At 38.6% G+C, this 72,089-nt stretch overlaps 3 protein-coding genes across 3 annotated transcripts; 1 reads left to right on the forward strand and 2 right to left on the reverse strand.

Moving 5' to 3' along the window:
- Positions 1-223: 223 nt before the first annotated feature.
- On the reverse strand, positions 224-817 carry LOC132624244 (uncharacterized). Its single transcript, XM_060339049.1, has one exon. The coding sequence runs from the start codon at positions 815-817 to the stop codon at positions 224-226; it is 594 nt and encodes a 197-aa protein (XP_060195032.1).
- A 16,933-nt stretch (positions 818-17,750) lies between these two features.
- LOC132621179 (endoglucanase 25-like) lies at positions 17,751-21,439 on the reverse strand. The gene is made up of 6 exons (XM_060335349.1): positions 20,862-21,439; positions 20,320-20,630; positions 19,579-20,034; positions 19,306-19,441; positions 19,048-19,220; positions 17,751-18,508 (listed from the first exon to the last, which is right to left on the reverse strand). The coding sequence occupies exons 1-6, from the start codon at positions 21,232-21,234 to the stop codon at positions 18,107-18,109; spliced, it is 1,851 nt and encodes a 616-aa protein (XP_060191332.1). The 5' UTR covers positions 21,235-21,439; the 3' UTR covers positions 17,751-18,106.
- A 4,128-nt stretch (positions 21,440-25,567) lies between these two features.
- LOC132624246 (uncharacterized) lies at positions 25,568-57,626 on the forward strand. The gene is made up of 3 exons (XM_060339051.1): positions 25,568-25,687; positions 57,246-57,341; positions 57,405-57,626. Exons 1-3 carry the CDS (start codon positions 25,568-25,570, stop codon positions 57,624-57,626), a joined length of 438 nt encoding a protein of 145 aa, XP_060195034.1.
- The last annotated feature ends 14,463 nt before the right edge of the window (positions 57,627-72,089 follow it).

The following is a 72,089-nucleotide window of genomic DNA, read 5'->3' on the forward strand; positions in this document are numbered from 1 at the left end:
CAATTAATTTGCGCTTGAGCTCCAGGGCCAACCCCGTGCCCAGGTATACCTTTCTATCGGGTAGGTGAACGAACAAGATAATTTGTTCCGATTCTTCCACAGTCGATTTGGTTGCATCCGATTCATCTGGTAGCACGAACGATCTCGGAACGCCGAAGTCATCTTCCTCAAAGTCCATCTTCTCCTCGTCTTCAGTTCCGACTAGGTCCCAGTCCTTTGATTGCTATTTGGTACTTTTCCCTTTGTTCAAATCTTTAGCATCCTTGGGTGCGGGTGATTTCGGTGCTGGAGTTGCTTCTTCGACCGCAAACATTTCTTTTGCTACCGGTTGTTCTTCACAGACTGATTTTATTCTCTCCAGGGTCAGAAATTTTAGCATCTGATTTAAAGTTGAGGGCACTGCCCTCATGTTGTGTACCCATGGTCTGCCAAATAAAGCTTTGTACCTCATTTCACCATCAATGACGTAGAAGTTTGTATGTTGAACAATCCCAGCGGTGTTCACCAGCAGGGTAATTTCTCCCTTCGTAGTTTCACATGCCATGTTGAACCCGTTGAGGACCCGGGCTGGCGGTAGAATTTGCTCCAACAAACCCAGCTGGTCCACTACTTTCCAACGGATAAAGTTGGCTGAACTACCTGGGTCAATCAAAATACGTTTAACATGAGATTTATTTATAAGAACAGAGATTACCAAAGCATCATTGTAAGGTTGAATGATGCCCTCCGCGTCTTCATCACTGAAGGAAATGAATCCCTCCGGTATATAATCTCTGGTTCTCTTTTCCCGAGTGATCGTGACCTTTGTTTTCTTCATCATTGGACCTCAGAGAATTTCTACTCCTCCGATAATCATGTTGATCACGTGCAGGGGTTCCGCCGGTTCAGCTTTCTTATTTGCTTCCCTGTTTTTGTAATAACACTTTTCTCGGTTACTCAAGAATTCACGTATGTGTCTGTTCTTTAATAACCGAGGGACCTCATCCCTTAGTTGTCGGCAGTCCTTGGTTCGGTGGCTATGAGTCCCATGATAGTCGCATACTATGTTCGGATTTCGTTGGGCAAAGTCGGTCCGAAGTGGAATTGGTCACCTCGCATCCTTAATATGGCCAATAGCAGAGACAATACCAGCAGCGTCGACTCTTCTTGTCGGTGTCGGATGCCCCAACGGGGTTACTCTTGAATAGCAAACCCTGCTTCCAGAACCGTGATCATTTCGCCTGTCATTTCTTACCAAATTATGGTTGTGACCAATTCTTCCTCTATCTGTCCTAAAGCTGGACCTATCAGGCTGGTCGTATGGCTGATACCTATCCTTCGAGGGTTTCACCTCTGTTTCCATCACCCTTTTTAGCCTCTCCATATTTTTGTTTCGACCTGCCGAAACTGGGGGAAGCTCGAGCTGATAATCTTCCACTCGAATTTTGGACACGTACCTTTTATGGGCATCAGCCCTTCATACTCCAACAAATCCTCCTTTAGTTTGAATGAGGTGGCAGAGCTATGAGGATTGAGTCCCTTAGTGAAAGCTTGGGCTGCCCACTCATCAGAAACCGGGACCAACAACATTCTTTCCTTCTGAAACCTTATTACGAAGAGTAATTAGTTATCCTTCTGGGCTATTCTGAATATGTCAGCCTTCCTCGCTTGGACCTTTCGAGCCCTATCATGAGCTTTCACAAAAGCATCTACAAGCATCTCAAATGAGTTAGTAGAGTGTTCGGGTAACATACAATACCATGTCATTGCCCCTTAGATAACGTCTCGCCGAACTTCTTCAACAACACCGACTCAACTTCGTATTCTTTGAGATCATTGTCGTTTATGGCGCAGGTATAAGAAGTCACGTGTTCTTGCGGATCCGTTGTTCCATCATACTTAGGGATATCCAGTATCTTAAACCTCTTCGGGATTAACTTCGAGGCTGCACTTGGCGGGAAAGGCCTCCGGATATAACGTTTGGAATCCGGCCCGGATAAAATTGGTGGGGCTCCGGGGATCTGGTCCACTCAAGAGTTGTAGTTCTCTACCTTCTTCTCATTGGTGTCGATCCGTTTGGCTAGTGCCTCGAGCATTTTCAAGACCTCGGATGGCCCGTTAGAACCTGACCCATTGTAATTGTTAATTACTCTGTCTCCCCCACAGACCAGTTCATTGATTTGGTTCGGCTCGGCTGTTCAAGTGCCGTTGTTCTTCCTTTGGAGTTAGGCTATAGCCATTTGTTGTTCCTGCCACACATTAAAAATCAAATGTAAATTAATTTCTTCCCCCGCATCATCGGGTGTCTTTCGGACAGACGCCCTATCAATGTGTTGGGTGCCATTAGCAATAGCATCATCAGAATTGACGGCATTTGGATCGACGGGAAGGCCGCCATTTGGGTAAATATGGGGTAGGTCATTTGCTGGTACCCCGTTGTTGAGGTTCTTGTCGTGGTGACTTGAATCATCGTTGTTCAAATGGATTGATTGGCTAAGGTTTGACATGTTGAAGCAAGCCTGAAATCACAAAGATCAATAGAATAAGTGAAAGTAGGGTTGTAAACAAACCACCACTATTATCCTTGGCCCCACGGTGGGTGCCAAACTAGTTACCCCTTAAAAAGGTAACAATCGAATTTATACGCGGTTAAAGGATACATGGTGTAATATGTTGATAAAGTAATGAAATAAGCAACAGCAAGCAAAGATTCGTAAAGAGCAAGAGAAGAGATAGCCTTGATTGATAATTGTGGAACATAGCTAATTGGTCCAGCTTGGAGCCTTTTGTCTCGAACCCGAGAGCCTTTTGTCTCGAACCCGAGCCAATCTTAAGAGAATTTGAATAGCTTTAATGATTACAGATCTGAGAGTGTGAAGTATGTGTGTAAAAACGAGAATATGCCCCCTAATGAGAAGATCCACCTCTGTATTTATATTACAAGAGTTATACATGGTAACTAAATCTGTCAAGGAGATAATGGTTCCGACGATCTCGGGGGGCCTCAACGGTCGGTAGCATGATGGCCAGCGGAACGGGCGGCGAGAAATGCGTTTCAGGTCGGATTTCTCGCGTTTGTGTCAACTAACGCCCCTCTGGTTTGTGATCCCTCGGACTTTATTCTATCAGAATGGTCGAACCCGAACTGACGTTACATCTCAAAACCAACTCCTATATCTTGCTCCGATCTCCCATCGACGGACCCAAATGTTTTACCTCGGTTTATACCGTATACACATCAATTCAACAATTAGTAGGAAATTAATTATACTACCGAGTCTAGTTGGTATATTTTAATATTATATATACGGGACAACCAAGGGGCTTTTGTAGTCCTCACAAACATTTCCAATAAAATGTCAAACTTTTCAATTAATTACTTTTAGGTCTCGATCTTATTTTCTAAAGTCAAATTTATTTTTTGTTCTTATGGTATACTTTTCAAAAGCTGTCGAACATTCTATCTTATTTTTCCCTTTTTTTTTATTTTCTATTCGGTGCCCGGTATCCGTATTGGAGATGATTAATCTGAATTCGAGTCGCGTAGGGCGTATTCAGTGGAAGCACTCCCTACCAAAGGATTTTCCATTCCCAAGCTAGAACCCGAGAACCCTGAGTAATGGAGGAGCAGTCCCATCCGCTGCACTTTATTTTCCCTGTTATTTTTTTCTATTGCTCTTATCTATTAACCTAAAAAATAGTCATTCCTTCTCTAGATTTCTGCTTCTTGTTGCTTTCTCGTTTTCTCCTTGTTCATTTGTTGCATGTAAAAAATAGTTTTTTACATGTAGGCATTTATTTTACTTTATAATTGTATCATGAAATTTTAGAATTTCTGAAAATTATTTTACTCACACGTAGGCATTTCTTGTACTTTATATTTATACTTTAATGAGCTCATATGTGTTTAAAAAGATTTTTACTTAAATCATTTTGAGGCAGTTTTGAGAATTATTAAATGAGGCCATATAGTGTTGAAAATAACGATGGTGTTATCAGTCAAGATCAGTTATCTTTAAAATCTCTTGTTTGGTTAACTAAAATAATTTTTTTAAACACAGAATAAGTTTGAAGCAGGGCGGAGTTAGAGTGTCGGCTACGGGTTTGATCGGATTCGGTAGCACTTCGGTTCAAATTCTATATTTGTCTTAAAAGTTCACTAAATATGTATAGATTACTAATTTAGAACTAAATAACCTTAAACATTAGTATTCAAAACTTATAAACTTCAAATTCTGGTCACATCTGATTTGAAGTAAATAATTTCATCAAACTAAAAGTTAAAATACTAAAAGAGATAAATGAATTTTTTTCTTTATATACTGAAAATATACTTATTTTGAAATTTAATTACTACTAACATAAATTATATTTATTTAATTAAAATATCTAATTTTATATGCCCGGGCCTCACGGAACTATATTAACTTGGGTGACCTTATTGGAACAAAACAAAGATAAATAACTCCACTAGATAATTTCGTTAAATTGATTGACCATTCGAGGAATTAACTCAACTAACAATGTGAATACAAATATTCCAATTCATCACCTTCAAAATCATTCTTCAAAAGATATTCACTCTTGTAGGGAGAGTTAAATCTTCTATGAAGAATTGTTCTTCCTTGGTCTCTTCTCCGTGGTTAGCTAAGTAGTCTGCAACTGTGTTAGCTTCGCGAAATCAGTGTTGAAGTTAATGTTGCCCTGGTGTTTTTTCATGTTGATTTGTTGAATAAGATCTTTGACTTGCCAAGCAATGCGAATGTCACCATTGATCATACCAATAATCAGGTTAGAGTCTGATTCGATTTGACCACAAAACGACAAAACAATAAAATATGAGGGGAATCTCTTGAATAAATACTATTTGTAGGGTACTTACCGAAAATACATCTAAATTTACAAGCCTACATTTTGAGTACTGTACCTTTTTCCATCGTTTGACTTCAAGAATCAGACTTTAGATCAGCAATCAACAAATTTTCTTTCCTTTTTTGCCCCTTCAAAATTAACCATAAATGGCGATGACCATTGAAGGTACAATCTTTTTGCTACTCCAGTTTCAATTTTGAATTTGCAATTTTTGCTTAACTTTAAATTTATTTAAAAGGTACAAACTTTTAAATATATTTGCTTAATTTATGTTGGGTTTTTGTCATCCTCACAAGTTTGCTTCCCCTATTGAAAGAGTGACATGTGTTCTTCAACTTTTGGATTTGTTGTCCCAATTTTATTTTGCCCTTGATTTAATTTCATATTGCTTCATTTGCCACCATGCAATTTGGTAAATAAGGCCAACGTTTGGGATGTTTTGTGAGGCCCATATACTGTCTACAACTCCTCTTGTGCTACTTATTTCTTTTGAGCTTTTCTCAACAATAATGTGATAAGTTTATGTGAGCTTTTCTCAACAATAATTTGATAACTTTATTTCATCGTCTCAATTTATGTGATTTTTTTTATTTCTCAAGAGTCAATTTGATTAAATTTTTTAAGTTAAATTGAGTTGAATTAACTTAATATTTTAAAAATTAAATATTTAAAAACCATATAAAAATACAATAAGTTGCAAAGGGATGAAAATGCCCCTGGACTATCTGAAAAGGTTTAAATAGGGCTGGGCATGATACGGTATGATATGGTATTTAGAACTTCAGTACGGTAATTTTGTGTTTCGATTTTTAAAAAAATTATACCACTACCATACCTAATTAATTCGGTATGGTACGATATTATTAAGTTCGGTTTTGATATTTTACAGTACGGCAAATCGGTAATTATAGTTTGTTCGACTTCAACTTACGTATACTCATATAATAGATAATGATGTCTTCAGCTGTTCAAGAAACGTCTCAATTATATCGTATTTACACCTTACAAATGTAAAAGTGTTCAAAAGAAAGTACAAGCAATCCCCTTCGTAAATCAATTACACAAAAAAGGGCATTTCAATCAAGATAGATTAGTCAAAATTTCAACGTCTAAACAATTAATTTATCCTTTTATGATAAATTAGTTTTTTATAATCAAGAAATTATATTAAATTGGTACTATTTAATTAAGGGTTATTTAGTGAAAATGTTTCTTAGTCTTTAGGGTAAGTAATCTTTTAAGGAGTGTGCCTGAACTAAAAATACCATATAATATGAACCGGAGGGAGTATTAGATTACCCTTTACGTATTTGTTATTATAGATTTTGATAAAATTTAGACAATTGTGTAGCCACGTTTTCGTTTCTAACTAGATTTATTAGGTCTAACTAATTACTCTCCCTTCATTTCAATTGATGTGGCAATTTTCATTTTTTAAGAGTTAATTAAAAAGTATAATTTGTATCATTTTTTATTGCATAATTAATTAATTAATTCAATGACATGTTAAATATATATTGTTGATAAGTCTTCAAAATTATTAAAATTTCTTAATCAGCTACTTAGATACTTTTTATCTAAAAAAATTATTTATGAAGGAAAATTGGCCGGAGAATTATCAAATAGCAAAGAGATACAAGCGACTCATTATTCTGTAAAGTAATGAGCTAAATTATGTAGAATAATTACAATTAAGTGAAAATCATTAACCATGTTGACATTTTTATGAATTTGTGAGTGTATAAATTTTTTATTTTTAGATAAAAATAGATTTTTTGGTATTTATTAAGTTTTAATTTCACTCATGATATTTTGTGCTGCAAGAGTTTATGTTAGTTAAATTTTTTGATTTAAGCTTGGCTTTTGACGAAATTAAGGAAAAAATTAAATTCATTAAATGAACCTTAAGAATCAATTTAGTTCTTCATATATAGTCTATACTTAAAAATAGATTACACTGGGTATGTTGTTGTTGTTGTTTGTATAAGTTTTAAATATCTAAATATTAAGTTAATAATTTAGCTTCAAAATTTAGTCAAATTAACTCTTGGAAAATGAAAAGTGTCACATAAATTGAAATGAAGGGAGAGTAATTAGTAAGATCTAATAAATGCTCCAGTGAGAAACAAAAATGTGGCTCCACAATTGCCTAATACCAAAATGTATGATGACAAATAATGTAATGGATAATCTAATACTCCATCCGGTTCATATTATATGGTGTTCAAGGGATATTTATAGTCCTCACAAAAGTTTCCAATTTAATGTAAAACTTTTCAAAATTTTTTTTATCAAAACTACAAACAGATTGCCTGATAGTGCTTTATTAAAAAATTAAACTTCTGTACAAAATGCTAAAAATGCAGAAAATAAAGGAAATAAAATACATGAAGCCACACTAAAAGAAATCTAAAATCTTGTCTATTGCAAATCTTTTGGCCTTGACTTGATACCATGTTGACACCTCAAGCTCTCACCAGGTGCTATGGATCCACAGTCCATTGAATTAAAATTCAGGCTTCAAGGATGGAATAGAATTCTTTCAGAAAATTCCTCATGTTCAGTTGTTTTTGTGTATGATCCAGACCTATGTAATGTTGACCTTTTCCTTAAAAAATGATTGTATTAAAATATCCTTTGGATATGTGACAACAGAATTATCATGTAATCATACTAATACCACTGTTGTAACCTGTCCAAAAGTCCTTCTATTCAATCTGCTAGTTCTGTTCTAGGCCTAACCTGCAGTTTTGAAATCCTGCAGAATCCTTATTTCATGTGTTAATTTCCTAGAATCTGATGATCTTTGGCAGACCTGATTCTGATGTATGGCATATGTGTTTTTTCAGTATTCAAAATCTGTCTTGCTTTCCTTGGAAGTGATTGGTAACTATTGAATTGATGATCACCTACAAAATCAAAAACAAAGTTAGTCAAAAAATCTGTCAATCTATTTCCTTCCCTCAGTACATGTTCCACTCTCCCTTCCTTATCCCTCCCCAGCCTTGTAATATCTTTTATGATCAAAGAGATACTCCATGGTACTTCCCATTTTCCTGTCAAGATCATTTTAAGTGTCATTGAATCAGTCTTCAAGAATACTGGCAATAGATTATTTGTCACACAGTATCTAATCCCCTCCTGCAAAGCTATTGCTTCAGCAACTAAGTTTGATCCATCTAATATTCTTGTAGCTGCAGCATGCACCAAATCTCCCACAGAGTTCCTAATACAAAATGCCACTGAGCTTGGCCCTGGATTACCTCTAGAAGCACCATCTGAGTTACTCTTAAACCACCCTGGCATAGACAGATTCCATCTCACTATCTTGCTCACTATGTGTGGTCTGTATGTTTCAATCATCTTCATAATTTGAGGAAGAGACTTTGTCACTTGTATTCTTGGATTTCTAACTCTGTACATTTGATGTATAGTCAAATTTATTTCATATATCACCCTATTGATAGACATCTTCCCTCCATGCACCACAGTGTTCCTCCACTTCCATATTTGCCACATTGTGATCACTGGTATGGCTCTAATAATATATTTGAACTTAGATGAAAAATCAGCATTCCACCAGACCTGTATCACTTGTTTCACCTAAAGCAAAGTTGTTGTGATTCCTATAGCAGCTTTAACATATCTCCAAACCTGTGAAGCAATCTTTCCTGTGACAAATAGATGATCTACAGTTTCACATTGTTTAGGATCATAATAATAGCATTTTCCTTCTGTATCAATCCTAATCCTTCTCACTATATCCCCTACTGGTAGTTTGCATTTCCACAATCTCCAGAAAAAGAATGAAATTTTGAAAGGCAAACCTGGTATCCACATGCTTTTGTATATATCCGACTTCATTGATTTCCTTCTTAAAAGCTCCCATGCACTACCAACTGTAAATTTATCAGATGTTGTCATCATCAACCTTGGTTTATCCCATTCTTCTGTAGATTCATGAAAGTCTAATTCTTCCAGTATATCATCAATAATATCAGTGGGAAAAAGTTGTTGTAGTTTACTCATGTTCCACCCTTCCTGATTTCTCAATTCCTTCACATCTTGTACTGTTTCATCCATAACAAACTCAGCAGGAACTAAGTAGTATAGAGCTCCAAGTTTTGTCCAATTATCAAACCAGATGTTAGCAGTTCCACTTCTTGGCTCCCACCACATTTCATGCTCCATGTTGTCTCTAGCTTCTAACATCATCTTCCAGACCTGAGAGCCTCTTTTCCAAGGCACATACTGAGGGTAGTGCCTTTTACAATACTTGTTCGACATATAATTTGACCATAGAGTATATGTAGTTCTGAATTTCCACTAGAGTTTAGCACATAATGCTTTAGCGACATCAAATAAGGATCTGAAGCCAACTCCTCCTTCCTCCTTTGGCAACCATAGATTCAACCATGAAGACCAATGTCTTTTTCTTTCTTCTTCAATATTATTCCAGAAATATCTTGCAAACACCCTATGCAGGTCATATAAAATACCCTTTGGAGGTCTGATGGCTGAGAGTAGGTGAATTGGCATGCTCAATAAAGCACTGTTGATCAAAACAACTATTTTTCCAATAGATAGAAGTTTTCCTTTCCAAGCTGCCAGTTTTTCCTTCACTTTCTTGATCAAGTCATTATAATCAGCCTTTCTCTTTCTTGCATGTGTGATTGGGAAACCTAAGTATGTAAAAGGGAAAGATCCCCTAGTAAAACCAGTAATAGCCTCCACCTGTTGTACTATCACATTTGAAACTTTGCTATGCATATAGAAGGAACTTTTCCTTTGTTGATAAGCTACCCTGACATCTGTTCATACTCCTGTAATATTTCCATAATCAGTGGCAAGGATGTATCATCTGCAGATGAGAAGATAATAGTATCATCTGCATAAGCAAGATGATTCAAATTAGCACTCTATTTAGGCATTCCATAACTTCTAAAGCTATTGTCTTCAAATAAATAGTTCAATGCTCTAGACAGCACTTCTGTAGACAATATAAATAAAGCAGGAGAAAGTGGGTCTCCTTGCTTAACACCTCTTGATGAGTGGAAAAAACTAGAAGCCTGTCCATTAAATAGAACTGAGTACCAATTGTTTTCTATCAATCTCCATATCATATCTATAAATACTTCTGCAAATCCCATCTTTCTTAGAACTCTTACCAAAAAATCCTAGGACACTCTATCATAGACCTTAGCCATATCCAGTTTAAGCACCACATTAGCTGGTTTTCCCCTAAGTCTTATATCTGATACCACCTCTTGAGTGTAACACTCTGTAAATCTGAGTTAAGTGTGAAAGCGTTTTGGAGGAGCGGGACTCCACTATTTTTGTTAACATAAAATATGGCCAAAGAATACAGCCTGTATTTTGAAATACGACCCGTATTCCTTGGGCGTTTTTCACCCGCCTCTTTTGGGGTCCACTGTTTTGTTAATGTAAAATACGGCCACAGAATACGGCCCGTATTTTTAAATAGAGTATGTATTCCTGGGCGTATTTCACCCGCCTCCAGCAGTGTATATAAAAAGCGGGTTTAGTTAATTTTATCATTTATTCACATTTTCATAAACCCTAAGGACGAAAATCTTCCCTCCAAGTCTTCTAAGATTTAGGTAAGGAAATCTTTAACATTATTAATCAATCCTAGCATTAAACCCATGATTTTAACTTGATTCTGGAATGAAAAACCTAGGGTTGCAAGGTAATCCTTCTCAAAGTGACTCAAGTTAGGGTTTTGGGTGTTCTTCGTTGTAAAAGTGAATTGTTGAGTTACGTAAGGCTTAATTAAGGTATGTCCCTTTTGAAAACCCTATTTTGGATGTATGTCTCCTTTTCAAAAGTTCTTTAGTGAATAAAAAGGTGAATTTTTCATACTTCGAAACCCTATTTCATGCTTTGATTGTGGTTGGTGTGCGTGAGGGGACAAGCCCACATTAAACCTTGATTGTATTATACTCTATGCTTGTATATGTAATTCCAATCCTTTTCCTCTATAATAGATGATCATTAATATTGGCTAAGGGTTGGTAATGGTGTTTTTATGATGAACTATGACAATTGAACCTTGTTTAAGGAAGTGGAAACATTTTCAAGATTATCAATGAAACGATGTATCTTTGTAATGCCATGATGAACTTAAACGCTAATTGATGATGTGACTACCTTAAGATGAATTGTGATTCAGCTTCTACACTATGAACTTTGTTGTTGTGTTTGGGCTAGCTACTCGGGAGGAAGGATAGTCACTACGGATCCAAGTGTGGTAATGCCTAGCCATTCGGGACGAAGAGTGGCCACTGAGGGTTCGCTTCCCGGGTGCGGTTTATGCCTAGCTATTCGGGAGGAAGGATAACCACTGAGAGTTTAATATTCCAGCGTGGTGCGTAATTATGTTTAGGGAACCTCAAGGGTCATCCCTTCGATGTGATTCATTCTTGGGCCTGCATTGGCATGCGTGACATCTTTATCTCGTTGTGAAAGTATTACTGATGACAATCTGAAAAATTGAAAGGACATAACCGAAAGTTGTAAACTTGATAAAAAGGGGTTTTATTTCGTTTTAACAAGCTTATTGCACCAAGTTGAGTAATTGCTTAATAATGATTTCATATGGTTTCCAGAACTGATTTCTTTACTTATTATTGTATCTAATTTCTATATGTCATATTGTCCCCGAGGCACTCACTCAGTACGAAGTACTCAAGCATACCATTGTTGTTTTTTATGGTATGTTAGGTAACGAAGAAGAGCAGGTTCGTGGAGACTAAAAGCGCTAGGAGAACTTGCTGTCGCTGTTGACTTGGTGAGCCCACATGCTCATTCGTGGGTCATCCTCTATTTATTCATTCCATTTATTTATATTAGTTTTCCGGATTGTGTCCCGATGATTAGACGGTCATTCTTTATTCTTAGAAGCTCCATAGATTACATTCATCTTGTGGGTAGTTGAAGAGTTGTTGCGTAACTCTTTAGGCACATGTTATGTTTTGATTAAGTTTTATTATATTAAAGACTTCCGCTGATTTAAATCTTATATCATGATTTGATTGTAATTATTTTATAAACTGTTAGAGGTGAATATTGAACCTGGCGGTTTAAGTGTTGTTATTGCATCTTGTAGGTTCTTCCGATGTTGTTCATGACGTCGGATGCCGGTCACGTCTAGGGTGGGTTTTGGGGCGTGACATTGAGTTAACAGTACATTCTCAATGATATATTTTCCCTTTACAAAACCAGACTGATTAGTAGATATCAAAGAAGGAAAAACATTTCCAAGCTTATTCTGCACCACTCTAGAGATCACTTTGTTAATAAAATTACTTAGACTTATAGGCCTTATATCTGCAAAGGTCTCAACATTATTCTTCTTTGGGATCAGAACCAAATTTGTATGAGTTATGGACTTTAGTAAAGTCTGTCCTTCAAAGAAGACTTTCACTACATTATACACATCAACCCCTACAATATCCCAACATACTTGATAAAATGCTCATATCATACCATATGGACCAGCTGAACTATCTCCTGACAAATCAAAAACTGCCTTCTTAACATCTTCTAAAGTTGGCATTCTAGTAAGTATCTGATTATTCTCCTGAGTAACCATATTAGGAACATGTTGCAGCAATGAAAAATCTGAAGAGATATCTTCTTGTGTAAACTGATGATGATAAAATTGAGTTGCTTCCTCAGCTAGAGCATCTTCCCCCTCAATCCAACTTCCATCTTGCTTTGTTATCTTTTTGACCTGCAATCTGTTCCTCCTACCATTTACCATGTTGTGGAAAAATCTTGTATTCCAATCCCCCTCAGAAAAACAAGTAAAATGAGATTTCTGTCTCCAGAATTCCTCCTCATAATGCATATACTTCTTCAATTCTTCTTGTGCTAGTTGGAGTACCATTCTGTTTGCAGGAGAAGGATCATCTTCAAAAAGCTGTTCTTTAACTCTCACAATATCTTCCCTTACTACCAGCTGCTTCAAAAAATATCCCCAAAAGTAGCTTTACTCCATTCAGATAGAACATACTTAACCTTTTTAAGCTTCAGTTTAAAAGTAATGAGCTCATCTGCTTCAAAATCAGCAGTCCACCCTTGATTCATCACCTCTAAAAAGGACTCATGTTCTATCCAAAACTTCAGAAATCTGAAAGGTTTCCTTACATATTGAGATGAATCTCCACAACTAAGTAGAAGAGGAGCATGATCAGAACTAGTTCTAGATAAATGTTCAACTTTCATATGACCAAACCAATCCTGTAGTTTAGAATTAGTGAGCATTCTATCCAACCTTTTAAAAATACAATCCCTACCAGCTCTACCATTCCACAATGTGAATAAACTCCCTTTAAAAGAAACTTCAAAGAGTTCACATGAATTCATACAGAATGCAAAATCTTCATACTCATCTGGATAAACTGGCAAACCCCCTATTTTCTCATCTTCATTCATAATGACATTGAAATCCCCTCCCACAAGCCAGGGCACTTCCATTTGATCAGCCAGATTATACAAGTTATCCCAAAGATTAATTATTTCCAATGCTTCACACTTTGCATAGATAATAGTAGTCATAAGAATCTTATTATCCTCCTGAAAACTTAACGTAACTGTGATCTATTGATCTATATCCTGAATCACCTTTACATCTATGTTATCATTTATAAAGAACCAAATTTTACCATTAGTTGTGATATGCATATCTCATGCCCAATCTCTTTCTAAATCTTTGAATGTGTCTAAAATGCTGAAATGGTTCCACCAATGCAATGATGGAGAATTTATGATGCCTATGTAACATTTTCACTCTATGAAAGGCTTGCTATGAATTCACAGACCTGATATTCCAAAATAAAGTTTCCATAAACATTTATTCACATTCTTCACAGCTCTATTTGGTAATATTCTTATAGGATGAATATCTACTACACTTTGTTGTTGGCCCTTCTTACCCCCTTTCTGCATGGACTTTGGAGAAATATTAGCTTCCTTAGCTACATGATTAAACTCCTACTCTATGGATTCCTTATCTACCACATCTTTAGCACTGTTGCCTACTTCAATTTGCTCAGGTACTGCCATATCTTCTAGATTATGGGACACTACATCATGAAGTTCCTTCAAAGGATAAGGTTTCTTCAGATATAGAATTTGTTGATCTTGACCTTTTTCCACCAGAGACACATGCAAATCATCAGGTTCCTCCCTTTCAGGTGGAAAGGATCCCACTCCATCATGATTTATAGAAACAATCAACTGGTCCTCCTGTCTGATCATAATTGGAAGAGGAAATTCTTTCTGCATATGCTCCTGATTAAAGATTGTGATACTTTGCTCATGATCCTGAACATCCTGAGCTAAATTATCCACACCATCATTTAATTGTTGCTTCTCTCCATCTTCCACATGTTCTTGACTATTTGCTACTTTGTCTCCTCCATCAGTAACTTTCTCTTGAGGATCATCTACATTGTCAATCTTTTCTTCAGAACCCTTATAAATAACTATCTCAGTAACTGCACTTGCCTTCCCATTCTTATCCTGCATTCCAATATGACCTTCTTCCCTAGTCACATTCAAACTTTCATCTGCAAGTTCAAATTTGTTAGCATCATCTGCCTTCTTGGTTAAAACATCTGGTTCTTTGGATGTTCCTACTAAATCAGTAGGAACCAAATCCTTTGTGTTGTCATTATCCACCCCTTCTTTTACATTGTCATTCAATACTTCAAAGTTATTTTAAAGTGTAACTCCTTCTGGTTGCTTGTCTTTCCATGCATGACTATCCTCCTTCCTCTTCTTTCCCATGTTAGTAGCATTTGGATAAGTAACAACTTTCCCACTAGACAACACCTTTGGCAAATATTGCTGCACTGTATATCTCCATCTATTATTCCTTCTATACCTTCCTGGATATTGAAATCCCTTAGATGTGTTGCTACTGCTTGTTTCTCAGTTATCACTTCCTTACTCTTCTTCACTGTTGCCTCTCCTTCATTGACATCCTCCTTCTTATCTATTGACATCCTCTTTCTTATCTTCCTTTAACTCAGGATGTAACACTTTACACTCCTCCTTTGCATGGCCTTGCAACTTACATTCAGTATAATACTTAGGCAAATAACCATACTGAATCTTCACTTTCATAACATTCACTTTCTTGGTTTGATAATCTTCAATCTCCATCATAACAAACTTAGGAAGATTTGATAATAAATCTAGTTGTACCTTTACTCTAGCACAATTAGGCCTGGTTTTATTAATAGTAGCCATGTCTAATAACAAAGGTTTCCCAGCTGCCGATGCTAAGGTAAACAAAGATTCCTTAACAAAGTAAGTAGGTAGTAAATAAGGAAAAGATATCTATGCCATTGCAATTGAAGTCTCTTTTTCAACCCTAAAATGGGAATCATATATGAGAGGTCTCATCTGATAAGACTTACCATCCTTAGACTTCAACAAAAGACACTCTTTGAAGAGATGTTTATGAAATCTTCCATTAAAGAACATCTAATCAAAACATGTCGATCTCTTAGGAATCCAACTTGACACTTTCTCTTAGCACCACATTGACTTGTAATAATATCTCTCAACTCATCCATTTCTGGCCAACCATATGAGAACTTACCTACAATAGCATGCTTTACATTCTCCATTTGCTCCATTCTTGAGACTTCTAATGTAGTCCAACGCACCACTGGGATGCCATCAACATATTGAACCTCCTTGATAGGTATAGGATCAACAATGGGGTCGGCAGTACGGGTACAATCATGCACAAGAGTCTACATGTAGTTTGTAGGGTTTGTTTCTTTGACTGAAAGAAGCGGGACAATTGGCTGAGAAGCGGGTATTTTTGTGTTGGTAAGGGAAGGGTAGTGATCTAGGTTGGAAGTTGATGGAGGCTGGCCAGCCGCCGTTGACTGCTGACCAGTGGCCATAGTTTGAAAGTAGGTTTAGTTTAGGGTTTTCATGGGAATAGGAGGAGAGAGAAGAGAGCTTTTTTTTCTTTTTAACTTTTCAATTAATTACTTCTAGGTTTCAAATTTATTTTTAAGGTCAAATTTACTTTTTATTTTTATTGTCTATGTTTCATTACTTTACTACTATATATAAGGGAGAATACCTATTTTTTTTTAGTCTTCACGTGTTTTTTTTTTTTTTTTTTTACTCTTTTTACCCCTAATTGAAAAATTAATGGCCTTGTAAATCTTCACACATTTTGGAAAATTTTGAGAACTTTAAGGACTTTTTTATGCCACTAAAAATGATGATGTTATGGAAAAGGTTATAGAGGCCCCACAAAGCATACTCATACATATTTGAATCTTTTATGTAGAAATATTATTAAACTTGTTTCAAATTATGTTTTTCCTTAAGATTTTATTATAGACATATAATTATCATGTCATTCAATTCTATCTTAATATAGGCTTAATGATTAAATTACAATATTATTCTGATAATACTATTTATTATTTGTTGATGTTATTTACCATTTATCACTTGCTATTTTAATTTTTAATTCATCCATTTAGTAATTTCTTTTTAATTTGCCCCTACAATCTTATGTCGTACATGCTGGCAAACATAAGTAGTTTATGAACATTTCACTCAAGTTTAGATTAAGTTTTAAATTGAGAAAATAAATATAAATAACTTATATCATTTTTAAATACTTCAAAATGTTTCAAAAAATGTAAATTACAATCCCTCCGTCTCAATCGAAAAATTAATTTCGAAGTACGGTAGTTAATTAATAATTTTATGTGCGCACACTATTAACATAAAATTTATTTACTATATTAAAAGAGCAATAATAAAATCTTATTTTTATATATTCTGAAAATGTTTGAAAAAATAATGTAGTTAAAGAAAATACAATTTGATTTTCAAACAGTAATAATACTAGACAATTGTAAAACTTATATTCTTTGACCTTTTTAAATATTAAAATATTTTGCAAAATATCGGATAATCAATATTTTATATAGTTTAGGATAAAATAGTTACGTTTAACATGAAAAAGTGATTACAATGTAGATTTCATAAACTGGTTTATTAAATTAAGAAAAAGTAAAAAATGTTATTTTTTAACATGCATCTTTTGGAATGCAAAAGAAAGCTTAAAGTCAGAACAATTAATTCTATTGACTTTTCAGTAATTTTTTGTGATTTAATTTGAAAGAATATCTACAAAAAATTCTTGTAATATCAAGGCTTTTAATTATTTATAATTATTTGTAAGTCTTTATTGATTTCATCATGCCACAATATTTGCGCATAGAATAATTTTGACATAAATTGAATACTGTAATATTTTTGGTAAAAAAATAAGTTAGGCAATATGGATTCAATTCAAAGAAGCAAATGAAATTAATTTAACATATGAAAACTAAATTTGGATCATCAGAGACTTTAATCTCAAAAAATTTAAGTAAAATGGAAATTATGAGAGCTTTCAAATGTTTGATTTTTTTTTAAATCTAATAAATAAACTAAGAAAAATACTTTCCTTTAATTTTCAAGTACGTTTTTGTACTTTAATAGTTTAAAAGTCTTTCGAAGTATTAGATTGATGTTACAAAAACAAAGAAGCAAGAGCGGAAAAAATTTAAAAGATATCTACAAATTAAAATTGCCAAACGACACTAGTATAGGTAAAACTAAGGATTGAGTCGGATTGTCATCTAACACAGCATTTGGATCAAACGCTGTACCCAGTTATTGAATTTGTGCATCAGCCTGTACCCAGTACATGTCAAGTAGTTAGAGAAAATGAAAGAATTAAGAAGCAGAGAACAGAAGCAGCAGCACAAATGTAACTAGATCAACATCTGCCAATAGTCCAATACCATTACTCCATGCACACTGCACTACCAAATGCAAAATTCACATAACTGTGGGGCATTAATTGAAAGCTTACCCAACAAAAATTGAGGCCGTTTCATGTTCCAGTTTTCAATGAGTATATCATTGGTTTGTTACATACATACAAACTGTGTATATTGATACATTGCAAATAACAGACACGCCGTTAGGCACTTCTTCAAAAAAGAGTTCTACATCCAGATTTTAGACCAAGCTGAGCCCAAGCTTTATACGTTCGATGTGCTCATCCTGTTTCTTGACCTTCATATTGCTTCAAACTTCTTGGTACCAGAATCCATATCAACCACATTATAAAATAAAAAAAATGAATCTATGGTCATACAAGACGGGGTTGATAAAAGTAATAATCAAGAAATTATGGTCTCCAAGCAGCAGGCGGGGGCGGTGGAGTAGGGAACATGGGTGGTACTGCAGAGAATATTGTGTTCTTGTCAATTCCAACACTTTTATCTCCCGATAGAGCCACGAGGGCTGCAACTAAACCGGCATTTCCAGCAAGTGTTGGTTCGGTATAATTGTAATTAGTACGAACATCATGGAAACCATCATTCTTGTCTGGTCCAGCAACCATAGCTCCGACAAGAGTATTCGGATTAGGCTTAGATGAATCCCTCCACTTCCATCCTCCTTTACAATTATACTTGACCTTGTTTTTAGGAACTGATGCACCTCGGTGGTGGACACGTTTTGGATAGTGATTGCCGAAGCCCACAACATAACTCATTTTCCTGGGGTTCTTTCCAAGGATGTAGTCAATCTGAAAGTCAAAGAAGGACAACTGAGTTAGTGCCAGAAAGTTGGCTAATAAAAACATGCTTACACTTTCTATCGTAGACGCAACTTATCCCCTGTATACTCCCCCAACACCTTTTTGGATTTGTTAACTCCCTATCCCTAACATAGGCCTCATTGTATAGAGTAACAAAATCTCTTTTGTATTTACTATCTTTTGTAATCATCCTATTCATCTTCTTGATACCGTTAATGAAAATGCTTACTTCATCGAAAAAGAACATGCTTACACCCATCTATCTCTCACATACTCTTGATTTCTTTGCATTTATCACTTACCATATTAATTTCTTTGCATTTATCACTTACCATATTAATCTGCATGTGTAAACTATAATCTACCCCATCTCATCCAGCACATGGGCCAAAGGGACTCTAAAATTAGTTTTGGAACAATGTATCGCAGAGAGATTTTTTTACAGGTAATATTTCACACAATAATTATCACAACTGACATAATAGAAATAATTAAAAAAAGAAAAAAGAAAGTAGAGGATCATTTACCTGAGTCTGTGCAAATTCACGTATGACATTGGTGGAGTAGAAATTGGGTCCACAATACCATCCAGGGGTGTCCGCAGCTGCAAGATAGTCACTATACAAGGTAGCCAGGAAGGCAGCATTGACTACATACTGAAGAGGCTGAGGCCTTCCATGGTTTAACTGAATCAGCCCTCCTGCAAAGGCTCAACGATTTATATTTGACTTTCCACAAACTCTGCAAAACTTATTATACATGCTAACGAGATTAAAGATGCTTACCTTTCGTGCGGTTAAAAGAAGAGAAGAATGGCAAGAAAGAGCACATGATTATGCTTGTCTGGTTATGAAACGTACTCAAAATTTCTTCATAAGGATATCCAGGGCTCAAAAATAATCTCAAACGGCTTAGAAGCAGCTAAACACAAATGAAAAGCATTGCTTCAGTATAATATAGATCTCTCAGAGAAATACATACAACTTCCTAAATATACAGGCCAAGAGCAAATGTTGCCTGCAAACAAAACTCAAAGATGATGCAAGGAAAAGTCTTACTTGTGAACCAGCGAGCTTATTGTCCCAGCTGAGCACGCCATAATCAGGACCTCCCCAGAAAGCACCAGCGTGTTTGGCGATACCAGGAGTTGTAGCAAGCTGAAGATACGAAGAATTTCCTGTAGCATAATAGAGCCAGGACGCACCCCACACAAACTCATCCCAATAACTAGTAGAATTGTAGAATATTTCAGCTTCATTACCGCTACTGTATCTGCCACGCTGCTCCCTGGAAAACTTAAAGAGAGTTCTAGCACCATGGACAAGCTTTTGTGAGTAGACCTTGTTATCCTTAAAAACAATGGAAGCAGAAGCCAGAGCAGCAGCCATCTCCGCAGCAAGATCCGAGCAGCTGTGACATTCAGTTACAGGCCGTGGATAATCAATGTCTTCTGGACGCACCCAACAATAGTGATCATTCGGATCTGGTCCTCCTGAAGTATCCCCTTTCCCCACCTATATATAAAACACAACAGAGATCCTTCTAAGCAGTCCAAATATGTATGGTCATTTTCTCAAAGATTGAAAGAAATAAAACAATGCAATCATTGATGTCGTTTTTGTCAATAGGATATACTTAGAGACGGTCAAAACGCCAATCACGAGATCAGCATCATGCATAAATTTGTCAATAGTAAACTGACAAAAGATTCCCAAGGTGATGATAATTAAAAAGGCATAATCAATGATTGGTGAAAACAGAACAATTATAAAATCTTAATTGAAAATGCAGACATGTACCTGTGCAACAATTCGATCAATGGTATCAGCAGAGGAATTGAAGGTTTTGAGGAGGTAATCAGTCCCCCACTTAATAATATCTTTGACATGACTGAGCTCCCCAGCAGCTTCATATTTTGCACTATACTCAATCGCACTCCAACTCAACATAGTGAGAGCAAATGATTGAGGGAAGTTAAACTTTATTGCATCTCCTGCATCATAATATCCCCCAACCAAATTCTTAAACATAGTTGAATCATCCGACTTGCCGTCCTGCAGACCTGAACTCCCCCTCCAAGATACATTGTTGTGCTTAGGGAGTTTCCCAGCTACACGTAATTAAGTGTTTAACTGTTAGATATATTTGTTGACGGAAAAATTATAAATTTACATCTTAAACACTGATATCCTGTGATCTTAATTCTCATGTGAAGGCATTTGTTTACAAGTAGGGAAAAAACTGAAAATATTATATTCTTCAGAGAACAAAATTGATCTTCCAATTATTTTATTTCACTTATAATAAAGAAAGAGATACATGGTAAGAATATTTCACTTACAGCGCTGTGCATTGAAGAACATAAGGGCCTTACGAAGAGCGAGAGTGTAATTATCTGGTGGGGGATTATGGTGTCGGTGCCTAGGAACAGTCTTGACAATAAGAGTAACAAATCCAGCAATGAGAGCAGCTGCAATAATACAACCGACAGTCCACTTGAAGACTTTTCTACTCACAATAAGACAACCCAGATCCACATATTTCTTCTTCTTCTGTTCTGTTGGTCCTAACAACCAACTCTGTTGTGTTTCATCAAGATTTCTTGACAAAGCTGCCTTATCGAAATCCTGCAAGTTCCTGCTCCTGTCATCATCTGTTGCTGAATCTGTTGCGTTCATCTCTAGTGCCCCTCCCCATGGATCCCTCCCGTACATACTGTCAACTAAAACAACAACACTTTCCAAGAATATTCAGAATTGTGAAATTAATGGACAAGTGTTGATTTGCTCAGCTCAAGATCTCATCTTTGAGGGGTATTGTAGGGAGATGAAGAAGAGGAAGAGGAAAGTGGGGTGAGAAAGAGAGATTGAGGAGTGAGGTAGTGGCAATAATGTACTAATATATGAAGATAGATGCAATGCGTACAATTTTGTGCTGGAATCTTGGTGGAGAAATATACACGAGACACCGACACTTCAGCTAATAGACAAAGACATTTTGCCTAAATCCAACCCCCCTATGATGCTTCTTTACTTCCTACTTTAATTTGCATGTAAAATTAGAGATGAATTTAGGATTCCAACACAAGTGGATATAAAATTACAGTTACATCATTTACTCCCTCCCTTCCACCAACAATGTACTAACTGTTTATTTCCATATTCATCCATTTCCGACGATACCTTTTTAAATAAAATACTCCATAATTTTTATTTGATTTTATAAATATTAGTATATATTTAAGATAAAAGATTTTGTATTTTTTAAAAAAACTTCGTATCTAATTAAGCTATACTATATAAAATAGAAAAGAATTCAATTAAAGGAATAATAGTTAGTAGTAAATAATACACAGGTAACATAAATATATACCTTTCGGAATCGTTCAATCATAGCCATATAATATGTGAAACGCAATAGACACGAGTGGGATCAAAAAATTAGTGTGTATCATCATGACTTCATCACTATCTTTTTTTAACTGGTTTTAAATTATAAAAACTTATGTTTAATTAAGTAGTTCATACATGAGATTCACCGACACTTTTTATTACTGTTTGATTAACTTATCAATGCTTTCTAAGTACCAGCAATCTTCTTTTTAGGCCATATTTTGTCAAATCTCATTTTGAATAGCATTTTTAAAGATTCAACTTTCTACTTATCTGTGTAGGGTGAAAACCGACATGACACATTGTCGATCTAGATAATGACACCTGGCAAATCAGAATAGTTGCGGATTCAACTAGGATAAGATCTAGAGAGGACCGACCAGCATCACTCCGGAGACGCAAGACCAGACAAAGAACTACAGAAGTGGAAGGAGTGATTCGACACGTCGACTGTTACTTATCCATTCCGGATATGGTGCCAGGCGTTATTCCTTTATGATTAAATGTCATTTATTACGCATCCAATGTAAATTATGAAGGAGCAATTCTCGGTCACTAACCCTTAATCCACTCCTATAAAAGGAGCCCAACCTTCATGTTGGTAGGGCATCCAATCTTCTGCTTAACAATTGACACTTTACACACTTAGCAAAATAACAACATTCTTCCTCGTTTTTCTTTGTTAAGTTTCATATTGTTCTTTAAGCCCGAAGTCGTTCCGGAGGCATTCTCACCTAGAGATTCCTCCGAACTCAGGCTATTTTAATTCAATTATCAAATCCATTTTACTTGATTTCAATTGTTATTATCATCTTGTCTATTCCATTATTCCTGCTAATTAAGACAAATCAATCCACATGCCTTTAAATCACTATACAAATTCAACTATACCTTTTAAGGTAAACAGTTTGGCCCCCACCGTGGGGCTAAGACAAATGCGGTGTTGTTTTGTTTTTATCCATTCATTGCTAAACACCGTATGTTTGTGAAATCAGGAAATCAATTGTGAAAATGGCTGGTACTCGAGATGAGGCCAACACCAATAACAATGAGCTTCTGAAAAACATTCCCGGTCACGAAATTGATCCAATTATAGGGGAGATTCGAGTGAGAAACGAGCGGGGGACTTTGCCTCAGGGTTCTAGGCATACTAAGAGATATTGTACCCCCAATAACGATGATGATGATGCCCAAGACGAAGTAAGAGTTTCCGAGTCAGATCTAGCAACAATATTTGAGTTGTTGGAGAAGCAACAAAAGGCAATAGTAGAGTTGTAGAAAAAAGATAAAGTAGTGTCTAACACGGAGACGCTGTAAGAAGGTCTAACGAATGGTAATGTAGTGGCAAGAACGGAAGATTATGGGGAAGGTAGCTAAAATGGTTCCTGGAGTAATAATTCATCGGAAATCATGAGGTGCCTTTAAGATTTGACTGATCGGTTAGATCAGAATGAAAATGAGTTCAACACTCGGATAGACCAAATTCCAGGGGCACCATCGATCTTAAAGGGTCCAGATTCAAGAAGATACATCCAGTTTCCATTTCCACCAAGTGCTGCGCCGAAATTGATACCTAAAAGTTTTAAGATGCCGAACATCCCAAAGTATGATGGGATAACAGATCCTCAAGAGCATGTGATGTCATACACATGCGAGTGAAGGCCAATGACATGGAGCCGGATGAGATCGAATCAGTTTTGTTGAAAAAATTCGGCAAAACATTGTCCATAGGGGAGATGACAAGGTATTCTTTATTACCCGGACATTCTATTAACTCTTTTGAAATGCTTGCAGATGTCTTGTTAAGGCACACATTGGAGCAAATAATGTCCAGGCTAGGAAAGCAAACACCTTTAAGATAGCTCAGGGTGACACAGAGTTGCTGTTGGAATTCGTGATTTAGTTTTAGAAGGAATAAATGCTGCTACCGGCAGTATTAGATGAATGGGTGGTTGAGGCTTTCGCTAAAGATTTAAATCCCAAAAGCTCGAGTGCATCCTTGAAATTAAAGAAAAATCTATTGGAATTCCTAGCAACAACATGGGTGGATGTTCACAACAGATACGAATAAAAAATTCGAGTTGAGGATGATCAATTGGGACCCTCTGTGTCTTAAGGATCGATTGGTCGCAGTTGGTTGCTGGATAGGTAAAAAAGGAACATTCACTCCGAGTTAAGATCTTTGGGTGATAGGTATCAACCTTATGCTCCATTAGAAAGGTCGCATGCCCGTCCAGAACGAGGACACAATAACCAATACTTTCCAGTATAGAAAAAACCAGGATTTGACAAGTGAAGTGATCATGGTCAAAATGGCAGAAGTTTGCTGAGTAAGGGACTTCAAATAATATTGAAGCCCCGAGGTTATCTAAATATAACTTCAATATTGACATAGTGTGATTGGTAGCAGCATATTGGGCATATAAAGGAAACAAGGTGGCCAAAGCCTATCCGGTCGGATCCAAGCCAAAGGGATCCAAACTTGATGTGTGATTTCCATGGAACACATAAACACAGGACTGGGGACTACCGTCATCTTTGAGAGGAAGTATCCTGATTATTAAAAAATAGGCACTTAAGGGAATTTTTAAGTGATCGAGCAAAGGACAATACGGCAAGAATAGAGAAGCAGATGGGTAGGTTAAGCCAGTCACGCCGCGTCATGTAATAAACATGATAACTGGAGGCGCAAAATTTGCTGGAGCAACCTTTACAACGGAAAAAGACTAAAGTATCCATAACTAGAGAAAACAGGTCTAGGGAGCTCTTAAGCGAGGAGTCAATCATCTTCAGTGATGAAGACGCGGATGGCATCACTCTCCCTCATAACGATGCATCTATAATCACTGTTAATATTGATTATTTTCAAATTAAAAGCATTTTGAATGTTGATCCAGGAGCTCAGCCAACATTGTTCGATAGGAAGTCATAGAGCAAATGAAAATGCTGAGCAAAATAATACCGACCACAAGAGTCCTCTCCGGATTTAATATAGCAAGCGAGACAACTAAAGGGGAGATTTTATTACCAATCAATACTGGGGGAATGGTTACGGAGATGAAGTTTTATGTCATAGACGGTGACATGAGGTATAACGCAATCTTTGGGAGACTTTAGATACATGATGTGAAGGTAGTTCCTTCACCATTACTTTTGTTGGTGAAATTCCTAACTCTGGAGGGCATCTAGAAAATCCGTGGGAACAGCCAACGGCAAGAGAAATGTTCGCTATTGATGAAATAGTTGTTGATAAAAAATAATAGAGTGACAAGTGGTAATTACATCAGAGTTATCCCCAAATCCTATCGCTGAGGTAACAAGCCTGGATAAGAAGAGAGACGAGGGAGAAGTTCCGGGCCTGGCACATCAACCAAGTTCATAGGCAAAACAGTAGAAGGAGGAAGAAAGTGAAGAGAAATTAGGCTCGCATCGAGTTCTGAGATCATTTGTGGTACTGGAAGACTCCCATTTCTGAGATCATTTTTGGTCCGACACCACTAAATCAATAGTAGAAGAACTTAAACAATTGGTCTTGTTCGTTCATTGGCCGGAAAGAAAGGTACACCTGGGCACCAAATTAACTTTGGAGCTCAAGGTCAAATTATCTAATTTTCTTAATGCTAACACGGGTTGCTTAGCATGGTCCCACTTAGACATGATAGGTATTCTACCGGAGATTAAGACTCACAAGCTAAGCTTGGATACCAAGTTTACGCCGGTGAAGCGAAAGAGAAGACCAGTGGCAGAATACAAGAACAGGTTTGTAAAGAAAGAGGTAACTAAACTACTTAATATAGGATGAATTCGGGAAGTTGAATACCCCGAATGGTTATCAAATGTTGTAGTAGTACCGAAAAAAGGAAATAAATTAAGGATGTGCATAGATTTTAAAGATTTAAATAAGGCATGTCTAAAAGACTCATTCCCGCTGCCGCACCTTGATCAAATGATCGATGCCACAACCGGACATGAGATGTTAAGTTTTCTTGACGCTTATTCCCGATACAACCAAGTAAGGATGAATCTAGAATATCAAGAGAAAACTTCATTTATAACCAAGTATGGAACTTATTGTTATAATGTAATGCCATTTGGTTTAAAAAATACTGGAGCCACTTATCAACGGTTAGTCAATCATATGTTTAAAAAAACAAACAATTTAAAAAACAAGTAGGAAAGACAATGGAAGTATATATTGATGACATGTTGGTCAAGTATCTGGATTCGGAGGACCATTTGGTGCATTTGCAGGAAACTTTCGATATACTGAGGAACTACAACTTGAAGCTGACTCGAAGAAGTATGCCGTCATAGTTGGCTTTGGTAAGTTCCTTGGCTTCCTCGTATCAAACAAGGGAATCGAAGTCAATCTGGAAAAAATCAAAGCCATAGAAGATATTTCGAAAGTTCTCGAGGAATTGTTGGGTGTACAATCAAAGTCCTATATTGGTAGCTAAAAAGATTGGGACCTAACCTGTAAGGTGTAGGAATGTCTTAGTGGTGTGAGACCTTTTGGGGAAAACTATGCGGGCTTGGCCCAAAGCAGACAATATCACACCATGTTAAGAGCATTTGTTGGCTGATTGAGCCCAACAACTGGTATCAAAGACCAGGTTCAGTGGATGAGTATGACGATGATAAAGAGATGGCGCGGGTCTAATTTGGAGGCACGCACACAAGAAGAAACTAGTTTAGGGCTTCAATTGTCATATTACGCTAATGATGTGGGTGACACATAGTGAATCTCGAAAATTTCCTTGTGGTAATGAGCCATATAGAACTTAGTTAGTGAGAGAGACATGTTGATCGTGGTGTTAGGCCACGAGGAACTTAGTTCAGGGGGGATATTATTGGATATGCGACCAAAGTCCCACATCGGTAGCTGAAAAGATTAAGAGCCAGCAGATAAGGCGTACAAATCTCTTATGGGTGTGAGGCCTTTTGAGGAAAACCATGCAGGCTTGGCATAAAACGGATAATATCACACCATATTAAGAGTATCTGCGGTCTGATTGAGCCCTAAAGTCGAGCAAGAAAAGTGCTTTGTAACGATCCATTTGGTCGTTATAGTCTTTACGATACTTTTGCCCCTTTCCGAGCTTGGTTAGCTCATTTTTTACCCGAGGGGACCGTTGACATGCTTCCCGAGGTGTCTATATTTGATTCGGGTGACTTTTTGTGAAATTTAGGCTTTAAGTGAAAAAGAGTTGACTCAAAGTTGACTTTTGGGTGAACGGACCTATTTCGGAAATCCGTCGATTTCGAGAGGTCCGGATGGTCTTTTATAACTTGTGTGTATATCTAGTTCGGTTCCTAATGTACTCGGATGCATTTTGAGACTTGGGTTGGAAAGTTGGTAATGAGGTATTGGGGGTTGACTCGGTCAACGAGACCTCTATTGGAAATTCTGAGGCCACGGGTGTGTTCATAGCGTGTCTTTTTTTTTTTGTGGGCCTGTGTGTGTGGTTTATGAGCAGATGGCTTCGGCAGTGGTTCGGATTTCGGTTGAGACTTAGAAAAATTTTAGGATTCTGGTGCCTGGTGTCCGCCAGAGAGGCACCAGGGCCGTCCCAGCGGCACCACTGTTGTGGTGGGATGGCCGGTGGGGCGGCTAAGTGTGATTTGCCCAGACCTCCTGTTACGCCTCGGAATTTCAAGTTGTTTGCATTATGAGTAGACTAACATAAGCCTAAAGTGGACATGAAGTCCTTGTAAGGTTAAGGAGAGTAATTGACAACTTTAAGCGCATACCATAACATTTTGAAGTCATATGAGTCAGTGAAATTAAGTTCGTCGAAGGAAGTAGAATGTGAGTCATGTTTGGGAAGACTTCGCAATGATTGAGTTATACTTTGTTTAGTAATGACTTGAAGAGGAGTTATAGGGCCCCTTAGATGGTTAATGAAGTGTTACACAAGTGCCAAGAAGGTTTCATAAGGATTGGAAGTCAAACGAATCGAAACGAACAACTTATCGGATGGGGACATTTTGACGGCCCATCAAATGGTGGAGCACCACCGTGAAATAGTCACAGTGAGCCATGTGTGGCTGGGCAGTTTGACAGTGCATTTTGACGGACCGTAGGAATTTTGACGATCCGTCAAAGTGAGCGTGGAATTGCCTGACGGGATTTTAAGTTATGCTTTATATATTTCATTTCACCTCATTTGAGATCATTATTTCTCCAAATCAGGTCCTAGGGCTCTCCAAAACCCTCTCTCCAAGTCCATAAACTAATCTAAGCCAAGTCTAAGAGAATCAAGAGATTCAAGTGCTAAGAAGCTTGCTAGGGTTTGTGGAACTCAAGATTTCCTATGGTGTTGATGTTGGAGACTTCACTTTAGTGGAGTAAGTTGATCCAAGACTTGTTCTTGAGTGATTAAGGTAAGATTTCACATCTTTTACATATGGTTAAGGTTGTTTGATTGTTATACCATGTGGGTAAAGGAAGAAAAGTGAAAATAGAGTTCAAGTGTGAACTTGAGGATATTAAGAGCTATAGGTTAACTTGAATTGTAATTCTTGGCATGTTATGAGTATAATCTTGTTGTGGGTGATACTAATGATGTTGATGAAGTATTGTACATAAGTATTTATGGTGTTGTGTTGTAGCTATTGTAATGAATGATTATGAAAAGGAGGTTTTGGGATTGGATGATGCTTAACTTGAATGAAACCTCGTGATTATGGTATTGTTAATAATGTCATTGTTGTTTTAGAATTTGGTAGAAGTAGATGAAATAAGGGAAATGTTGCCCAATTCTCGCTAGCTTACGAATTATACTAGCTTGGACTTGTGTTACACCTCGGAAAATTTCATGCCGCAGGGTAAGAGTATATGATGTTTCTACAAGTAAGAAGTAGTACTCAACGGTTCTAATTAAGATTCCAAAGACATTGAGACGAGAAGAAAGTTCGTTGAAGAATGTAAAGTATAAGTCGCGTGTTGAAAAGGGTTTGCAAAGTATCGAGCAAATGTTGATCTAATAACGTCTTGATGAAAAGTTATAACGCTCCTTAGATTGTTAATGAAGTTTTAAACAAGTGCTAAGAAGGTTCCATAAGGATTGAAGATCAAACGAAACGACAGAAATAATTTCAGAAAAGTGGAGTTATACGACCACTTATATGGTCCGTATAACTTTTTCTACGGTCCGTATAAGGGTCCATATAACCCCCATCAGGAAGGGAAAATCCCTGATGGTGAAATACGTCCACTTATATGGACCGTATAATATTATACGGATCGTATAAGGGTCTGTATAACACCCGACGGGCTGAGTATTTTCCAAGTATATAAATGTGTTCCTACTTCCAAATTTTCATTCTTCCAACTTCTCCACTTCTCTCTAAGTCTCTAGAACATTCCACACCCTTCACTTACATAAATTCAAGACAAATCAAAGATCAACTTCATTAATCCAAGGAAAGCAAGTGCAAGGAAACTCTTTAGGGTTGCTAGAAGTCAAGAAATCTCCTGGAATTGAAGCTAGGGTTTTTCTCCAAGTGAAGCATTTCCATCCAAAACCCATTCCTACATAATCAAAGGTGAGTTTTATGAGCATTTCATGTTATTAAGAGTATTGAATGGTTGAATAACTTGGATTGAGGAAGAAAGTAGAACATGGAGTTCAAATATGGAAATTGTGATATTCTTGAATGGTAACTTGGCTTGAATCATAGTTCTTGACATGTTATGGGTATAATCTTGTTCTGAATAATATTAAGAATGTTGGAGAAGCATTATATGCGGGTGAATACGACGTTGGGTGATAACTATGGTTATGGATGACTTTGAGAGGGAATTGTAAGAATTGAATAATGGCCAACTTAGCAAAGCTATTGATTATGATATTGTAGGTGTGTTGGTGATGGTTGGGAGTTGTTATATTATATGGGAAAAGTTGTAGAAACAAAGGAGATGCTGCCCAATTTTTTTTAGCTTTTAGTCACTTTAGCTTGAGCTCAAGTATGTTATCGATTATCTAATCTTAGCACGAATTCCCTTGAATGTAGAATTACGGACTTGGAAGGAAGCGTTTAGTCGGCAAGTTAGAAAGGCGAAAAGGTATGTGAGGCTAGTCCCTTTTTTTTTTCTAAGGCATGATTTTCTTTAACTTTCCATGATGTTTCATATTCCGGAAACTATGAGTCTATGACTACTAAGAACTACTCATGAGATAAAAAGATAAGAGATATGTTATGAAAATGATCACGATGATGATGAGTCTAAGCCTAGAGATACCAAAGCTTATGATACGATATTCTTATGAAGCTAATGATTCCTTGATGTTATTCATTGTTGCTAGACTCACCTTATGATTCTAGTTCCTTCAAGGTGAGGCATGATAATCATGACTACTCCATAATGGAATCGGGGGTTCTCGACCTTACGTCACCTCGATAGAGTTATAGCGTGTCTTTGAGTTCTTATGCGCACTTTATGATAAGTATATGATGATGAGATTACACCGCGCCTAGATGGCCGGGCATGACACCGCTAAGACGGGCGTCTTATGGCTACACCGTGCCTAGATGGCTGGGCATGACACCGCTAAGGTGGGCAGCTTGAGATAACACCGTGCCTAGATGGCTGGACATGACACCACTAGTGGGCGGCGTGTGATAGTTACCCGGTGGGTTAACGATGATGGTATAATTGATATGCATAACATGTGTTTTCCATTAAAAGCTAAGCAGGTTATATCTCCGTCTCATGTTTCATCATTTCTTTATTATGTTAGCATTATTCATGCCTTACATACTCAGTACATTTTCTGTACTGACGTCCTTTTCTTTTTTGACGCTGTGTTCATGCCTATAGGTAGACAGGGAGATGGTGCAGACTCGCTGTGTTCATGCCTACAGGTAGACACGCTATTTATGAAATTCACCATGTCTTCCATGACGCCTCCATTTTTAGAAGTGTTAAAGCTCCTAAGTCTTGATACACTCATGATATTGTTGATCTCATCCTATGATAGTTATCCCTCTAAGGCAAGATATAGTGATGATGATGTTGATGATACTTATGTAATCCTATGTATATATATGTATGGCTATTGGGTAATACCGATCTTATGTTGCCGGGTATGATATCTACTGCGCGCACATCACTAAAGTTGAGTACGTATAATGCCGAGCCTTGTTATGGCCGGGTATGTATGACACCAAACCTACATGGTCGAGTATAGTACTACTATATGTATATGTGTATGTATGGAAGGTTTTCATTAGAAAAAGGGTAAGTAAGTGTGATGAACGTCTCAAGAGGTATAAGTGGTTCTTCTACCCCATGTTATCCTTTATGCTTTCATAATGTTATTACTTATGCCTTACATACTCAGTACATTGTTTGTACTGACGTCCTTTTGTTTGTGGACGCTGCGTCATGCCCGCAGGTGGACAGGGAGACAGACTTGACCCTTAGGCTGCTTATTCAGAGACTACTTAGAGGAGGTCCATTTGATTCGGAGCTGCAGTTGTTGGTACTATTCTTTTGTGTACATATATGGGCATGGCGGGGTCCTGTCCCGTCTTTATGATGTTACGTACTCTTTCTAGAGGCTCGTAGACAGTTGTGTATAGCTAGATGTCTCTTAGCCTTGTCGGCTCATATTTTGTATATCATTTTGATAGCCTTGTCGGCTTGCGTATATATATATATATATATATATATATATATATATATATATATATATAGGCATAGTTGTTGATGTTGTTATAAAAGTGACATAGCCCGATGGAAAGTGTATTATTGATGCATAGAGATCATGAGTAGGCCATGTGGCTCACCTAGTTATGATTGTGAAAGTATGATGAGAGGTTCCCGGGTAGGTTAGCTCCGGGTGCCCGTCATGACTCTCCGGCTGGGTCGTGACACCGCCCCGACAGTCTGGGAAGGCGCCCTGGCGGCCCCGATGCCATCGTGACGGGATCGGGCCTGTTATTTCATTAAGTGTGTATTAAAAAACCCTTAGTCTATCATTTATCAACATTACGAAAATTGAGCTCTTGGGGACTGTTTTAGAAGATTCTTGGAGAAAACTCTTGATGGTATGTCTTGCTAACATCTTTACTAATTCCTTGTTCCTAATCATCTTAGAATTCCTCTTTCCTTGTTCGTACCTTAGTAATGGAAGATTTAAAGTGGGTTTTAATGGATATTCTACTTAGGCTTTTAAATGGTAAATTGATTGCGCTTATGATAGATTATGATGTATCTAAGGTTATTAATCATATATCTTCCATTATTACTGTTGAATCCTTGAATCCAAGAGTTAGGGTTTATACCCAAAATTGGGGGTTTTACTTGAATTTCGAAATTGGGGGAATCTTTGAGTTAATTTAGCAATTAGTTTATCGGTTTTAATCACCTAGTATTTAATTTGATATTTTACCCCCGAGTTTCCCGTTTTGCCCTTGTGGGGTCCGTTTCCCCAAATTCTAGGGTTGGTTTGACCTAAATTGAATGATAGCAATATTAGTATCGATCTTCATGATTTCTAATCTAGATTTCGAATATGCCTAGACTTTTTTGATCTTGAGGCTCAGCGGAAGGGTAAGGAAAAAGAGTGATTGTTGGTGTTTGCTGTTCGACCATCCAGGTAGGTTATGGCTTACCCTTGGTGAGACTTCGTATAGTGAAGCATATATTTACATTATATTATCAGAGAAAACATGTAAACCATAAGGTATGAAGTTGGGTTGGATAGTGCCTTAGGTTGGGCCCTGTTGTGTGATTGGGGCTAGCCACCTCGTTGTGTTGTGACTTGCTTGTTCTATTTTGTTGGCTTGATGCCACATGTTGTTAGTTGTTACATCTTGGAAAATTTCGTATCGTTTGCCTTATGAGTGAACTAATGCAAGCCTAAAGTGCATATGAAGCCCTTATCAGGTTAAGAATGTTATCTAATAATTCCAATATGTGCCTTAAGCTTTCAGAGTCATATGTAACGACGAAAGTAAGTTCGTTGAAGGAATTGGAAATTTGAATCATGTTTTGGGAAGGTTTCATATCATTTGAGTGATATATTGCTTAGTATTTCCTTGAGGGGGAGATATAGGGTCCCTTAGATGCTTAATGAGGTTTTATAAAGTGCCAAGAAGGTTCCATAGAGATTGGAGGTCAAACGAATAAAAAAGAACGCATTTCGCGAAACCGGGGAAATTGGGGCCATATGCGGCTACATACTCAGTATGATGGACCGCATCTGGGCAGCCAACTCCCCAAATTTTCCACCCTCACAGCCCAGCCTCCTCCCTAAGGAGAGGAGGACGCATATCCCACATGCGATGCCGCAACTCGACCGCAAGTGGGTGCGGGGCGCGGTCTTGCCACCTTTTTAAAGCCCCAAAGACCTCATTTTCATTACAACCTCCCACATTTATTTCCCCACACTTCTAGAGAGTTATTGAGAGATCTTGAAGGTTCCATAACACTCCAAACATTTCCATATCATCAAGAAAGAAGAGCAACATCAAAACCAAAACAGAATCCATAGAAGGTGATTGTTCTTGTTTCTCTTCAAAGTTGTGATAAACCTGGTCTTGAAAGGAGCTGGGAAAAGTGAAGTTCTTCTATAATGAGGTATGATATTCAAATTATTTACATGATTGAGTTGATATAAAGGTTTAGTGACCCTTGGAAAGGAAAAGAATTAAAGTGGAGAAGTCATAAATGTTGAAGTGAAGATGACCATGGGATGAACTTGAAAAGGGAACTTTGGATAAATTTGAGATTGAATTGAATGTAACTTCTTGAATATGGTATTATGAATGTTATTATTTGTCACAACCCAACCCCGTGGGCCATGACTAGTGCCCGACCTGGACACTCGTATACGTACCTGTTAGATATAGTCAACTGAAGCTAAAATCAATATGGAAACTTGCAAAAGAACTCCAAGGGTTCATAACATCATCATATATACATATATCCAAATAACCGGTCTCCTGGGGAGTCACAACTGATCAGAACATAATATGATACGCAAGCCGACAAGGCTGCCACAACATATCAACATGATACGCAAGCCGACAAGGCTTCCACTACAGAAGAGCATATCCATAGCACATCGTATAGACACAGCTGAACAAACTTATACACAACCCACACATATGTCTACAGACCTCTAAGAATATCGATAGCGAAATATGACGGGACAGGACCCGCCGTACCCCTGGGTAAACATATATATATATATATATATATATATATATACACCATAAGATCTGTACCAAAAGTCTAGGCTCCGGAACAATGGAGCTCTCCAAGACAGCTGAGTAGAAGTCCTATGCTGAAGGGTCACCAAACCGATTATCTGTACCTGCGGGCATGAAACGCAGCCCCCCCGAAGGAAGGGGGTCAGTACGACATATGTACTGAGTATGTAAAGCATGAAATACAGTAAAGAGGATCATAACTGAAATAGGGAGTACAGGAGACAAGTATAACATCCAGAATACCAAAACTCTTGCAACCATATACAAGTTAAATCATATCTGAGACTCGATAAAATAATCAAAACGAGCTATCATTTGAAAATCAAGACAATAGTCATATCAAGTACCTTTCAAATGTCACTGTGGATTATATCACAATAGAACTTCTGGAATCATATACACGTACCAAGACATAATGAAATAGCTTCTGGAAATCAAGAACATTAGCCATCCTAGTGGCTCTAAGAATAGGAACTTCTTTGGAATCATATATACGTCGTCTGTTTGTTTCATAAAGATCATGCCAAAAAGAAAGAAAGGATAACTTTACATACCTGTTAAAGGTTAATCATAATCACGTTCGCTTCGTCGCCCCTTTAGCCTATTTAATATGAAAGTAACGCTATCGTTAGTAGACTATACTTCCTAGTTTATAAATCTGTAACCAATCGCCTATAGGACTCATTTTTTAATTTATACTTTCCTGATTAGGATTTTGATTAGTTAAGAACTTAACGGAAATCAGGCAGCATTTCCCCTATATAACTCGCCTAACCTGAACTTCCAATAACCTCCTGTTATCACAGCAATACCAACAATGACAGTAATAGAGATATGCGTATAAAACTCTTACAATTCAGCCCCTAAACAACTCAAACAATCCAACAACCCTTCTTAATCCTTTTCCAATCTAAATCATTAACGTTATAAGATTTTACACCAAACAAATCAACATACGCTTTATATACGATACGTTATACACTTCTTTCTTCCGAATTTAGAATCCACATCAACGACAACACGACCACAACACGAACAACAACATATGAACATAAATCATACTTTTAATCCTTTCAACTCAACAATTCCATATAACAACTACAACTCCTAATATCAACGATTTCATGGAATTTCTTACTTCCAATTTCATCCAACCCATTTTTAATCTTTCCATTACAACACCATTAATACAATTATACCACAAAATAAGAAAATCTTACCTTAATTTACTTGGAGGAATTTCTACACTTATTTGCTCCAATTTCACTATTTCTTCTTCCTCAATTCAATATCCAATGTTGCTATCACCTCCTTGGACTTGCAAATCACTTGGAACTTAATCAAAATAAGCAACAAACATATTTTTTTCCTTCAACCATGGCTGGCCGAGAGCAGCTGTCACGACCCAACCCCGTAAGCCGTGACTGGTGCCCGACATGGACACCCATATACATACTCTTTAGCTATATGTTTATTTCACATCAAACTCAATATGGATCTTATAACGACCAAACCATGGTCTCAGAACTGTCACATAAATATTCATATAAATGCAAGCCGACAAGGCTGCCATCATATAATAACATCATATGCAAGCCGACAAGGCCGCCATCATATACGAACATCATACCACAGCACATCGTATAGACACAGCTGAACAGAACCCATACACAACCCACACATATGTCCACAGACCTCTAAGAGTAGCAACAGTAACGTAATATATGACGGGACAGGGCCCCGTCGTACCCTTAATCCACATAGGCATATAAATATATATCTGAGAAGGATTTGTACCAAAGTCTGGACTCCGGAACAATGGAGCTCTCCAAAATAGCAGAAGGGGAAAATCGTAAGCTGTCGGATCACCAAAGCGAATGTCTGCACCTGCGGGCATGAAACGCAGCCCCCCCGAAGAAAGGGGGTCAGTACGGAATATGTACCGAGCATGTAAAGCATGAAATACAGTAAACGGGATCATGATTTAAATAAGAAGTATAGAAAATGAGTACAATAACCAGAATACCAAATACTTGCTTTCGAAACATAAATCATGCATGTCAAAATCATATATCATATCCGGCCCCATTATGGGACTCGGTGAACATGGTCGCCACCCCGTCTCTGGCGCCATAACACAGCATAACTTCAGAATATGATATATATCTCCGTAACACAGCATATCTCCGTAACACAGCATAACTCCGTAACACAACATAACTTCATATCATAGCATAATTTCATAACACAGCATAACTTCAGAATATACATATATATATATATATATATATATTGTAACCGGCCCTTTAATGAGGGACTCGGCGAACAATACAGTGTGCACGATAACATACCCGACCCGGGACTCGGTGAAAGATATATTGAGATTTGCACGAGAAGAGTAGTGAGAAACTATATGCAATTCAAATCATTTTTAAGGACTCAATGGAATAGTCAACACGAACCATCGTTCGCAATTTCAAATAATAATCATCTCATATACCTTTCGGATGTCCCTGTGGATTATATCAAATGGAACTTTGAAATCATGTGTACACATTAATATGTACGAATCAAAGCATAAGTTTATGGGAATCAAAAATCAATAGCCATCCTAGTGGCTCTAGGAATAGGCGTTTCCTTTGGATTCGTATATATATATCGTATATTCACTTCACAACGATCATGCCAAAAAGAAAGAAGGGTTAGCTTCACATACCTTTAGCGTTTATTCGTCACACAATATGTATACGCTGCCCAATAATACTTCAACCTATATTAAGATGCCAACAACTACGTTTAAGTTACGGGGAGATTCAAAACGTATTCTAACGTTAGTAACTCCTTTCTAGATGTTTAGGCGACGTTTACTCTTGTATCCAAACCAAGTACATATAACCAGCCCAACATCAATAATTATATGTTCAATATCAATCCGGACAGCCCACACAATATTCCAAACAGCCCACATTCACAACATGCAATAACGATTCACATACGGCTACTACATTCTCAAGTTACTTCTAATAGTTCGTAGCCTTAACGTTTGCATGTAACAACTTATAACAGCCCATCCAACATACAATACAAAGCATAATCTTAATTATCATTAATCTTCCAAGTTCAATAACAACAACGTGTCAAAACAGCCCGCACCTTACAACGCTAGATAATAGTGTACATGCTATTATGACACATCCAATTTATTCTTATTAATCTATAGTCATATTATTTCGTCGAAACGATTCTATAACAGCCCAACCACTATGACAACATGATGTATACTCTTAACTATAATTATTTTTTCCAACTTGATGAAAACAACAAGTCCAAAACAGTCCATTACCACAACATATCCAAAACAGTCCAACAACATGTCCAAAACAGTCCCTAAACAATGTTCGGAATTCTTGCAAACGTTTACGAACATACTAAGCAAACCACATATGATTCTTACACATTATTTCATGTCTTCTTTTCATATAATTTCAGTAGGTTATGACCAGCTATCCACACGAAAAGTACAACATCAATTCATACGCAACTAAGCTACATCGTCATTTCTACAATTCTTACAACAACTCACAAACGACTTTAGTTTCAAATCCAACCATCAAACAAATTCATTACATCATAAAATTCATGATAATAAAAATCAAAATATCATGTAAAAACAGTTCACTAACTTCCTCACAAAACAGTCCACAAACGGTTTCAACATGCTTCAACATCACTTCACATAAAATCATAGATTCAATCATTTTCATACTAACATAACTTCACCTTTAACCTTCCAATTCTTTTCATTCTTTTTACCATGAGATCTATGATATTAACAACCATATTTATTAAAGAAAATCAGTCCATTAATTCCACCAAAACAGTCCCTATGGCCAACTAACATTCCAACACCAACTTTCATGATTTTATGCATGCGATTCATGTTCATCAAGTTACAACCATACTTCAAAATCAACACATATAACCCCCTAACTAATATCATGTTCCAACATCAACACACATCATTTCATGTATACAACTTATATTTACTCATCTACATCACCCTTAATACAAGCAAAAGAAGTTAGATCTTACCTTGACAACTTGACTTCTCTACTTGGCTAGAGTTTGTGATTTGAGATGAAAATGGTTCTTGTTGCCCCAAAGACTATCTTCACGTTCTAGGGACCTTCTAAAGGGTTGAAACACCTTGGAAAATAATTTATGGATCAAGACTCAAAGGGCTCAAAAATCAGTCCCTTGGCCGAGACTTTCTCTCTCTAGAATTAGGTTTTTCTTTCTTTGTGTTGTGTAGTAGAAATGAATTGTGATGGCTGATCTCTTGGTCATTATTTGGTTCAAATCTGATGCTTACAAGTTGGTCCCATGCTCCACTTATGGCATGAGTCATTCCATTAACTTTACACTTAAATATTTTTCTAATTCTTTCCCTTCACTTTCGGCTAGCCTACTTCCCTTGTCTCTCCTTTCTTCATTCTTTTCAATTGTTTACAAGACAATTGTAAGTGTGGTGAATGATTCATACATCACCCTTTGTCTATTGTAATCATGCCAAGATGGATGAGCAATATTTAATGTAAAGTGATCCCTCCACCATGTGATGTCTTCCTAAAATAATGTATACTTTCATAAAGTAGTAGATGCTCAAATATTCAATTGTATGCTCCAACTTTTCTCCTCCAAATTTCAGTTTTATGGCCGAATATAACTTGTATTTTCCTTCCAATTTAATTGTCCACAATATATTGAAAATGTAGTGGATGAATCAACATTTAATTGCACATTTGTATGTCTTCCATTAGCCTTATTTTAGATGACTTTGAGTCATCCTTTTTACCTTGGACGTTTGATACTCTTGTTGGCTCATTATTGTCACAAATTTTTACTTAACACCACAATTAAGTAGTTCCTAATCTCCAATAACATTTTTACACTAAGTAAAATTTATAACCGATTAGGTCTAGTTTAGAAATTAAAAATCCGAGGTTTCTACCTCACGTCGATTCCTTCGCGAATAACTCGACGTATAAAATACGGGGTCTAACAGCAGCCATGGAAATGATTTTTTTTTCTAAGTTTGATTTTATGAAATGAAAGTGAACTAGCAAATTTGTTCATTATCTATGATATATATATAATTTCCCTCTAATGGACACGTGCCCCCCCCCCCCCCCCCCCCCCTTATGACTCACCAATTTGATTTCTTGATTTTTTTTAATTATGGGTGGGGCCCACAAAACATAATTAAATTAATTAATTTTAATTAATCCCTACTTAATAATCTAATCATAATTAATTAGTCCCTAATCTCCAATAATATTTCTACACTAAATAAAATTTATAAGCAATTCGTGTACTAATTAAGATTGAGAATTAAAAATTCCTATTTCATATCCAAAAATAATCCCGTCCTTAACTTATGTCGACTAGCTTGCGAATAATTCGATGTATGAAAATACGGGATATAACATTATTTTTGTTTGGGAGTTGTTTTGTGATATGGTGAAAGTTGACAAAATAGGGAAAATGATGCCCAAATTTCGTTAGTTCGTTAATTGCTCTAGTTTGAACTTAGAAGTGTTTTCAATACTTAACCTTAGTGTGAATCCTCTTGAATGTAGATTTTGCAGACTTTAGAAGAGAACGTTTAGTAGTTAAGAAGACGTAAAGGTATGTAAGGCTAACCCTTGTTTCTAAAGGCATGCTCTCCTTATTGTGAACCTATACGTGATATCCACAATACTCCTATTAATATAAATGCTATAAGCTCATAATTCTCGAGATTCTCATGATATTTTTGACATTGTTCTTTGGGATGGTAATGATAACGATTATGATGATGAGTTCAATTCTAGAGATGCCATAAAAGATATTTGCAATGTCCTGTTCCTAGAAATGCTAGAAGTTCATGACTTTCAATATTCTTGAGATACTTTTGGTAAAAGCTCTTCATAGTGATGATGATAATTATGATGATGATAATAGTGATGATGATAATGATGATGATGATGATGATGGTGATTCAATAATAGAAATCGGGGGTTTACCGACTTTATGTCACCCCGATAGTGTTGTAATGTTTCTCTCGGACACTTATGTAGATCATATATGTATGTAGCTATATTGTGACACTGAGATTATATGGCCGGGTATGATATCCATTGCGCGCACACCACTGCAGTTGGGTACGGATGACACCGAGCCTTGTTATGGCCGGGTATGGATGACACCGAACCTACATGGTCGGGTATGGTATCATTACATGTACATGTATGGAATGTTTTCTTTAGATGAAGGTTGAGTAAGAATGATGAACGTCTTAAGAGGTATTATGAAGTATAAATGATTCATTTATGTTATGCTATTCCTCATGTTTATATTATGTTACCATTTATGCCTTACATACTCAGTACATTGTTCGTACTGACGTCCTTTTGTTTGTGGACGCTGCTTTCATGCCCTTAGAGATTGCGTAGAAGAGCTCCATTTGATCCGGAGTTGCAATAGTTTGTATTATTCTTTTTGTGTACATATATGGGCATGGCGGGGTCCTACCCTGTCTTTATGATTTTATGTACTCTTCGTAGAGGCTCGTAGACAGTTGTGTATAGCTAGGTATCTCTCAGATTTGTCAGCTCATATCTTGTATATCATTTTAATAGCCTTGTCGGCTTGTGTATATATATGGGCATAGTTGATGTTGTTTATATAAAGTGGTGCCTTAGTCCGATGGAATCTGTGTTATTGATGCATGGTAATTATGAGTTAGCCATGTGGCTTACCTAGATATGATTATAAAAGTATGATGAGAGGTGCTCGGTAGGTCAGCTCCGGGTGCCCGTTGCGGCCATCCAGTTGGGTTGTGACAAGAGTGGTATCAGAGCAATTTATCTTAGGGTGTGTCTATGAGCTGTGTCCAGTAGAGTCTTATTTATAGGTGTGAAGCATACCACACTTATAAAAAGGAGGCTGCGGGCATTTAGAAATGAATGACCTTCTTCTTCATCATCGATCATGAGATAGAGCCATGATATAAGATTTTCCCATTTCTTAACAGTGTGTTATGTTTTCAGCGATGCCTGTAAAGTGAAAAGCTAAGGCAGCCCAGAAGGGCAAGATAGTGGCAGGTAGGAGGACTGAACGGGTACCGCCTATAGTGGTAGATGAGGGCGAGTCCCAGAATGAGGTTCCGTCTCGGTCCTCTCATACTCCACCTACTTCAGAGGAACATGAAGGAGCCTCAGCTCCAGCTCCAGCACCCCAGTTCCTCCACTAGGTACCTCTGGCCAAGAGGTGAAAGTGGCTATTCATTTGCTGACTCAGTTAGTCGCTGCTCAGGCCCAGCGGCAAGGTACGGGTCATGGTGATAGAGCTGTCAGTGCCAGATCCTGTGATTTTATTAGTTTGAACCCTCCAAAATTCTTTGGGTCGAAACCGGATGAGGATCCGCAGGGCTTCATAGATGGAATGTTGAGAGCATTGCGGGTGATACATGCTTCGGATGTTGAGTCGGTAGAGTTGGTATCCTATAGATTATGGGATGTCGCGGTTCATTGGTATACTATTTGGATATCTTCTAGAGGAGTTAATGCACCTCCACCGGTATGGCAAGAGTTCGTAGATGCTTTCCTCTGACACTATTTGTCGCCAGAGGTGTGATGAACTAGAGCTGATTGGTTCTTGAATCTTAGACAGGAAAATATGAGTGCTCTAGAGTATAGCCTCCATTTTAATTCATTAGCCAGGTATGCTCCGGCCATTGTAGCTGAAATGGGAGATCGCGTTCACCGATTTGTGAATGGTTTAGGGCCACATTTGATGGATAAATGCTTGACAGCCTCACTTCAGGAAGGTATGGATATTTCTTGCATTCAGGCCCATGCCCAGAATTTGGAAGAACGACGGCAACAGCAAATGAGTGAGCGTGAGCATGATAGGGGTTATAGTAAGAGGGCTAGATCCTCGGGTTCGGCTAGTGAGTTTACAGAAGGGCAGAGGCAGCAGTATTCTAGGCACTCAAGCCATTCAGCAACTAGTGCACCTCCACGATTTGCAAGCCAGAGATTTGGTAGACCTATTCACTCCGGACAGGGTCAGAGCTTCAGAGTTTCGGGTTCTCAGTATAGGGGTGATTTAGGCCAGATGAGACCACCCTTACCACGATGTACTCAGTGTGGTAAGCTACATTAGGGACAGTGACGATTAGGTTTGGATGTTTGTTATGCTTGTGGCCAGTCAGGCCATATTATGCTTGAGTGTCCATTACGAGGTAGTAGAGGTACGGTTTAGCCCACAGGGTCAGCAACTGGTTCTTCATCATCTATACGCCCTCCGGGGCAAGGCTCATAGACACTAGCTGTTCGTGGTAGAGGTAGAGGAGGAGCGCCTAGTTCTAGTGGTCCTCAGCACCGTATTTATGCTCTGGCTGGGCGAAGGGATCTAGAGTCTTCCCCCGATGTTGTCACATGTATATTATCGGTATCTTCTCATGATGTGCATGCGTTGATTGATCTAGGTTCTACATTGTCATATATTACTCTTTATGTTGCCGATCGTATTGGGGTAAAACCCGAGTCAATTAAGCCTTTTGAAGTGTCTACACCCATCGGTGACCCAGTGATAGCTAGTCGGGTATATAGAAATTGTGTGGTTGTGATTTGTGACCATCATACTATGGCTGACCTACATGAGTTGAAAATGGTTGATTTTGATGTCATTATGGGTATGGATTGGTTGGCTTCTTGCTATGCCAATGTTGATTGTAGAACCAAAATAGTTCGTTTCCAGTTTTTGGGAGAACCAGGTTTAGAATGGAAGGGAAATACAGCATCTCCGAGAGGTAGGTTTATTTCTTATCTCAAGGCAAGAAAGATGATTGCTAAAGACTGTATTTATCACTTAGTCCGGGTTCAAGATATAGAGGCAGAGTTACCAACTCTCCAATTTGTCCCCATGGTGAATGAATTTTCGGATGTATTCCCGGATGAGCTTCCAGGCCTCCCAACAGAGCGATAGATTGATTTTGCTATTGAGGTGCTACTGGATACTAAGCCCATATCTATTCCTCCTTATAGAATGGCTCCTGCAGAGTTGAAAGAGTTGAAGGAGCAATTGAAGGACTTTCTTGAGAAAGGCTTTATTAGTCCTAGTTCGTCGCCGTGGGAGCACCTGTGTTATTTGTAAGAAAGAAAGATGGCTCCTTGCGAATGTGCATTGATTACAGACAGCTGAATAAAGTGACGATCAAGAATAAATATCCGCTTCCAAGGATTGATGATTTATTTGATCAGTTGCAGGGTGCCAAATAGTTCTCAAAGATAGATCTAAGATCCGGGTATCAACAGGTAAGAGTTAGAGAGAAAGATATTCCAAAGACAGCATTCAAAACTAGATATGGTCATTTCGAATTTCAGGTAATGTCATTTGGATTGACTAATGCACTGACAGTGTTCATGGAGTTGATGAACAATGTGTTCAGGCCTTTCCTAGACTTGTTTTTTATTATGTTCATCGATAATATCTTGGTATACTCATGATCCGAGGCGGAACATGCAGATCATTTACGAACCGTCCTTAGAAATCTTTAGGCTCGGGAGCTATATGCAAAATTTTCAAATGTGAGTTTTGGTTGAATTCTGTGACCTTTCTGGGGCATAATATTTCAGCTGATGTAGATACCCAGAAGATTGAAGCTGTGAAGACTTGGCCAAGGCCTACAACACCCACGGAGGTTCGTAGTTTTCTGGGCTTGGCAGGTTATTACAGAAGATTTGTAGAAGGCTTTTCTTCTATTTCTGCACCATTGACGAAGCTGACTCAGAAATCAGCTAAATTTCAATGGACGAATGCTTGTGACCATAGTGTTCAGAATTTAAAGGATAGGCTGACTTCGGCCCCGGTCCTGACACTTCCAGAAGGACCAGAAGGCTATGTGGTGTATTGTGACGCTTCAGGCGTGGGGTTAGGTTGTGTGTTGATGCAGCATGGTAAAGTTATTACTTATCCTTCTAGGAAGTTGCGAAAGCATGAGAAAAACTATCCAACCCATGATCTAGAGTTAGCTGTTGTGATTCATGCATTGAAGATGTGGAGGCATTATCTATATGGTGTTCATGTTGATATCTATACGGATCATAAGGGTTTTCAGTATATTTTCAAGCAGAAAGAGTTGAACTTGCGGCAACAGCAATTGTTGGAGCTGTTGAAAGATTATGGTGTTAGCATTCTATATCATCCCGGGAAGGCGAACGTCGTAGCTGATGCTCTTAGCCGTAGATCTATGGGAAGCTTATGTGATGTTTAGCTAAAGAAGAGAGAGTTAGCTCGTGAGCTTCAACAGTTAGCTAGCCTAGGAGTTTGAGTAATGGACTTGGGAAATATGGGAGTTTCCATTCAGAATTCAGCTGTTTCATCACTAGTAGTTGAGGTGAAAGAACGCCAGTATGAGGATCCCATATTAGTTCATTACAGAAACACACTTCCTCAGAAGAAGAAATCATCCTTTGAGATTTATGCAGATGGAGTTCTCAGGTATCGAGGCAGATTATGTGTTCCGGATGTTGCAGGATTACGTCATCAAATTTTTGAGGAAGCACATTGTTCCCGTTATTCTGTTCATCCGGGAGCGACGAAAATGTACCATGATCTTAAATCCATATATTGGTGGGACGGAATGAAGAAAGACATAGCTGAGTTCATATCTCAGTGTCCTAGCTGTCAGCAGGTGAAGATTGAGCATTAAAAGCCCGGTGGATTGTTGCAAGCTATGGAAATTCTGACTTGGAAATGGGAAGTGATTAATATGAATTTCATCGCAGGCTTACCTCGTTCTCAACGTAAGTATGATTATATATGGGTAATTATGGATAAACTTACAAAGTCAGCTCACTTCCTACCAGTCAGAACTACCTACGCAACTGATCATTATGCAAAGCTTTATGTCAAAGAGATAGTATGACTCCATGGTGTCCCGTATCTATTATTTCTGATAGGGGGACACAGTTTACGGTTTATTTTTAGAAGTTCTTCCAAGAATGTTTGGGGACTCAGGTGAGACTTAGTACAACATTTCATCCACAGACTAATGGACAAGCTGAGTGCACCACTCAGACTCTTCAGGATATGTTATGGGCATGTGTGTGAGATTTTGGAGGTAGTTGGGATGATCACATACCGCTTATTGAGTTTGCTTATAACTGTTACACCTCGAAAAATTTTCGTGAGCCAACAATGAATAGACCAACGAAGGGCATGAGTGTGTGATGTTTTGCTAAGTAGGGAATGACTATTTATGAACTTTGGAAATAAGGAAGTCGCAGAATTTCATTTCAGCCCAGTTGGTCGTAAATGTTACACCCTGTAAGAGTCTGTGCTATTTTAATTAAGACAAGAAAGAATGAGTTAAGAAAGTTCAAGGAAAGTTAATCGAGTTAGTAAGAATATCGTTATATATATGGTTGCCTTAAGTATCCCGAGGTGACATCGTAACCTAAAGGATTTGAAATCGCGTTATGAGCGTATATGAGGTAATGTGAGTGCCCTTTTAAAGTATTTGAGATTATTAGTAATGATATAGAAGATGGATAAAAGATATGAATATATTTTTGCGATTGGAGTTTCGTCGAAGCTTCGTAAGTTCTCCAGTTACGTTTAAGGTTATGGTGATTCTCCGGACCCTTAGACACGTGTATGGATTGTTATGTATGTATATGGGTATGTATATGTATGTATAAGAGGTTACATGAGAGTTGGAAGAGGATTAGAAGATAAACGAATCTAAACAAAATGAATCGGAACAACTTCAGTAAAATCTCGGACCAGAGTTTTAGCCCATATTGTTGGGGGCATATATCCTAGTATATGAGGAGTTTTAAGGTGTTTCAAAAGCCTAAAATGAAGTTCATCGAGTATAGTTTCAAACTCAACAAACCGCTCGTCAAAATGATATTTGGATAAGGAAATATGGACGATGCAATTTGGGCTGGCAGGGCAGCAAGTTTGGACCCGACCCAAACACTAATGTTTCGGCCCATGAGGCCCATTAACGTTAATATATATGGCAAATTCACTTGAGGGCTGATCATTTTCAGCTAATATCCTCCAAAAACATTAGAGAGAGAGAGAGAGATCCTAGGCTAAGGAATCCATTTTGATCAAAATCCGAGCTCCGAATCCCGAAGCTCATGAAGAGAAAAACGTTGTACGTTGCGTTGCCTTCAATTTGAGATAAATATTGGTCTTGGGGGATGAAATTTTCGTGGTGGAGCTTTTGATAAGGTATTTATAAAATTCCTTTTATGTTATTAAAGTGTTTATTTAGAGTTTTAACGAATTAGAACGGAGAAAACAACATTATAAACTCGTTTGTTGTTTTGTTGAAATTTATGGGTGAGGGGATGTTTTAATTGAAATTGATGGACTGATTTGAATTAATATTTTGGTTGTTGTAATCATGGATATGTGAGGAGAGTGAAGGAATTTAATGGTTAGAGTTGGAGTTAAATTGTTGTGGGTTGTTGTAAGGATTATAGAGATAATAATGTGGTTTTATTGCACATGAGTAGATGATGTGGTGTCGAGTGGCTGCTGTTGTATTTCCCTGAAATTTTCTGAAAATATTGCATGAAATAAGGTATAAGAAGTGCATATGGGCTGCTTGGTGTATTGCAAGTGTTCGTTAGAATTTCGGGCATCGTTATGTTACAGTTGGGGGCTGTTTTGATATGTTGTTGTTCTTGTTGAAATAAAAGAATTGAAGATATGGTTGTGTCCATATGTTATTGTTGGTATTTCTGTGTCAACAGGAGAGCAATTGGAAATTCGGATAGACGAGTTTATAGGGGAAATGCTGCTCAAATTTTTGTAGACAAGTGATGAGTTAAAGATTGAATACCAAAAGCCTTATAGTTAACAATTGGTAAAAATGACCATTTGTAGGTTTTGGGCGAAACGGAGATTGAGTTTGGACAAGCGTGAGTAGCGCGAAAGGTATGTAAAGCTTATCCATTCCTTCTTTGGCATGCCCTAGGTCTACTAGGTTGAGATTTCGGCCTCGGGGACCATCCTGCTCATCGTAACCCGAGATTAGTTTTCGTTACTATTCATTCAATAGAATTGAATTATAAAAGGTGCATTTTACTAGAAAAGTGGTTGGACTTCCAAAACGTTTACAAATGTAACCCGATCGTTCTAAAACTTTCTTGGATGACTCCGTAGAGTCTAATGGGCGTGATTCTCGTCCGCCGCCTCGACTTGGCCCGAGGTGGGCCCGCTATCCCCGATGCCTCTCTTATTTTTCTGTTTGTCTTATTCCCGTACGGTAAGTCAAGGGAACTTATGGTTATTATTCCGACTACTAAACGGGAGATATTTTATCTATCCCGAGATGGATTTTAATGATTATTGACCCAATTGTGGGGACCGAAACCCTGACATGTGATGTACGGCTTTAGCCAATGTACTCTTGTCCGGAGTTCGCAGGTAACTCCTGGTTATTATGCTGTTCACTATATGATAGGTGTTATGACCACCTTCATGAGCATTATAAAATGTTTTTGACATCTAAAGCGTTTTTAAAAATCTTACCCTGAGATTCTGGACAAACTACTTATTTTCTTTATTTTCCGATATACGATTTTGGTATACCTGAGTCTTGTGTGATGCATGATCCTGGCATGTGTGATTATGTTTGGAAAGTGATAATTTGGCATTTTGTCTGGTTATCTTCTGTGTTACCGAGTCCCGGGCCGGTTATGTGAATATGCGCATATGTGATATTGGCCGCTGGACCCTCGACCGCGACGTGCCCGACATTGACTGCTGGACCCTTGACCGCGTCATACCGGACGTGTGGCATTGACTGCTGGACCCTTGACCGCGTCTGCCGCACTTTTGATTATGCCGACATAGACCGCTGGACCCTTGACCGCGGTATGTCGAACTTGTGATAGAAAACCGCTGGATACTTGACCGCGGTATGTGTGATTGTGACCGCTGGACTTATGGCCGCGGAAATTGTGCGTTGATTCTTCTATGTGTGTGAAACAAATATGTTTTCCAAAAGAAAGCAAACATTTTGTCATCCCGATTGCCATGTTGATTTCTCCGGAACTTCTTTTGCCTGTTGTACGCCGGATACGACTCCTTAGTATGCTGGCTATTGTGCTCGCTTTCTATATATCGTATTTCAGTTGTGACTTTGCTTTCTGTGTTGTATGCTTTACATACTCAGTACATATTTCGTACTGACCCCCTCTTTTCGGGGGGCTGCATTTCATGCCGCGCAGGTACTCCCAGGTGAGTTGAAGACAGTATAGAAGATGTTCCAGTGCAGATGGCAAGCTCCATTTGTTCCCGGAGTGCTGCCGACTCAGAGTTGGTATGTTATGCTTTCTGGATTACGTTAGAGACTTTGCAGACAGTGTCGTGGGTATTGGTTGTCAGTCTGTAAGCGGCTCCGTCAGCCAAAATGTCGGTCCTTTTCGGGGTGCTGCGTTTCATGCCGCGCAGGTACTCCCAGGTGAGTTGAAGACAGTATAGAAGATGTTCCAGTGCAGATGGCAAGCTCCATTTGTTCCCGGAGTGCTGCCGACTCAGAGTTGGTATGTTATGCTTTCTGGATTACGTTAGAGACTTTGCAGACAGTGTCGTGGGTATTGGTTGTCAGTCTGTAAGCGGCTCCGTCAGCCAAAATGTCGGTCTGTGTTATGTACTGAATTTTGTATGATTATTGATTCGTTATGCTTGGAAGCTACGTGAAAGAATATTTCTGGAAAAAAAAAATTTACGATGTATTTCATCTCATTTGATTTGAAAAGTTTGACATGATTTTATGTGCAGCAAGAGTCTGAGGGTTCGCTCGGCCCTAGGTAAGGGTCGGGTGCCCATCACACCCTAACGGAATTAGGGTGTGACAGTAAAGTAGAATACGGCCCGTAAAGTGATTTACGGACCGTAAACTGCTATCGTCCTCCAACCTTTCAAAAATTTCAACTTTCTGTCTAATGCTTCAAATGGTTAAAAATGACTTGGAATACGGATCGTAAATTGAAATACGGCCCGTAAACTGAGTCGTAAACTGCCACGATCTTCAGCCAACCTTTCTGTTTCTGATATGCTTAAATACGACCGTGGAGGACGGACCGTAAACCAGTATACGGCCCGTAAAGTGGGGTTTACGACCACTGTACATCCCGACAGTTGTTCATTAAAAATCAGATTTTTAGTTATTAAAAAGGGACCTTAAGCTCATTTTAATTCATTTCTCATCTACACCGCTCAAGAACTCTCTAGAAAATTCTCCAAGCACTTCAACCATAAGAATAACAAGGAAATCAATGATCAACAACACCAAATCCATGAAATAAAGTGTGTGAAACTCAAGTGAGGTTCATCCAAATCAAGAAATTCCAAAAGAGGTGAAGTAGGGTTTTAGAGCTAAAGGAAGAAATCCACTCTAGGCTTGTTCACCACCATCTAAGGTATGTTTCATGACTTTATCATGTTGTTTAAGGTATTGGAAAGCCAAGATGCTTGAATTGTAGAAAGACATGGAAAATGGGTCTTAAATGGATGAATAGTGTCACAATTGAATGGTAGTTGAATGGAATCATAAATGTTGATATGCCATGAATATGAATATGTTGTAAATGATATTTATACCAGGAAGTGAGCACGATATATGAGAAAATGCGATAACGAACTATAACCATAAATGTGGGAAAAATGAAGAGAAATGGTGGATTTTGCTCAACGTATATGAATGACGATTGTTGATACGATATTGTGAAGTGTTGTTGTAAATATTAGGAGTAGAAATAGAACGTGGGAAAAGTAGTAGAAACATAGGAAATGCTGCCCAATTTTTCCTAGAAATAACGATACGTTCTCATAACCGATTAACTAACGTTAATGCGAATTCTCTCGTGAAGGTAGCGACGTGATATTGGAAGAGAACACGTGAACGATAGCTCATTTAAATGCCAAAGGTATGTGAGGCTAGTCCTTTCTTTCTATGGCATGAATCCCATGATATGATTTTTCTTCCTCTCCATGATCCTCCTATATTCCGGAAAGTCAAGAGCCTAAGATCATGAATAGCTACATGAGTCAAGAGATATGATATGAAGTTCTCATAAGGTAAATGATGTCGTTCCTTGTATACACTCACCTTATGTACAAATCCCTTCAAGGTGAGGCGGAATGTTCATAAATGTTCATAATGGAATCGAGGGTTCACGACCTTACGTCAACTCGATAAAAATATAGTTACTCTAGAGGCCTTATGCATGTACGATGATAAGCATATTTCGATAAGCATATTATTATAAGTATTTTATGATGAGAATGTTATAATCATATTACACCGGGCCTAGTTGGCCGGGCAGTCACCGCGAAAGCGGGCAGCCACCGCGAAAGCGGGCAGCTTAGACGATACACCATAGCCAGTTGGCATAGGCAGACACCACTAGTGGGCGGCATGAGATGGTACCCCGGACGCGGGAGGCCTGGACGCGGGCTAATGTTACTGATTATCACACCGCACCTATATGGTCGGGCAGTTTATATATATATGATATGCATACATGAGATGATGATAAGCTTAAAAGTAAGTCAACATGCATTACTTTTCATGTAATTCCCAGTCAGGTACAGTTGCTCCATACTTGATGCCTCCCTTGTTTCCTTGATGCATTATTATTGTTCATGCCTCTCATACTCAGTACAATATTCGTACTGACGTTCGTTTTCTTTGGACGCTGTGTTCATGCCCACAGGTAGACAGGGAGGTGAGCTCGATCCAGATTCTTAGTAGCTGCCAGCTGATTGCGAGCACTCCATTGTCCGGAGGTGCTCATGATTATTCTCTTGGTATATGTATATTTTGGGCATGGTGGAGTCTTGTTCCACCTATATGTATAGTATGTCAGTAGAGGCTCGTAGATGCGCAGTGTGGGTAGATGGTCTCACGAGAGGCTTTGATGTATATGTATGTATTATTTTGATGGCCGAGAGGCTTATGTATATAAAAGTATTTTTATTTTCTCAAATGAAAAGATGATCTTCTTATGTCCTAAGCATGAATTGATAAAAGAGCATTAAATAGGTAAGGTGAGTAGTAGAATGAGTGGTGCTCGGTGGCTAGCCCTGGGTACCCGTCACGGCCCCTAGCTGGGTCGTGACAATAACAATAGCTATCGTTCCAGCATTTGAATGGCCCCGTATGAGGCTTTATATGGGCGCAAGTGCAGATCACCAATTGGGTGGTTCGATGTGGGAGAAACTAAGCTAATAGGGTCAAACTTGATCAAGCAACCCATGGAAAAGGTCAAGCTTATTCAGGATCGATTATTAACAGCTCAAAATCGTCAAAAATCTTATGCAGATAATCACCGATGAGGCTTAGAGTTTCAAGTGAATGACTGGGTATTCCTGAAGGTGTCTCCGATGAAAGGCGTCATGAGATTTGGTAAGAAGGGAAAGCTTATCCCTCGATATATTTGGCCTTATAAGATTATACGTAAGGTAGGCCAGGTGGCTTATGAATTAGATCTACCTTCGGATTTGGAGGCAGTCCATCCGATTTTCCATATATCGATGCTTCGTAAATGCATCAGAGATCCTTATAGAATTGGACCTATAGATGATGTCCAAGTCACCGAGAAACTATCCTACGAGGAAGTTCCCATTGCTATTCTAGATAGACAAGTTCGGAGGCTGAGAATCAAAGATGTTGCTTCAGTTAAAGTTTTATGGAGAAACAATGAGAGGGAAGACATGACTAGGGAAGCTGAGGAAGATATGAAGTTCAGGCATCCATATTTATTTCCACCCCAGAAGAGATTCAGACATAGGCACCATTGTCCTCAGGAATGTAATGCTTTCTTTTGATGATTTCTTGGTCATGTGTGGCCATTATTGTTGTTTTTATTGTAGCCCTATGAGGCGTTGTATATTTTGGGTTGTTGTGATAGGATGGTAGTGGCATATTACAGGGGAAACTCTGGCAAATTTTTTATAGGATTCCGAAGAGCCTAACATTCGAGGACGAATGTTCCTAAAGGGGGGGGGGGGGGGGGGGAATGTTACATCTTGGAAAATTTCGTGTCGTTTGCCTTATGAGTGAACTAATGCAAGCCTAAAGTGCATATAAAGCCCTTATAAGGTTAAGGATGTTATCTAATAATTCCAAGTATGTGCCTTAAGGTTTCAAAGTCATATGTAATGACAAAAGTAAGTTTGTTGAAGGAATTGGAAATTTGAATAATGTTTTGGGAAGGTTTCATATCATTTGAGTTATAAATTACTTAGAATTGCCTTGAGGGGGAGATATAGGGTCACTTAGATGGTTAATGAAGTTTTATATAAGTTCCAAGAAGGTTCCGTAAGGATTGGACGTCAAACGAATCAAAAAGAACGCATTTTCACTAAATCGGGGAAATTGGGGCCATATGCGGCTGCATACTCATTATGCTGGACCGCATATGGGCGGAAAACTCCCCAAATTTTCTACATTTACTTCACAGTATCCTCCCTAAGGAGAGGAGGGGAGATGCGGCCGCATATCCCACATGCGACGTCCCATCTCCACCGTAAGTTGGTGCGGGGAGCGGTCTTGCCACCTTTTTAAATCCCCAAAGACCTCATTTTCATTCCAACCTCCCACATTTATTTTTCCACAGTTATAGAGAGTTCTTGAGAGTTATTGCGGGTTCCATAACACTCAAAACCTTTCCATATCATCAAGAGAGAAGATCAACATCAAAACCCAAATAGAATCCATGGAAGGTGATTGTTCTTGTTTCTCTTCAAAGTTGTGATAAACCTGGTCTTGAAAGGAGCTGGGAAAGGTGAAGTTCTTCTATAATATAGTATGATATTCATATTATTTACATGGTTGAGTTGATATAAAGGTTTAGTGACCCTTGGAAAGGAAAAGAATTAAAGTGGAGAAGTCATAAATGTTGAGGTGAAGAAGATGACCATGAGATGAACTTGAAAAGGGAACCTTGGATAAATTTGAGATTGAATTGAATGTAACTTCTTGAATATGGTATTATGAATGTTATTATTGTCGTTTGGGAGTTGTTTTGTGATATGGTGAAAGTTGACAAAATAAGGAAAATGATGCCCAAATTTCGTTAGTTCGTTAATTGCTCTAGTTTGAACTTAGAAGTGTTTTCAATACTTAACCTTAGTGTGAATCCTCTTGAATGTAGATTTTGCAGACTTTAGAAGAGAATGTTTAGTAGTTAAGAAGACGTAAAGGTATGTAAGGCTAACCCTTGTTTCTAAAGGCATGCTCTCCTTATTGTGAACCTATACGTGATATCCACAATACTCCTATTAATATAAATGCTATAAGCTCATAATTCTCGAGATTCTCATGATATTTTTGACATTGTTCTTTGGGATGGTAATGATAACGATTATGATGATGAGTTCAATTCTAGAGATGCCATCAAAGATATTTGCAATGTCCTGTTCCTAGAAATGCTAGAAGTTCATGACTTTCAATATTCTTGAGATACTTTTGGTAAAAGCTCTTCATAGTGATGATGATAATGATGATGATGATGATGATGATGATGATGATGATGATTCAATAATAGAAATCAGGGGTTTACCGACTTTATGTCACCCCAATAGTGTTACAATGTTTCTCTCGGACACTTATGTAGATCATATATGTATGTAACTATGTTGTGACACTGAGCTTATATGGCTGGGTATGATATCCATTGCGCACACACCACTGCAGTTGGGTACGGCCGGCACCGAGCCTTGTTATGGCCGGGTATGGATGACACCGAACCTACATGGTCGTGTATGGTATCATTATATGTACATGTATGGAATGTTTTCTTTAGAGGAAGGTTGAGTAAGCATGATGAATGTCTTTAGAGGTATTATGAGATATACATGCTTCATTTATGTTATGCTATTCCTCATGTTTTTGTTATGTTACCATTCATGCCTTACATACTCAGTACATTGTTCGTACTGACGTCCTTTTGTTTGTGGACGCTGTGTTCATGCCCGCAGGTATACAGGGAGACAGACTCGACCCTTAGGCTGCTTCCTCAGAGATTTCCTAGAAGAGTTCCATTTGATCCGGAGTTGCAATAGTTGGTATTATTCTTTTGGTGTACATATGTGGGCATGGTGGGGTCCTGTCCCGTCTTTATGATTTTATGTACTCTTCTTTGAGACTCGTAGATAGTTTGGTATAGCTAGGTATCTCTCAGCTATATCGGCTCATATTTTGAATATCATTTTGATAGCCTTGTCGGCTTGTGTGTATATATATATATATATAGGCATAGTTGATGTTGTTTATATAAAGTGGTGCCTTAGTTCGATGGAATCTGTGTTATTGATGCATGGTAATTATGAGTTATCCATGTGGCTCACCTAGAGATGATTATGAAAGTATGATGAGAGGTGCTCGGTAGGTCAGCTTTGGGTGCCCGTTGCGGCCCTCCGAGTGGGTCGTGACATTAGTAGATATTGGCAACTATTTTTCCATCTTGATTGTGATATGGTAGTACCTTACTTATTGATGTTGATACGAGGATAGAGTTCCATATGACTTATGTAGTCTTTCATGATATTGTTGGGGTACCCATGTTGGTACTTGTGATATTGATCTTATCAGTGATGTATCTATGAGGATAGAGTTCTGTATGACTTGTGTAGTCTATCATGATATTGTTGGCGTACCCATGTTGGTACTTGAGTTATTGATCTAATTATTGATATTGACACATACATTGCACGCATTCTCATTCCTCATGATATACTGTTAATGCACTGGTTGTACTTGATGAAACGCTGTGATGAGCTGGGCTCGGTTTTAAATGAGAGTGATGTGACAGTTCGATATCCGATGTTAGTCCTGGAATCGTAGATTGAGTGAGTGCATGGAATCCGCGAGTCCCCCAGGGTGGTTCTTGTGAGAAACCTCCATGGGTAAAGATCCGGAGTCTCGTCTCTCTGTTGGGCAAAGATCTGGGATGAGTGGAACTTAGACTTCGTGAGTCACCTTGGTTTGTGCTACCGAGACGTGGCGGTATTCTATCCGGAGTTCATGTGTACACAGCATTACATGGCATTGCATTTGCATTCATACATTATTGCATTGTATTGCAGCATGGCTTATATTGAGATGATTTGGTGTTTTACTTCTGATGTTGGTTTTCGATTGGACATATTGAGACTTGGAACATTTGGGTTTAGATGCTTTACTTAGGTGATGACGTGTACTTGGTTTCACTTATGTTTGACTTATACTTGTTGGTTTATCTGCCTATCTTGCTTTATTGTCTGAATTATTTTAGCTATACTTAGTCGGCCGATGATACCTACCAGTACTGTGGTTTTGTACTGACCTGCACTTGCTGCATTCTTTTATGAATGCAGAGTTCCAGGTTGGGTCTTCTTTTGTCTCTCGTGGATGATAGTCGCTATCAGGACTGCTTCGAGTTTACAGGGTGAGCACGAGACGTTCGCTGCCTTGAAGACTCCTCTTATTATTTTGTCTTACTTTTCTATCTGAGACATAGACAGATTGATGTATTATTATATTCCAGACTTATATAATTTCACTTAGATGCTCTTGTATGGCTTAGACTAGACCCTGGGGGTATTTTTCTTATTTCCGCACTATTTCTATTATATATTATTGTTAGACTTACATGATCATTCGCTTTAGCTTGATTGATGTATTTATTTATTTATTTATTTATTTATTTATTTATTTATTTATTTATGTCTTTACTTATCGTTGGGTTGAGAGTTCACTTACTGAGGTGGGGAAAGGTAAGTGTCCGCACGACTTTGCCAAATTCGATCTTGACATGCTCCTACGATCATGGAAGCTCCAATTATAAGATCTGAGAATCCTAACCCAACAGAAACTAGTATTGCCACTGCAGTGAGGAAATTAACCTATTTATGCCCGACACCCAATGTAACAATCAAATTGAGGGCTTGGGGCTAGTAGCTGGGTAATACCCCCTTTACGGTGAAACCATTATGCTTTTGGAGGGATAAGGTTGGGGTAGCCTCAGTGGCGAACAAGATGAGAGAAGTGAGACTAAGATGGTTCGGACGTGTAAAGAGGAAGGGCGAGGATGCGCCAGTAAGGAGGTGTGAGAGGTTGACTATAGCAGGCGAGATAGATCGAGGAATAGGGTAGAAGGTTAGTAAGTACCGGAGTGTTGTAATACTTGTAGTCATATGTTTTGGATAGTTTCCTAGTTTCTTTGGCTACTGTGTATTGATATCTGTTAGTACTACATTTGTTTTGTGCATTTGCTATTTTGTTGTCTCTTTTTCTTTCCTACATTCCTGCATCGGTTACATTTTCTTTTGAGCCGAGGGTCTATCCGAAATAGCCTCTCTACCCACAAAGGTAGAGGTAAAGTCTGTGTATGTCCTACCCTCCCCAGACCCACTTGTGGGATTGCACTGGATTTATTGTTGTTGCTGTAATGTGCACCTGAAAGGCTTCCACTTCTATACTAATTATTTCGTATAGCTTATTTTTTCAAATTTAGTTGTTGGTGAAAAGCTCAAAATTAATGTATACCCACTATAGTGCTAGCATGCATTACACTTTCCCATTGAAAAAAGGTTCTGTTTTACCTCAAAATTTAAATGCATGTAGAGTATAAGAAATATGGGAGGAATTAGCAATGGTAAATTTGGGAAAATGCACTGCAGAAAACATGTCAAGACATATAAATTTTGCTCTCTTCTCTCTCCTCTCCCATGCAAACCCTAAACCTAGTGTAGCCTACCATGGTGGCTCCGAAAACTAGTCGGCCGTCCACGGTGGCTGGCCAATCATCATAATTTTCATACCAATCTCAATTCCCCGCCTTACCTCCAACAAAAGTAACTGCTTCTTCTTCTTCACTCCCGTCTTCCCACAAACCCTATTTTGACTTTTGCTCAAACTTTGCTGCATTCTACTGAGTCAACATCACTTTTACAATGTGATGCTCTTCCCCAAAAGAATGTAACGTATGTTGATGGTATCCCGTACGTGAAATGGACCTAATGGATTTTCTGGTATCTTTTATCAGAAATGTTGGAATATAGTAGGTGCAGATGTGTCTAATGTGGTGAAAGCTTTCACTGAGGGTCAGACTCTTCCTAAATCTATCACTCATACAAACTTGGTTTTACTACCAAAAAAAATCATTCATCAACGCTTTTTCTGATTTAAGCCCAATCAACTTCAGTACTTCATCAACAAGGTGATTTCTAGAGTGATTCATGATAAGCTAGAATCAGTTTTACCTACCTTAATCTCTGCTAATCAATCTAGTTTCTTAAAAGGGAGAAACATCATTGAGAATGTGTTACTTACTCAAGAGTTAGTAGTTGGCATTAGAAAGAGTGGGATACCAGCTAATGTGATCATTAAACTGGATATGGAAAAGGCATATGACAGAGTTTCTTAGAGTTTTCTTATTCAGGTCATGAGGAGAATGGCATTTGCTGATTTGTATATAGATATGATTTGGAGGTGATAGCAAACAATTGGTATTCCATACTTATTAATGGTCAGTCTCATGGTTTTTTTCATTCCACAAGAGGAGTAAAGTAAGGCGATCCCCTATCTCTAGCCTTATTCATATTGACAGCTGAGGTCCTGTCTATTTCTCTGAATGCATTGTTTGATAATAGCATGTTTAGAGGGTATGGGATGCCAAAGTGGAGTGCAAATTTGAACCATATTTTATATGCTGATGATACCATAATTTTTGGATCTGCTGAGAAAGACTCTTTACAAATAATCTTGGGGGTTTTGCATGAATATGAGAAGGGGTCAGGGTAGAAAATTATTATAGACAAGAGTGCATATTATATGCATGCAAATATGGCTACTGAGTTGAGTCAGAAAGTGCATCAGATATCTAGTTTTAGCAGGGGTGAATTTCCTTTTACTTATTTAGGATGTCATATCTTTCATGCAAGGACACAAAAGCTATTTTATAAGGATATGTTGAAGAAAGTAAGAGATAAATTACAAGCTTGGAAAGGAAAATTACTGTCATTTGGTGGAAAAGCAGTATTGATCACTAGTGTACTGCAAAGTATTCCTATATATTTGTTATCTACAATGGTTCCACCTAAATGTGTCATTAAAGAGCTGCACAAATTATTTAATAGGTTTTTTTAGCAAACAAAGAAGGATGGAAGAAGTAAACACTTGTCAGAATGGGAGAAGATGTGCTTTCCAAAGAAAGAAGGTGGAGTTTGATTCAGTTTTTTGTTTGACATATCCAAAGCTTTATTTGCTAAACTTTGGTGGAAGTTTAGAACAAGTAACACATTGTGGTCAAGTTTCATGTGGAATAAATACTGGAAGAGATTTAAACCTACTGTGGTTCAATGGAAAGGTGGAGGAACACATACTTGGAAAATGATGTTACAAGCAAGGGATGAAATGGAGCATAAAATTTGGTGGGAACCACAAAATGGTTCTTCTTCTGTCTGGTTTGATAATTGGACTAAACTAGGAGCTTTGAGTGATTACTTGCCATCTCAATATCAGTTAGATGAATCTGTTAATGAAATTGAAGAATTGATGTTTGAAGGTCAATGGAATTATACTAAGCTGCAGAGTTTATTTCCAAATGACATTGTTGAACATATCAAACAAGAGTTAGGTCATATTGAGAGATCAGATGGTAAAGACAAATCCTTGTGGATAGAAACAAGTTCTAGGAAATTTACTGTTAAAAGTGCATGGGATCTTCTCAGACAAAGAGCAACAATTTCTCCACATGATGAGAAATTATGGATAAAAGGAGTGTCCTACAAGGTGTCATTTTTCTTATGGAGAATCTGGTTTCAGAAATTACCAATAGATGATGTGTTGAAGAGAATGAGGATATTAATAGTGTCAAGATGCTGCTGTTGTCATACTAAGGAAGAAACAATGGATCATTTATTCATATCAGGTCCTTTGGCTAGCAAGATATGGAAATATTTTGAAGCTATAGCAGGTATCACAACTCCTTAGGTACAGATAAAGCAGACAATTATGTTTTGGTGGAACGCTCATTGTGTTGCTAGATTGAAACCATTATACCAAACAGCTCCAGCATTGATCATGTGGTAGATATAGAAGAGCAGAAATACATTGAGGTATGGTGGATCTATCTCATATAACAAGGTGATTCATGAGATAACATGGAGTTTATACTTCTTAGCTCAGAAGAGATATCCAATGATACAGAATTTTCCAAAATTCTGGCCAAGTATGATTCAATTTATGGAAAGTCATTAGGTGTGATTGGTGTGTAAGCAATTTTTTTTGGAAGAAGCCAGTTATAGGATACAAATGCAATATAGATGGAGCATCAAGAGGGAATCCATGTCCTACGTCAACAAATTTTTGTATTAGAAATCATGCAGGATATCTAATATATGCAAAAGCTAAGAGATTGTCAAACACTACAAACCTGGTGGCAGAAGCAGTTGCTATAGAGGAAGGATTAGAATATTGTTTTGAATAGTAGCAATTGCCAGTAATCTTGGAAACTGATTCATTGACAATGAGGAAAGTCTTGTATGGGATATGGGAAGTTCCTTGGAACATATCATTGGTAGTTCAGAGAATTCAACACGTGAAGAAAGACCTAGCAGTTCAAGTGGAGCATGCTTTGAGAGAAAGGAACTGCTTGGCAGATTATTTTGCTAACTTAGTGTTTGATTTTGTAGGTATAGAAGTTATTCAATACAAACACTTTCATGAAGTTCCAACCCAAGAAAGAAGATTCATTAATCTGAACTACGCACAAGTTCCAAATCTCAAAATAAGATCATTTTCAAGATAATACACAATTCAAGAAAGGGATCAAACTGATCATAGACTCATCTTCAGTGTGTGCTATTAATCTTTGGATTCATTCCATTGAAGGTGTTTTTATGATTGGTTTAGGGATGCAACACAAATTAGTTCGGTTTTGGTGCATTCATGCATGCAAAGTCTACTTCAAATAGCGTACAAGCTAATTCTGCTCAATATAAAAACTGATTGCTTCTGATAGTGGCATCATAATGTAACGGCTCGTTTGGTCATTATAGTCTTTTTAGCACTTTTGATTCTTTCCCAAGCTTGTTTAACTTACTTTTTACCCGAGAGGACCGCTGACATGCTTCTCGAGGTATTTGGATATGATTCAGGTGACTTTTTGGGAAATCTAGGCTTTAAACGAAAAAAGGTTGACTCAAAGTTGACTTTTGAGTAAACAGACCTTTTTCGGGAATCCATCGATTCCCAGATGTTCGGATGGTCTTTTAGAACTTGCGCGAATATTTGTTTCAGTTCCCAATGCACTCGGGTGCATTTTGGGACTTGGATTGGGAGGTTAGTTTTGAGGTATTGGGGGTTCACTCGGTCAATATCGAGGCCACGAGTGCGTTCGTAGATTATTTTTATGTATGTCTATATATGTGGTATGTGAGTAGATGGCCTCAGGTGATAGTTGGAATTTCGGGTTGAGATTGTGATTTTATTGGAGTTTTCTGGTTCTGGTGCCCTGCTATAGCGGCACTAGTACCGCAACAGCGGCACCGCTATAGCGGTGGCCATGCCGCAGAACCTGCCAGTATATTAATTAGCTGACCGCCACTGCAGTCTGAGAATCCACTAAAGTGGGACCGCCACAGCGATTCTTGTTGTCGCAAGAGTGGGCATCGGGCAGATTCATTCATTAAATGAGTATTAAAAGCCCAAAGTCCCTTATTCTTTATTATTTAGACTTTCGAGTTATTGGAAGCATTTAAAGGTGACTCTTGCGGGAAAATCGTTGTGGTAAGTCCTCTATCTTCCTTGCTATTCCATTTTCCATAATCACCTTAGGATTCCATTATCATGCTAGGTCAATAAGAGTTAAGAATTAAAAGAGGGTTCAATGAGTTCTTCCTTCTAGGCTTTGTAATCTTGATTTATTGATTGGATTAGCTCTAGTAAGCATGGAATTGATGATTAGAATCTATTATTGCATGATTTCTTCCTAATTAGTGGCCAATTTATGAAATTAGAAGTTAGGGTTTATACCCAAATTTAGGGGTTTTTCCTAGAATCCGAATTTAAGTAATTTGTTGGTTCTTCTTGCTTGTAATCGATGGGAATTGATCACTTAGAGATTAATTTCATGTTGAGGCCTTTATATTCCTAATTTCACCCTTCTAGATCATAAACCCCATTCCATAGGTTGGGAATTTGGGTCTTGAATAGAAGTAGGGTTTGATTGATGTTCTTCTTGATTCTAATTGCATATTTCGGATATGATTAGTCGAGGCTTAAAGGAAAGGAAATACTAAGGTGCGATTGTTGGAGACCCAACTATTCGGCCTTCCTGGTAGGTTACGGTTTACCCTATGGTGAGACATCGATTAGCGAAGCATATATTTAGACGATATTATCGGAGAATGCATGTAAACCTTTGGGTATGAATTTGGGTTGGATATTGTCTTAGGTTAGGCCTTGTTTTGTGATTTGGGTATGTTGTTGGCTGGATGCCATGTGGAGATAATAGATATTGGTGACTAGTGATATATATTGATAATGATATTGTAGCATCTTACTTGTTGATGTTGAGACGAATTGTGATTCTAATGGGGCTTATGGTGTAGCCTTTTATTGATATTGTTGGTGTGCCCGTGTATGGTACTGTTTGAGATTGATTCGATTACTGATATTGCACTCATTCCTTGCACACATTCTCATCCTTCATGATATTATGTTGATACAGTGATGATATACAAGGAAACAATGTTATGAGCAGAGCTCAGTTGGATGAGAGTGACGTGAGGGCTGATGTCCGATGTTTATCCCAGAGTCGAGGGATTGTAACGACCAACTTGGTCGTTATAGTCTTTTCGGCACTTTTTGACCTTTCTCCGAGCTTGTTATCTCACTTTTGACCCAAGGGGACTGTTGACACATTTCCTGAGGTATCTAGATATGATTCGGGCGACTTTTTGAAAAATCTGGGCTTTAAGCAAAAAGAGTTGACTCAAAGTTGAATTTTGGGTAAACAGAGCTTTTTCGGGAATCCATCGATTACGAGAGGTATGAATGATCTTTTAGAACTTGTGCAAATATTTTGTTCGGTTCCCAATGCACTCGGGTGCATTTTTGGTCTTGGGTTAGGAAGTTGAATTTGAGGTATCGGGGTTTGACTCATTCAACGAGACCTCCATAGGACTTTCGAAGTCAAGGGTGCGTTCGTGGCGTGTTTTTATGTATGTCTACATATGTGGTAAGTGAGCAGATGGCCTCAGGTGATAGTCGGGATTTCGGGCTGAGATTGTGATTTTGGAAATTTCTAGTTCTGGTGCCCGCTATAGTGGCACCACTACTGCAGCAGCGGCACCGCTATAGCGGTGGACTTGCCGCAACAGTGGCAAAGTGTAATGTTGGCTGACCGTCATGGCGGTCTGAGTGGCTGTCGAGGCGGGACCGCCACAGCGGTCCCTATGTTGCGGAAGCGGTATCAGGTAAATTATTTCATTAAATGAGGATTAAAAGCCCTAAGTCCCCCATCCATTATTATTTCAACTTTAGAGTTATTGAGAACTTTTCAAGGTGATTCTTGGGAGAAACTCTTGGTGGTAAGGTCTTGTATTTTCTTTGTTATTCCATTGTCCTTATTCACCTTAAGATTACATTATCATGATAGTTCCGTAAGGGTTTGATGATTAAAAGAGGGTTCCATGAGTTCTTCTTTCTAGGCATCTAAATCTTGATTTATTGAGCGGGTTAGCTTCATTAAGCATGGAATTGATGATTAAAACCTATTATTGCATGAATTCTTCCAAATTAGTGGCTAATTTATGGGATTGGAAGTTGGGGTATATACCCAAATTTGGGGGTTTTGCCTAGAATCCAAAATGAAGTAATTTGTTGGTTCTTCTAGCTTGTAATTTATGAGAATTGATCACCTGGAGATTAATTTCATGTTGAGGCCGATATTGTCGGAGAATGCATGTAAGCCTTCGGGTATGAAGTTAGGTTGGATATTGCCTTAGGTTGGACCCTGTTGTGTGATTTGGGGCTAGCCAAGCCATTGTCTTGTTACTTATCTTGTTCTATTGTTGTTGGCTTGGTGCCATGTGGAGATAGTAGATATTGGTAATTATTGATATATCTTGATGATGATATTGTAGCACCTTACTTGTTGCTGTTTGAGACGAGGATTGTGATTCTATTTTGACTTATTGTGTATTATTTTTATTGATATTGTTGGTGTGCCCATGTGTGGTACTGTTGATATTGACTTGATTATTGACATTGAACTCATACATTGCACGCATTCTCATCTTTCATGATATATTGTTCATAAATTGATAATATACAAGGAAACAATGTTATGTGTTGGGCTCAGTTGGATGAGAGTGACGTGAGGACCGATGTCCGATGTTTATTCAAAAATCGAGGTATGAGTGCTGGTAGCGATTACCGAGGTCTTCGCCAGAATCGTGAGGGTACATGGACTTCGCGGGTCCCCTATGGGTTATGCTGCCAAGATGTGATGTTCCATCATTGCAGTACATGTGTATAGTGCATTTGTATTGCATTCACACTTCATACATTATTGCATTGCATTGTACCATGGCTTCAATTGTGATATTCTTGTGATGTACTTGTGATATACGGATTCATATTTAATGTACTGAGAATTGTCACAGTTGGGTTTAGATGCTATAACATAGGTGATGACTTATACTTGAGTACTGACTCGTGTTGACTTATACCTTGTTGATTTACCTATTTATCTTATTTTATTGCCTTGATATATGTTAGCTAATCTTAGTTGGCCTATGATACCTACCAATGCTTCTTGTTTGTAGTGACCTACACTTGCTGCATTATTTTATGAATGCAGAGTTTCAGGTGGGATCGAACTCTACTCCTCGTAGCTGATAGTAGTCGAGGATTGTTGTTTCGAGTCTTAAAGGGTGAGCACGAGGGTGTTCGCCGCTTTGAAGATTCTTCTTTTATTATGTCTTTATTTCCATGCTGAGACATGATTTTGAGACAATTGATGTATTACTATTATTTGGACTTGTAGTATTTAGTTAGATGCTCTTGTATGACCAGACCAGATACTGGGGGTGTATTTTCTTACTTCCGCATTTTCTTATATCATTATCGTAAGACTTATGTAATTCTATCTCTTTTGCTTATTTATTTATTATTCATATTTTTATGATTGTTGGGATAAGGGTTCGCTTACCGAGGTAAGAAAGATAGGTGCCCGCGCGACTTAGTGAAATTTGGTCGTGATAAGTTGGTATTAGAGCCCTAGGTTACCCGGTCTATAATACAAGAGCGTGTCTAGTAGAGCCTCGTGGATCGGCACGATGAGCACCGTACTTATCTACGAGTGTCTATAGAACATGTAGGAAACTTCACTTTCTTTCCTTCTTTTGAGCTACTTTATTCTAATTGGTATCTGGAACAATCGAATTGGTATCTGACTCTTATCACTTCTCTCACAGATGGTGAGGACTCGAGCTAGGATAGCTCGAGACCAGTTGCAAGAGCCTGCAACTGTGGCTGGCACTAGGGGCGAACGACAGCTAGGGGACATGTTAGAGCTAGAGGCTGTGGGGCTACCCCAGCCAGGGGAAGGGCTCCTGTGGTAGGTCACCGGCATGAGAGATCTCCATCTCTAGAGCTTGAGGTTCAGCAGGTACAAGTCCAGGCCGCCGAGGATGATGTGGCTCTAGCGCGGGTACACACCGAGGCCACTTCAGAGCAGATGATGCAGGATACTATGGCTCGTGTTCTACTCCATTTGGATACCCAGCAGGATACCGCTGGTGTTACCTATTCGGGCGGAGCATCGCAAACTAGAGCTGGGGCACGGACCCCTGAGCAGAGACCGACCGGTGCAGCGCACCCTGCTGTGGCTATGGCTCCACGGGTGCATGCAGTGCCAGCCCCGGGAGATGATCTTAGACCCGTGGTGGACCCTATTATGACCTTGACTGATCAGGAGTTAGTTGGGACGTTTAGAAAGTTGGAGCCGCCGAGATTCTCGAGTACTTCTAGAGAGGATCCGTATGAGTTCATCTTAGACATGCATGAGTTGCTACAGAGGATGGGGATTGTTGATTCCCATGGAGTTGATTATGTGTCCTACCAGTTTCGTGGGGATGAGAAGAGTTGGTGGAGGTATTTCATTGCTTGTAGACCTCAGGGTTCTCCCCCACTGTCTTGGACACAGTTTTATCGGGACTTCCTTGAGAAGTATATGCCTCAGGCTTTGAGAGAGCCACATAGGGATGAGTTTCTCCATCTGCAGTAGAGGGGATTGTCTATGGATCACTATGTTATTCGCTACTTGCATTTGGATCGTTATTCAACTCCCTTGATTGCTACTGAGCCTGACCGGATTCGACGCTTAGTTAGTGTGCTCGTTGGTTCTCTTCAGATTCCTTGCCTTCAGCTTGAGGCCATGGGGGCTTCCTTCCAGTCCATCATTGAGCATGCTTCTTTGTCGAGGCTGCTAAGGCCCACACATTTGGAGGGCTTAGTGAGAAGAGGCAGCGACAGTTTTGGTGTTATGGGGCTTCTAGCTCGAGGAGCGCTGATCAGTCTTCCAGGTAGTATCAGCCCCATTTCGGCCGCCCTATGCAGTCAGCCTTGCAAACTTCCTCTATTGGGCCATCCAGGCAGAGAGCTTCAGAGAACTTGTTCTCTCGACTAGCAGACAGAGTTGTTCCATCTGGGTCTTCTGATTCAGTCCATCAGTCTCCACGTTTTAGGGGTTGTTTTTCGTATGGAGAGCCTGGTCATTTTGCTAGAGAGTGTCCACGACCCAGGCAGGGTCATCAGTTCCAGAGGACTCCAGCATCTTCAGGGAGCCGATGTGGTGCTTCTCAGAGATGCGGTGCTCAGTCAGGCCACAGTGGTTCACAGGTCTCTAGAGATGGGTCCCAGGCTGGTAGAGGTGGGTCCCAGAGTTTGAGGGGTGGACCACATTCTGGATGTGGTGGGGCCTAGTGTTACTCGTTCCCAGGTTCACCCGAGGCAGAGGCCTCAGATGTTGTTATCTTAAGTACCGTTTATGTCCGACATAGAACAACATCTGTGTTATTTGATCCTGGATCCACTTATTCGTATTTGTTTTCATATCATGCCGTTGATTGGGATTTGCTTTGTGATAGCATAGCTGTACCTATTCATGTGTCTACTCCAGTCTGAGATTTTATTATGGTTGATCAAGTTTATCGATCGTGTTTGATTACTTTTATAGGTTATGACACTTGGGTAGATTTGATGATACTTGATATGGTAAATTTTGATATTATTTTGGGTATGACCTAGCTTTCTCCTTATCATGTGATCTTGGACTGTCATGCCAAGACAATCACTTTAGCTATGTCGGGCATTCCTAGACTTAGAGTGGAGGGTACTCCTAGCCCTGCTCCGAAGAAGATTATTTCCTTCCTTCAGGCGAAGAAATTAGTCAGCAAGGGGTGTTTACCTTATTTGGCTCATATGTGTGATGCTACTGTTGCATCTTCACCCCTTGAATCCATTCCTATTGTGAGCGAGTTCGCGGAGGTATTCTCGTTTGATCTGTCGGGTATGCCAGCTGATCGCAATATTGACTTGGATCCGGGCACTCGCCCTATTTCTATTCTGCCATATCAGATGGCATCTGCCGAGTTGAGAGAGCTTAAGAAACAATTGTAGGATTTATTGAGCAAGGGGTTCATTAGACTGAGTGTTTCCCCTTAGGGTGCACCTGTGCTATTTGTGAAGAAGAAGGATAGATCTATGAGGATGTGTATTGATTAGCGCTAGTTGAACAAGGTTATTATTCGGAACAAGTGTCCTATGCCTCGTATTGATGATTTATTGACTAGCTTCAAGGTGCTTCAGTGTTCTCGAAGATTAACTTGCATTCAGGCTACCACCAGCTGAGGATTAGGGCTAAGGATATTTCAAAGATAGCTTTTCAGATGAGATATAGACATTATGAGTTTCTGATGATGTTATTTAGGCTTACCAATGCCCCGGTTGCATTCATGACTTTGATGAATGACATCTTTAGGTCATTCCTTAACTCATTTGTGATTATGTTTATTGATGATATCTTGGTGTATTCCAAGAGTAGAGAGGAGCATGAGAGTCATCTTCGCATTGTACTTGGGTTGTTGAAGTAGAATAGCTTGTTTGCTAAGTTTTCGAAGTACGAGTTTTGGTTGGAATATGTGGCATTCTTAAGCCACGTTATGTCTAAGGACGGGATCATGGTTGATCCTCAGAAGATTGAGGCTGTGAGGGATTGGGCAAGGCCCACTACTGTGACCTAGATCCGTAGTTTCGTGGGGTTGGCCAGTTACTACCACCGATTTGTGTAGGGTTTTGCTTCTATTGCTTCATCATTGACCATATTGACTCAAAAAATATTCCCTTCCAGTGGTCCGATGATTGTGAGGAGAGCTTCCAAAAGCTCAAGACTCTTTTGACTTCAACCCCGATCCTAGCGTTACCCGTGGAGGGTAAGGATTTCTCAATTTATTATGATGCATCCTGTACGGGTCTGGGTACTGTGTTGATGCAGGAGGGTAGAGTCATAGCCTATGCTTCCCGTCAGTTGAAGATCCATGAGAAGAATTACCCTACCCATGATTTGGAGTTGTTGGCCGTGGTCTTTGCTTTGAAGATTGGAGGCATTACTTGTATGGTGTCCATTATGAGGTTTCACCAATCGTCGTAGCTTTCAGCACTTATTTACCCAGAGAGGTCTTAATTCCAGGCAGCGTCAATGGATGGAGCTTTTGAATGACTATGACATCTTTATTCTTTATCATCCAGGGAAAGCGAATGTTGTTACTGATGCCTTGAGTCGCAAGGCCACGAGTATGGGGAGTTTACCCCATTTGGTTGTTTCCGAATGTCCATTGGCCATGAAGTGTTCAGACTCTAGCTAACAGTTTTGTTCGTCTTGATATTTCAGCCCTAGGCAGAGTATTGGCTTGTGTAGAGGCGAGATCGTCCTTGCTAGATTAGATCCGGACTACTCAATTTGAGGATGCTCAGTTGAGCAAGATTCAACATAGGGTTCTGAGGGGTGAGGCCAAGGAGGCCATGATTGATTCTGATGGTACTTTGAGGATCAAGGGGCGCATGTGTGTTCCTCGTGTTGGTGACTTGATTCATTTGATCTTAACTGAAGCCCATAGCTCTCGATATTCCATTCATCCGGGGGTGACTAAGATGTATCGTGATTTGAGACAGCACTATTGGTGGCGTCATATAAAGAGAGATATAGTCAATTTTGTGGCTAAGTGTGGTAATTTTCAGTAAGCCAAGTATGAGCACTAGCGACCCATTGATGTACTTCAGAGGATGCCCATTTCCGAGTGGAAGTGGGAGAGGATTGCCATGGATTTCATTGTGGGTCTTCCAAAGACCCTGGGTAAGTTTGATTCGATTTGGGTGATTATGTATCGAATGACTTAGTTCGCTGATTTCATTTCGATTCAGATTTCCTATACCGCGGACAAGTTAGCTAAGCTATACATTCGTGATATTATGAGATTGCATGGGGTTCCCATTTCTATCTGATCAGGGTACTATCTTCACTTCCCAATTTTGGAGAGCTTTTCATGATGAGTTAGGTATCCGAGTGGATGTTAGTACAACCTTCCACCCCCAGACTGATGGGCAGTCCGAGCGGACCATTCAGGTGCTCGAGGATATGCTAAGAGCTTGCATTATAGACTTTAGTGGTCATTGGGATCAGTTCTTGTCGTTGGCAGAGTTTGTATATAACAACAGTTATCACTCGAGTATTGACATGGCGCCTTTTGAGGCTTGGTAATGTAGGAGATGTAGATCTCCGGTTGGTTGGTTTGATGCATTTGAGGTTCGACCTTGGGTATGGATCTATTGAGAGAGAGTCTTTTGAGAAGGTGAGGGTCATTCAGGCCAAGCTTTTAGCAGCTCAGAGTCGACAAAAGATGTATGCAGATCGGAATGTCTGATATTTAGAGTTTGCTATAGGTGATCAGCTTCCATTGAAGATTTCACCCATGAAGGGTGCTATGAGGTTTGGGAAGAGAGGAAAGTTGAGTCCGAGGTATATTGGGCTTGATCGTGTGGGTGATGTTGTTGATGAGTTGGCCTTGCCGCCAGGCTTGGCGGGAGTCCATCCAGTTTTCATGTGTATACGCTGAAGAAGTACCATGCTGATGGTACCTATATTGTTCGTTGGGACTCGATATTGCTTAATAAGAATTTGACTAATGAGGAGGAGCCTATTGCGATTTTGGATAGGCAGGTTCGAAAGTTGAGGTCTAAGGAGATTGCTTCTGTAAAGGTACAATGGAAGCATTGTCCTAGGAGGAGGCAGCTTGGGAGACTGAGTTTGACATGCGTAGCAGATATCCCCAGTTATTTTCCTATTCAGGGACTTCTCCGTTCCTTTCCCTTCGTCGCTCGAGGATGAGCGATGGTTTTATTGGTATCTGATGTAACGACCCACTTGGTCGTTATAGTCTTTTCTGCACTTTTTGACCCTTACCCGAGTTGGTTAGCTCACTTTTGATCCGAAGGGACCGTTGTAACGACCCGTTTAGTCGTTATAGTGTTTTGACCCATTTACCCTTGTTGACCCTTCCCCAGAGTACCGTTAGTATGACCTATGACTTAGTGAAGCCATTAGTTTGGGTCCCAAGGCGTTCAGAGATGTTTTGAGTCTCGAGTGAAGGCTTAATTTCATAGTCTTGGGGTTGACTTGGTCAACAACGAGTTAAAATGATCTCTTTTGGGAATTCCGAGGTGACGGTTGTGTTTATAGCATGGTTTACAATCAAAACGCATATATGTTTTGTGTTCGGGAGATTCCGGATGAGTTTCGGGGGGCTAAAACGAAGTTTTGAACAAATCAGAAAAAGGGGCACCCGCTATAGCGACGCGTGCGTGCACTGGGCATATTTCGTTTTTAATGCTTTTTTTTCAAATATTTCTCATCATAAACCCAAAAACACTTCCCTATATCATAAGGGGCTATTTTCCTAGGGCTAGGGTAGAGTTCCTTCTTAAAGATAAGTCCAAATCCTTATGTGATTCATTAACTTTCCTTCCTCAAATTCCATGACAAACCTCCATTAATGGTGGGTGCAAGATTAAAACCCAAGAATTGATGAAACCTTCAATAGTTGAGGGGTTGGGAGATAACAATGGAAAATCATTCACAAGCACTTTGGGGTAAGATTCTAACCTAGTATTCATTATTTATTTGTTGATTATCAACATCTCATAGTCATCCTACACACTAATTGTGAAGAACTAATGAGTTAAGAACCCTAGGACTAAAAATAGAAAAGATGGATTTAAATATCTTGTGATAAATAGAATTTCATGAAATTAAAATTGAAGGTGAACTAGATGATGGGTAACATAATTGTGCACTAAATTTCCCGTTTTACCCTCATGAACCCGGATTCACATTGTAGGGGTATTTTGGGTATTTTTCTAAAAGTATAGCAATATGGGTATCGTTGGACTCGTTTAGACTCGTAGAGTACTATTTTGATTATATTATATCTGAATTTTTTAATAAAATTACATTTTTGCCCTTGTGGCTAGGGTTTGGCTATTTTGGGTCCATTTTTTGGGTTTTGGGTAAAACTATGGCAATATGGGTATCCTTAGATTCGTATTCTGACATAGAATTCATATTTAATAGACGTTAATCATTTTGAGATTCTCCAAAGAGAAGGAAAGTCTAAGGTTTGGCGATTCGAGATTGTGCTCGGCATTCCAGGTAGGTTATGGCTTACTTTAGTAAGACTTTGATTAGCGAAATCTATGTATTGTATAGAATTGACGGGAGAAAGCATGATTAGGTCTTCAGACATGGTGTTTTGGTTGGATATTAGCTAGGTTGGTGTGACTTCTGATTTTGTGGGCTCCTCGCCATTAATTTATGTACTGAAATATGAGGTGTAGTTGTATTCATACTGTGGCGAGTCGGGATGGATGTCTATTAGGTTGATTGTTGTTGATGGTGGCTTGTTGCCCCGTTATTGTGATTAGACTTATTACCTAAATGGTCGTGTTGTACTCAATTTTCTCTTATTGTGACACAAATCATCGGAGAAAAGAAGGAATATTGAGTTTACACCTGAATTGTGATTTATATATTTATGATAATACGTAGATGAACACTTGATGTATGATTTACTGTTGATGATAATATATAGAAAAGTGAAGTTTCTTGGTGATACAAGACTTAGTTGTGAGGCGTACTTGCTACATGTGGAAGTAAAGAGGGACATAGACTATTATGTTGGTTGAGACGATTGTATGATTCATTTCATGGCTGAGTTGATCCAAGTCTTGATATGACTTGCGGCTTTGTGACTTGTACCTTCACTATTGCTTTATTGGTTTGTATTGATTTACCATGTTTACACTCATTTATGCATTCATACACTCATGCATGATGGAAATGGTTTAGAAGACTTGTGGCATGATGCCTTGTGTTTGATATTGATATTGCTGATTGTTCATAGTCCATACAGACGACTGAACCGAAATACATTGAGACATATATTGTGATGTGAAATAGTGCAGAAGTTAATATAATATTCTTGATGAACTTGTGATACAAATTGATGACAATTGTGGTAAGAAGCTAATATGATCTTCTCGATGAAAATAATATACTACTTGAATATTTGCTCATTAAGAGGGATGTAACAGTGTTTCTTGTATAATCGAGTGGCTCCGGGTCCGAGCCTCTTTCCGGAACGGAGGGTGTATAAGCTTGAGTCCGAGGCAAATTTCGGGTGGAGGACAATAAGTGACTCGGGTCCGAGGAGTGTTCCGAAACGAGTGATACATGATGTGGATCCGTGACCGAGGTTCTTTTAAG

This window comes from Lycium barbarum, chromosome 12 (assembly GCF_019175385.1).
Source record: "Lycium barbarum isolate Lr01 chromosome 12, ASM1917538v2, whole genome shotgun sequence".
Lineage (NCBI taxonomy): Eukaryota > Viridiplantae > Streptophyta > Magnoliopsida > Solanales > Solanaceae > Lycium > Lycium barbarum.

Bases quoted from the DNA above. Each gene is read 5' to 3' on its own strand.
- LOC132624244 (XM_060339049.1), bottom strand. From the start codon at position 817: ATGAAGAAAACAAAGGTCACGATCACTCGGGAAAAGAGAACCAGAGAT.
- LOC132621179 (XM_060335349.1), bottom strand. From the start codon at position 21,234: ATGTACGGGAGGGATCCATGGGGAGGGGCACTAGAGATGAACGCAACA. The intron at 20,035-20,319 runs GTACATGTCTGC...TTTTATATATAG, and splicing joins TTGATCGAATTGTTGCACAG to GTGGGGAAAGGGGATACTTC. The intron at 19,442-19,578 runs GTAAGACTTTTC...ATTTGTGTTTAG, and splicing joins ATAAGCTCGCTGGTTCACAA to CTGCTTCTAAGCCGTTTGAG.
- LOC132624246 (XM_060339051.1), top strand. From the start codon at position 25,568: ATGATAGGTATTCTACCGGAGATTAAGACTCACAAGCTAAGCTTGGAT. The intron at 25,688-57,245 runs GTAACTAAACTA...ATCTTTTATCAG, and splicing joins ACAGGTTTGTAAAGAAAGAG to AAATGTTGGAATATAGTAGG. The intron at 57,342-57,404 runs GTTTTACTACCA...AATCAACTTCAG, and splicing joins CTATCACTCATACAAACTTG to TACTTCATCAACAAGGTGAT.